General features: G+C 39.1%; 2 long non-coding RNA genes and 1 pseudogene across 2 annotated transcripts; all 3 read right to left on the reverse strand.

The window, feature by feature from the left end:
• LOC104214538 (coronatine-insensitive protein 1-like) overlaps positions 1-91 on the reverse strand; it is a 4,624-nt pseudogene extending 4,533 nt beyond the window's left edge.
• A 10,969-nt stretch (positions 92-11,060) lies between these two features.
• LOC104214537 (uncharacterized) lies at positions 11,061-11,604 on the reverse strand. Its single transcript, XR_707935.2, has 2 exons — positions 11,522-11,604; positions 11,061-11,442 (listed from the first exon to the last, which is right to left on the reverse strand). It is a non-coding gene; the product is annotated as an uncharacterized lncRNA (long non-coding RNA).
• A 2,538-nt stretch (positions 11,605-14,142) lies between these two features.
• LOC104236056 (uncharacterized) lies at positions 14,143-29,251 on the reverse strand. The gene is made up of 3 exons (XR_011406050.1): positions 28,865-29,251; positions 15,264-15,333; positions 14,143-14,438 (listed from the first exon to the last, which is right to left on the reverse strand). It is a non-coding gene; the product is annotated as an uncharacterized lncRNA (long non-coding RNA).
• Between the last annotated feature and the right edge of the window lie 42,838 nt (positions 29,252-72,089).

Below are 72,089 nucleotides of genomic sequence, written 5' to 3' on the forward strand. Positions count from 1 at the left end.
GAAATGGAGAGAGGTCCCCATTCACCATTTTTGTTGGTGCGCTTCAAACGTAAGAAATTGGAGAGAAGGACAAGGGAAGGATTAAAGAAATAATATAAGGATGAAATAAAATAAGCTTGAAGGTGGTGACAGGTTGGAAGAAACAAAAGATGATGCGTAACCAATCGGGTTACAACAAGTTGTAAACTAAATACTCTCCCTCCCCCCCCCAAAATAATGCAAGCATGGTGTTTATGGTTGGGTTTGGATGAATTTTTCTCTAAAAATAAATCAAACCAAATAAGTTGGTTTTTCAAATATTAGAACCAAATCAAACTAATTAAGTCGGTTTTTTCTCGATTCGGTTTATGTTGTTTTTTGTTTTTTTCGGTTATTTGTCGTTTTTTTCTTAAATATAAGACGTACACTACCAACACATATTTCGGCGACCACATTTTAACGTAACACTATCAAATCAATTGCCCTTTGAGAAATCTATTATTTTCCAAGATATATTGATGATAATTAAATTAAATAGTGATGAATAATTTAAGGACTCAATTAAAAATATATTATTTTTAACATGAAATAGATTCTTATACTTAACAAAAGAAAGCTACCAATCAAACTAGAATATAAAGGCAAAGAATTGTACTAAAAGTGCAAACGATTAACATTTATTATAAAGTTTTTGAAACTTTGTATAAAAGTATACCTATATATAGGTGTAATTCTAAATTTAAAATAGCTACTCCTAAATTCGGTTTGGTTCGATTTTTTTTTTTTATTAAAACCAAAATCAAACCAAATTTGATCGGTTTTTAAATTTCAAAACCAAAACCAAACCAAACCAAAAAGTATCAGTTTTTTTGGTCGGTTTGGTTTGGTTTTCGCTTTGGTTCGATTTTTCGGATTTTTATGAACACCCCTAAATGCAAGCATAAGTTCTGTCCATTACTAATACCTTATTTGGTATATCTTTTTAATTTTTGTATAACTAATACTTACATTAATTATATATTATACTTGGTATTATACTATGTATAAGTAATACATAGAAAACCATAACATTAGTAATACCAAAGCTATTAATGCATGCATTAGTATGGTTAAAGATAAAGTTATCCTTAAAATCTCTTAAAGCTAGATAATATGGAGGATATTTTTGGAAATAATTATTTTTCTTAAAAATTATGCAATGCATAATATTTAATACACCACAACAAACAGTAGATAAGAAATAATATCTGCATAACTAATGCTTGCATTACTACCCCATTCATTACTAATCCATGTATTACTAATACAACTTATTCCGCACTATTCTTATACATCTTACCAAACGATCCCTACCCCTTTTATGTGGGATTATATATTTGGACATCAAATATTAGAAAGAAAGAAATTCTTTTAAAATATATTATTTAAACAAAGTGATGAGAATCAAATTGTGATGTCTTTTTTCTTTTGCTAGACAATGATGATAGTGAATTTGTGAATGGTGATGCTTTGTGTGAAGAAGCAACCAAAAAAAGGGTCAAATTAGAAAAATTGGGAGAGCTGATTGGTTAAAAAATTATATTTCATTCATACTAATAAAAATGAATAAAAAGAATTGTTACGAAAAAAATTAAAATAGGGAGTTAAGGGTAATCTTATAAATCACAAGGGAGATTATTCTGATGGAGCATACCATGATTGGAGGTCTTTTAAATTATTCTAATAAAAAATAAAATTAATTTTTAAAAAACTAAAAAGAAAAGAGAATGATATGAAAGACGGAGTACTCGGTCATTATTTTTGCTGGAGCCTTTTTTTAAAATTCTTTCTAATTTATTTTCCTCAATGTGATTAAAATATTTTTATATTTAAACAATTACCCGATTAATTCTATTTTATGTAGTAGTATTCGACTAGGCATGAAATTTAATAAAGTAAAATTAATTTTGAAGCTTGTGGTATCAAAAAAAAATCATATACATTTATTACTCACTCATTAAGGAAAAAGAAAAAGTTTTATGTTACATTATTTTTAGAAAAAAAAATTATGATTATTTTGAACGGACTAAAAAGAAAAATATATCATATTAACTGAGTAGGTGTTTGGACATAAAGATAATAATTTTTGAAAAAAGTAGTATTTGTAGTTAAGTTGAAAAATGATATTTGGAATTTAAAATTATGTTTGGACATACATTCACTTGAAAAAATATTGCAGTTTTGTGAGTGAGGAAAAAAAATTCTGAAAATTTTGAAATTTTGAAAAACTCATTTTCAAAATTTTTTAAAAAACTTACAAAATTTCATGAATAAATATATTTTTGAAAAAAAAAAACTTTTTATGGACAAACTGAGCCTAAGGCGAATAGAGTGAAAGAGTAAAATAGATAAGTTTATTTATTTTTATTTTTTTTCACAAGAAGAAGTCGAAGTTTATAATTAATATAAACTGTTAAGTGGGAGTGCATGCGGTAACGTGACAAGCAGGGATTGGGAAGGTCGCGAGATCTGGTTACTTATTGCACTCGATTCTGTGTCAGGTTTTACCAAAGAGGTGAAAACGGCTAATTTGACCGTGAGTGTCTTTTTCTGGGAGTTGCCCGGATCCTGGGGCTGCTCCGACTACTATTACCCAGCAAAACGGATATTGATGTAGAAACGACAAATTCTGGCCTGCTCTCCCCTTATCTTGAAGTTAGAGTTCATTACTCAGTTGATAAAAAAGGAAAAAGAAATAGCACAAGTGGTTGTTCCTTTTCTTCCCCTAAATAATTGTACTATTATAGTTTTTTTTAATTATTTAGATGAGAAATGAGAAGAAAAAAAAAGAAGAAAGACGAATTAAGTATATATGGTGTAATATTAGCTTATAGAAAATTGCATGTTGATGGTCCTCTTATGACAAAGCCGTGTGCAAATTAGGGTTGTGCATGGATCGCCTCGGATCGGATTTAGCACATTTCGGATTGAAATTTCGGATTTTGGATTCCACAAAATGCAATCCAAATTCGATCCGAATTATATCGGATTGGATTGGATTTTAAAGTTCGGATCGATTTAGTGATCGGATTTTCGGATCGATTTAGTGGTCGGATTTTCGGATCGGATTGTAGTGGTAGTTAAGTCTTAATATATGTTTAAGCTTTGATTTTCTTAAACATCTTCCTAATATTTGCTAACTTCTTATTCCCCCACCATCCCCCAAAACGTGCCTCGCCTCTTCTCTGCAGACTATGCACATTAGTAGGAAGGATCTAGTCTGAAGTCCATTCTTGAAGATCATGTTGTCCAATTGCGTTTATGTTGTTGCAAATCAATGAGCTGATCCATGCAACTTGAAGGTCACGTGCTTCTTCTACTTGTAATCGCCTCATCTCATTTGAAGATCGGAACACAGAGAAGCGACGAGCAGAAGCAGCTGTCTCTAGAAATGAGCAGCAGTCTCTGGGTGGACTCTGAGAGAATGAGAGAAGAGAACGAGAATGAATAAGATTATACCTAACCCTAAAAATAAAATTAGTATTTATACTTCCTCTAATAAATTCGGATTTCGGATCGGATAGGGTTCAAACTATACAAATCCGAATCCAATCCGAAAATCCGTAATTTTAATAAATCAAATCTGAATCCGATCCAAATATCCGAAATCCGAAATTGAGCGGATCGATTCGGATTTCGGATATCCGATCCAAATGCACAACCCTAATGCAAACCAAGAAAGATGTGATTTTGTGACTTCATGTCCAATTTACGTGATGATCAATTATTCAAAGGATAACTTAATTATTTTTCTACTTTGACTTCACATTAATGTTTAATTAAGGTGTCAACTGAATTGCCAAAAAATGTCTTCGATATAGACAGGCCACATCAGCATCATGATAGCCTTCGTCGGTCGCCACGTGCTATCAGTAAGATTTCAACAAAGATCTGTCGCAAGTGGCCGTTGTTATTTATTCGGGCCTTGATTGTTGTTTCTTTGCCTTTGAAAGTTGTTCACATATTGTACTTCCCCCTCTTGTTCATTATATTGTCCATCTTGTTCAAATTCACTATCATCTTGCTCATAATTTTCAACCCGGTTTTGCACTTGGGGACCCTTTTGCCTTCTCTTGTTTACCATTATACTAACTCCTTCTATTGCATTTACTTGCTTGGGACCTTGCACTTGTTGATGTTGAACTTTGGCTAGTTGATTCATTGTGGTGGTCAACTCGGCAACTGCTTGCCCATGATCATGTAATTCTTTATGCAAGTGAATCGCATTTGGATCGCCTTGAGAAACGTTTGCTCTACTTTGCAAGCCGATGAAGTATCCACCATTTCATCAAGAATCTCACAAGCTTCCTCATACGGCATTGTCATGAAATTTCCACCAGCAAGTTGGTTGACCACATATTGATTGGTGGTATTGATCCCCCTATAAAAAGTTTGTTGAATCATAGCCTTCGTCATGTCATTGTTCGGGCACTCTTTCACCATAGTCCGGTACCTTTCCCATATCTCATGCAAATACTCATTGGATTCTTGTTTGAAAGCTAGAATCGCATCCCTAAGAGTTGCCATATGCCCGGGAGAAAAGAACTTGAAAATGAATTTCTCGGCCAATTCATCCCATGTATGGATAGAATGATTGACAGCCTCTCTAACCAATCCAAAGCCTTCCCCCATAGAGAAAAAGGGAATAGCCTCAACCGCAAAGTATCTTCGGAGACGTTGGTTTGTTTACTCCCCCAGCAAGTATCAACAAACTCTTTCAAGTGCTTGTATGAATTTTGACTCGGAGCCTCGGTGAAGAATCCGCGTTTTTCCAACAATGTAAGCATGACATTTGTGATTTGAAAGTTTCCCGCCCTAATGTGGGGCAGGACTATGGCACTTGCGTATCCTTCATTCGGCAATACCCGGTGTGCCGCCGCTCTTGGAGGAGTTGGGGGTGGAACGAGAACGTTGTCTTGAGGTTCAAGAGGAACCTCATCAACTTAGTCATCATCCCTGTCACCCTCCAATGACACATTTCCAAGAGGATCATTGTTGTTGAGAGCCATTATAACACCTACAATTGTTTTCACAAAAAATTAGTAACTCGGAAGAAAAGGAAAACAAATCACATACAAAACCAAATATATAGCTAAATCATTTTTAGCTCTGCGGCAACGGTGCCAAAAATTGATGTCGCCCAAATTCACACAATTGATTGGGATTATGAACCGGTCAATGCAATTATAATTACCCAATATGAGTTGGGGTCGATTCCACAGAGAGCTTATATTGGATTAGGTATATATCTAGACTAAGTATATGATGTGGCCAAAATACACTTTCACATGTTTGGTTGTTTCTTTCTACTTCTAATGATTATGCTAATGTTTGCAAATGAAAAGCTAGAGAACGATATTTTTGGTGGTGGTGTTTTTCAAGTTTATAAAAGATCTAGGGTCGTGACTTCCACCTAGGTGGTTACCTAACTGATTGTAGGCTCAAGGGCAAGTTTGAATGGTTGGGGTGTAATATAGCAATCACACGCAATTACCCACTCGATACCTCTCGGTAGTTAGAGTGGTTTTCCCCATTTGGCTTTCTCAAGTGCAAATGGGTAATTCACTAAACAAGTGATAAATACTCAAGTCGGGTCATACTATCTCTAGATTCAACCCTTTAATTGGGGCTATCAATTTCTTGAGTTCACCCCAATTCCTTGTTAGCCAAATTTTCCTAGACTTAATCTCTCTTTCTCAAGTAGAGACTAAGTCAATTAGGTATGAATCAATATTTGCAACCATTAATTCTTAAATTCAAGCAAGAACTAGGCTAAATATTACTAACCCAATCATAAAAAAAGCCCTAAATCAAATACTTATTAGGTATCCACACTAGGTTAGGGTCATAACATATCTAAGAAATTAGCTACTCATAGAGAAAATTGAAGAAACTAAAGAATAAAATAAGATTAAACTCATAATAGATTATAAAGGGAAGAAAATCCAATGTTAAAATGATAAACTATTACAAAGTTACCCAAAGCAGTAAAAGAAAAACATCTATCTATTTTCAGCTGTTTAAAACATGCCCTAATTTTGACAAAAAAGACTATTTATACACAGTAGAAATTATCGGACAAAATTGTCCATGCGGAGGTTTTGCGGCCGCACAATTCCTTGTGTGGTCCGCACTTTGATGTTGGCTTGACAGGATGGACTTCTGCGGCCGCACAATTCTGGGTTGCGGCCGCACTTCTTTAGATTCTACGGATTGCACATTTATGAAAGCGACCACACTCTTAAGCTCAAGCTTTGACATGAGAGACTTCTACGGACCGCACATTTCTGAGTGCGGTCGCACTTTTGATTCTGCGGCTGCACAATAATGGTGCGGTCCACATTTCTTCATGGACCAAAATAACATCTCTCTGAACCTTATCTTCTGCGGCCGCACAATAATTGTGCGGTCCGCCTTTGCAAATAAAATCTATTAGAGGTCTCTTCATGCTCTGCGGCCGCACACAAAATTGTGCGGTCCGCACTTTGCTCCTTTTTTTTTATTTCAGTCCTTGTCCAAAATTTCTCCTTCTTGAGTTGATTTTCATCTCTTTGGCTCATTTTCCAATAATCCTTCAAGTAAGCATATTTTATCAGTTCTCGGGAATACCTTTAAGCATTTTTTAGCTAAAATAAAAGTAAAAGGGTACAAATAAGTAGTCATGATACCTACTTATCAACTCTCCCAAACTTATGCTTTTACTTGTCCTCAAGCAAATAAGGTAATTCCCACCTCCATAAGAAAAAATCTATTTCAGCTAGCCTAAGGTGAATCAAACACATATCAACTAGGAGCAATAATTACCCACAACACTTATGAATTATCAACAAGGCAATGATTTGACTTTTCAAGTACAATAGTTCAAATATGACACTAGAGCATCAAGAGTTGACTTTATTCATCAAGGAAGCTCGCTCTTTGATGCAGGTCATTGTGAATCCCAAACTCCTCCTCCTCTACTCTCTGTTAGAATATCTCACTTAAGAACGTAGCACTCAATTCAAGGGTTTGTGAAAAGTTCGCTCATCTCTCTCAAAAGAATGTCACAAGTACGACTCTAGGTACCATATGTTTGCCCCTCATGTAAATCACCACTAATATAAGTCCACTAGGCTTGAAATCACGTAGGGCTTTTTCGGAATGTGATGAAGGCTTATTGGGCAGGGGTAAGGAATGTTGGAATAGGAACAGGTTCATCTTTCCTTAAGCACTCCATTTTTCTCTTTTTGTCTCATGTGTTTGCCGACTCTTTGAGTTATTATCTTTTTCCTCGGGGGAACTAGAGAGACTTAACATCACTCTTTCTCGGATATGATGGTTATTTTCTCCTTCTTTATTTTCTTCATGCTTTGCATCATTGCTTTTTTTTTTTGAATCCCTTCAACTCTTCACTTTATTCACTTTCTTTTTGTATTTTTCTTTTGCTCATTCTTTCTTTTTCTTTGCCTATTATTTTCTTTTTGTTCCTTCTTACCACTTTCAACCTCCTCGTCTCTCCCCCAAACTTAAGTTTTAGCCAATTACTTCTCAAGAGTGATAAGGAAAGCTAGGGTGCCAAGAGAAGGTCATTATAAAACGGGTAAGGGCTTGTAACGTGGCTATCAAATTATAAAGGTCTTAGGCTCAAATTGGTTGACTAGGGATAGCAACACTGGTGGGACATAAAAAATTGCAAACAGGTCAAGGAGAGCCTACAATCACTTCTCAAGCCAAGCAAAACTTAGATTTTTTCCTGGAAACACATTCGGGGCAAGTTCTAGACCATTCGCACGGTACTTGGACTTCACTACAAGAAAAATGCTTAATAGCAAAGGGAAAAATGGTCTCTAAAAGTAAGGAATTAGTCCCTAATGTTCAATAGCGACCAACCAATCTGGCCCTAATAGCTTCCGCCGCTAAAGGTCATTAAGGACAAGATAGAGAGTTGGCCGTTAAAACTGTTTCACGACCAATTTAAAACTGACCCTTAAATGATTTTTAAGGACCATGTTTCTAGTGCTTATTTACGTATTTTAGGGACTAAATTCCTGGTCTTTAAAATATTTTTGCAAATAGCTTAAAGCTGGTCGTTAAAACGTTTTGCGACCATTTAAAAGCTGGTCGTTACATCTTTCGCGAAAAGTTTAAAGTTGGTCCTTAAGTCAAACATGCAAGCACTACAAAGCTACAGATTTAGCAACCAAATTTTCTACTTCTAAAAAGGATTTAAGGACTAATAGTCTAGTCCCTAAAGAAACAAGTCAAGTCCCTAAATCACATTCAACTTGCAACTAGAAAATCTGGTAATTAATATAAAGATGATACTGTTTTCATATAATAATTATCAAAAATGATTAACATCAATTACTTGCACCGTACATCAATGATGTAAGCTAGTCATAATATCGTGTTCATAAACCCTTAGCAAAAAAACTACATATCACTAATATCCCTCGATTGTAATGTAAAATTTTCTTGATATTCCCAGCAAAAAGATGGTCAATCTAGGTGTCTGTCAAAAATCTTCAGAAAAATTGTTATCGATTCCTTCCAATAATCTCTTTTTAAGAATAATCATCTATAGTAAAGAATCAACTGCTTGCATAAACAAGAGGGCATTCTGGTATTGTGGCATTAGATGTGCAAATATTTGTTGCCGTATTGCTAATGCATCTTTCATCTCCTGAGAAACTTTAGTAAATTCGGGTGAAAAAGTCTATATGGTAAAGAATTAGACTTAGAATTGATAATGATGTCTTTATATGTGACATGTTGCAGGCATCCAGCTCCTTTCGGCAGCCTTCAAACTTTTCCCAGGATTATGAGCTCTCCTTAGCAGAGCTAGCGGCTCTTGATATGTGTCAGAAAAGCTATATTTAACCCAATGACTAAGGAGCAACAACAGAATTTCAAGCAAAGCTGTGGGAGCTCCTCGAAGCTTGTGCTTAGATTTTTACTAGCAGAAGAAGCATGTTCTAGGCATAAAAAATCACACTCTATAGCTGGCCCAGCTCATAGCATTGTTATGATATCAAAAGGAGTTGTGTACTAATTTGGGAATAAAAGGTTATGCTTACAAGAAAACATATCAATAAGAGGGGAAAGAGTAATTAAAAGAGAAGCTTCTTCTTTTATTCTATTTCAGTTATAATCACAAAATTCATCAGATCATTATTAGTTAAGCTGGTCGTGATGTAATATGATCACAGAGAAAGTTAGTGCACAAGACTAAAGAAGATGTAATTTATTGTCTTTACTACAACAACAACAACAACAACAGAATTATTAATATCCAGTATATATAGGGTGACAGGTCTCCTTTGAATGTTCAAATTCACAAGTTCAAATGATCAAAAAAAGCTGCGATATTGTTTTCAATATTTATTAGTCACCTAACTAAATTGCTATCCTAAAAGTAGTAAACTTATGCTAGCGGATCAACTCATAAGTATCAGCATCTCATTCTTTTAGAGAATAATTCTCTGCATGCTTCCCCATGCATTTGATTCTCCAAAAAGTATAAGGATCTCCAGACTTACAAGCATATACCATACAGGTAGCAACAATGTTACTTTTTCCGATCCTTGCAGTTGTTATATGCATCTTTCTGTATGCTTGTAAACAAGTATTATTAAAGGGGAAAAAGGAGTAGAGTGTTGATTCTCTTTCATCATCCCTAGCAAACTTCCATCAGCAAGAACTTTGTACGTTTGGTGCCTGGTGTATGCATTCTAGAGACTTGGTTGGACTAATCAAAGCAATAGTGAGAATTTGGTGGTAAATAGTTTTAACGGCTAGAAGCACTTAATCTGCCAATTAAGATCTCCCGGTAAATATCTGGCGGCGGACAAATTAATACATCATTATATAGCCAGTGAAGCAACTTAGAGAAAATGATTTACCCTTTCTCAGCCATCAAGTCAAAAGGCTAGGAGGGCAACATCAAAACTAAACTCGCACTTTCTGGATACCCTGGTGTGTGCAACACCTAATACGGGGTTGGTGAATGTTGATACTTGTTATTTGATCTAGTATAAAAGTAAAGTCTCAATTTTTCTGTGTGAACTTTGCGATGCTTAATGTCCTGTTTTTTTTAACCTCCTTCCAGAATTTATCCTACTTTTTCTTTTGATGGTATCTTTAACCAGTTTCTTATATGGAAGCTATGTAAATAAAAGAAACATGCGTAGAACTTACTGGAAAGATGCAGGATGAAAATACTTTTGCATTTCAAAATGATTAGGAAGATATTACTGTTTAAGATTCTGTTCCGACTGTTAAGAAGCTCAATGACATTCAATAGGATAGTTGTTTAATTTAGTTGGCACTGCACTGCCAATGAGCCGAGTATTTCAATTGCTAGAATGATATTTAATATTTGACATCAGTGTCCTAATAGGAAGGGAGCCTTTTAGAAAATGAATTATGTTCTTTAATGCACTTAATGGCTGTCTAATGTACAGTATAAATGCATCACTACGATGTTGACCAAATTCATATCCTAAATCAATGAAGAGCTATACAGTAACAAACATATGCCAAATGTAAAAGCTCCTAACAAGTATGGAGAACTATTCTGTAGAAAAACTAACCTATCAGTGCTGGAGACGAACCATTCAGGTGAAGTTCTAAGCCACAGATTCATTTATGTTCGTTTTAATAATGTTCACATGGGCAGTTATTGACATTGTCCTTTCGCTTGCTTTTTGCTATTACAGTCAGTTTGTGAAGACCGCTAGAAGGCTTACCATCTTGACAGATTCTAGCAGCGATGACATACGAGATAGAGACCCGATGGATATTGATCCTTGTTAACTGTACAGTTGATTGCTAGTAGTTTTTTCAACCTACTTCCTTTTCCTTCTTTGAGTTGTTTTTAAGAGTTGAACGGGAAATCTCTCCTTCAACCAATGTTTAGCAAATTATAGACTAAAAATTCAGCTTTGTTTAATATTTTCAATCTACCTGAATTTCTCAATGTTTAACTAAATATTATTGCATATAATTATAATTATTATTGCCAACTGTTTCCCTATGCACAACCAGCAAAGTCGTAATCAATGGAAGATATAAATTCCGTAAATGATATATAGAAACATACACTTAAATAAACAAAATAAATTAATGTTTCGGGTAAGTTGTTATTCACTTGGTATCATCAAGGATCCGAATAGTCATTTTCCTGAATTGGAGGCCGTTGCGCTATTCTTTCATCTCATTTTCAAAGTTAGACAAATGGTCCTTCAAAGACTGATTTTCATTTTGAGTTGAACGTAGCTTAGCCAATAATTCAGCTTTTGAGGAAGTTCCACCTTTCAAATCTTTCGCCTTTAATCCTCCCCCGAAGCTAAATACATGACTACGACTTTGAGGTCTAAAGCATTTTTCTACAATCTCTATGCTAGGAAGTGACGGTTCGGACTGCACCAATTCCTTGATTTGAGCCTACAAAGTATATAGAGAGATTTTTGTTAGATCACATAATAACTAAAAGTAAAGAACATGTTCAATTAACCAAACACACATGTTTCTCGATTGTTTCATTATCAACAAGTGTGTTATTCTTCTTGCGAGTCTCGAAGAAAATAGTTGCCAAATTTGGTGATTTGCCATCTTTTCCGCCCTTTACATAAAAGTAAATATGTCAAATAATGTCTCATCAAAATTAAGAAAACATAGATTTGATGATAACACTTTTTGATAAATAATCTCTCTAATTCTACCAATATGATGAAGCATCTTCAACTTAGTTTTATTTGCTGCATTCCTGTTACTTCTTGCCTATACTTGAGTAACAATATTAAATTCAAATGCTATAAATAAATTATCAGTTAAAAGATAATAGTATAAAAATAAAATTATACAACTAGGTATTATGTCAAACTTGAAAACTTTCAGTAGAAAAATATTCCTTTACCAACCACTCCCATTGTTTTTTGTCTACCCCCTTGGGCACATTCTTAAGAGCCTCTTTATTGGCTTACCCTTCACATACTTTGCATGCAATTGTCCTCTCCATTTGTTCCATAACTCTTTCATCCATCCCAAGATATGATTGCGATGAATATCCATGTCATCACTCTCACATTTATCCTGCAATATATCATGAGGATAATATAGGTTGATATCCAATATCATAACAGAAACTCCATGTGATAGACGAAAATATAGTTCTACAATGAGTCTTGAAATGATCTGGTCAAATTATTAATAAAAACTTTAGCTTTATTATATTTTTGTGAATTTAAAACATAGAGCTAGCAATTTTATTATATTTTAGTGAAAAACATGATAAAAACTCAATAACTAAGTACCAAGAATGGTAAGAAAAGAGGAATCAAAGAATAAATTGGAATAATCCATCCAGTTACCGTAACAGCTTCCCACATGTGATTTAACTTTTCCTCCTTAATGCAATTCCGCGATGATACTCCCAACGAATATATATTACGGTCACGAACTATTTTTCCCAAGTTCCTCAAAAATAGATTGTTATTCTTTCCAACTGTTCAATCTGATCCAAGTCATTAGTCCTTAATACCTTTGCTCCCAACACATTAAAAAATAAAGACAACTCGATAAGGGGTTCACACACAGTTTTAGACAACATACCACTCAGTGCAAGAGGAAGTAAATGTTGTAGAAGAACATGACAATCATGACTCTTTAAGCCAGAAATCTTGTGCTCTTTCAAGTTAACACATTGAGAAATATTAGATGAAAATTCATCTGGAACCTTTAAATTCTTTAAGAAAAGGCATATGTTGTGCTTTTCTTGGGGAGATAATGTATAACATGCAGTTGGAACTTCATACTTTTCTCCATTTTTAATAGGGTGCAATTCCGGTTTAATATTCATTTCTTGCAAATCTAGCCGAGTTTTAATGGTATCCTTGATCTTTCCTTTGGCATTCATTATCATTCCCAAAATATTATTACATATTTTTTTTCGATATGCATAATATCCAAATTATGTCGCAACAAGAGAGATTTCCAGTATGGAAGTTCAAAAAATATACTCCTCTTATTCCAATTATCTTTTCGAACATCATGTGATATCTTGATCCTTTTCTTTGGATCCTTTGTCAATTGGAACCCTTTAAGATCTTCCACTTGATTAAGTATCTCAATACTAGAACGCATTTTGGTGGGAGCCTTTTCTCTTTTGTGCCATCAAATGACTCCTTATCATTCCTCCATTTGTGATTAAGAGGAAGGTAACACCGATGACCCATAAAACATTATTTCTTACTATTCTTCAATCTGATTGAGGAAGTGTCAATGTTGCAACATGGATATGCCAATTTACCTTTTGTACTCTATCCAGATAAATTTTTATATGTTGAAAAGTCATTGATGGTCCATAACAAAGAATCATGTAAATTAAAATTCTGTCGGGTTGATGCATCAAAGGTCTCAATACTAATTTTCCATAACTCCTTTAATTCTTGTATCAAGGGTTGAAGATATGTGTCAATTGCATCACCTGGACTATCAGGACCAGGAATAAGCATGAACATAATGAAATTTTCCTGTTTCATACACAATCAAGGTGGTAAATTATAAGGAATAAGCACCCCAAGCCAAATACTATATGAGGTTTTTAAATTCCTAAATGGTTGGAACCCATCACTAGCAAGTCCAAATCGAACATTACGAGGCTTGGCCGCAAATGAGGGATGAAGTTCATCAAATGATTTCCATGCCATTAAATCAGCTGGGTGCCTCATTGTTCCATCATCAACTCTTTTATTATGATGCCATGTCATTAGAGAAGATGTCTTTGTAGACATAAACAACTTTTGAATCCTTGGCTTCAATGGAAAATAGCGTAATGTCTTTGATGCTATTTTTTTACCATTCTTATTCTTTGTTTCCCCGCTTTTCTTTTTTCCATCTGTATGCACCACAGACTTTACAGGAATCAAAAAAGTTATCTTTCCTCCAATATAATATGTAATCATTTATACAAGCATCAATTTTTTGGTAGGACAACCCAAGGTCCTGAATCACCTTCTTTGCCTCATAATATGAATTTGTATCACGACCCAAGTTCTCTCTCCGTGAACTGTCATGACGACATCTAGTCTCTACGACTAGGTAAGCCTAATCAATTTGCGGAAAAATGAATTAAGGGTACAAAACTAGCCAATTAACAGGTAAATATGATAAAAGAGTTTAAAATACCGCTCGGCATATACAATAATAACACTCTCGACTGAACATAGCACTCCCAAAACCCGAAATCTCATGAATCACAAGATAAAGAAAAATACATAGTATTCTAATTCCAGACGTCTAAACAATGGAAAATACAAGAAGTCTATAACTAAAAGGAGAATAGAGAGGGACTTCTAGGTCTGCGGACGTGACAGATATACCTCGAAGTCTCTGGATCGCCTCGCCTTATGGATAGTATGGCTGAGCAGAAGAACCTGGATCTGCACACGAAAAACATGTGCAGGAAAGGGCATGAGTATACAACAGCGGTACCCAGTAAGTGCCAAGCTTAACTTTGGTCGAGTAGTAACGAGATCAGGTCAGGGCCCTACAGGTTATATATACATAACAAGGTAAAACCGTATGAAAAATGACAGTATAATTAAGATATTAACAATCAATAAAGAAGAAATCACAGAAAAAAATAACTCAGTACACAAAGATAGCAACAAGGGATCTCTCAGGATAATGTCCCGTAGTCCCAAACGTAAATGTACAGAGGATCTCCCAGGATACCATCTTGTATTACAAATCATAAATGTGCATGGGGATCTCCCGGAATATCGTTTCGTAGTCCCAAGTAAATATCCAGTACGAGGGGATCTCCCGGGATACCATCCCGTAGTCCCAAATATAAATGTGCAGGGGGATCTCCTGGAATACCGTTCCGTAGTCCCAAGGCAAATACTCAATCAAATCAATATACACAACAGTCTCAAGGAGGAAGTCTATAGTTCTATTTAAGTTTGTATTAAATAAACAGGTAATTTCTACCCTAAACATGCTACACAGAATCCAAGTAAGCAATTAAAGCAGGTAAGACAGTTAAGTCACGTAAGCATGCTTTCCTAAGCTAAACAAGAGGCTTCATATACTGGTATTTGCTCTATTTAAAGAAAAACATAGATACTTGCTTAATGAAAACGGGGATTTTCAACAATTAGCACATGTACGCACTCGTCACCTCACGTACACGACATTCATATAACAACAGTACCAAAATCATAAATGAAGTTTTCCTACACAAGGTTAGACAAGCCACTTACCTCGAACCAAGCTCAAATCAATCCGATATCACGTTCCTGCCATGAGTATCCAACTCCGAGTGGTCCAAATCTAATCAAATCAATTACATAACGTAAATAAAACTACAAGCAACTAGTTTAGCTAATGAATTTAAAGCTAAGACGAGAAAATAGGAAAATGCCCAAAAATTCTCCTCGAGCCCACATCTCGAAATCAGGTAAAAGTCATAAATTATGAACACCCATTCACCCACGAGTTTAACCATACCAAATTCACAATTAAAATCCCAAAATTAGGCCTAAGAATTTTTCTCAATTTTCCCCAATTTTTCATCTTAAGCCCGAAATTAAATGATGAATTCATATCTAGATTAATGGGATATAATAAAAAAATAGTTAGGAATCATTACCCACAAACTTCCTCCGAAAATCTCTCCAAATTTCGCCTTCTACCGAGCTCTCAATCAATTTTTGAAGTTATGAACTCAAACCCTCGTTTTTGAACTTTAAATTCTACCTAGATGCATTCTTCTTTGTGAACGCGAGACTACCATCGCGAACGTAATGAACAAAATTCCATTGCCCCAAATTCCTCCTTCGCGAATGCGAGGGTCCCCTCACGAACGCGTAACTTACACTGGTGGACCCTTCGCGAACGAGAGGACCATGTCGCGAACGCGTAGGCTTAAGGTCCACACCTTCTCGAATACAGAAGCATCACCACGAACGCAAAATACAACTTAGCTGCCTCTCCCAGATGCTATACGCGAACGCGAGACCCCTCTCGCGAACGCAATGAAGGATTCTTCTGCAACAAAACACCAGAAAATCTGCCACTTCTCTAAGTCCAAAAATGACCCGTTGAGTATCCGAAACATACCCGAGGCCCCCGGGACCTCAACCAAACATACCAACCAATCCTAAAACATCATACGAACTTATTGAACCATCAAATCACATAGAACAATGCTAAAATCACGAATCACCCTCCAATCCAAACTTAATGAACTTAAAATCTAAAAATTCTACAATTGATGCTGAAACCAACAAAACTACGTTCGATTGACCCCAAATTTTGCACTTAAGTCATATTCAACACTATGGATCAATTCCAACTTTCGGAATCAGATTCCAACCCCGATATCAAAATTTCCACTATCGGCCCGAAATTCTAAAAATTCAACTTTCGCCATTCAAGCCTAAATAAGCTATGCACCTCCAAAACACAATCCGTACACGCCCCTAATCCCGAAATCACCCAATGGAGCTAACAAAATCGACGGAATTCCATTCCAAAGTCGTCTTCACACTGCTCCGATTATGGTCCAAATTCTAAGACTTAAACTCTCATTTAGGGACTAAGTGTCCCAAAACACTCCGAAACTGAAGATGAACCATCCCGGCAAACCACAATAGCAAAAAAAGACACGGGAAAAATAGTAATAGGGGATCAGGGTATTAATTCTCAAAACGACCGGCCAGGTCGTTACATCCTCCCCCTCTTAAAACATTCGTTCATCCTCGAACGAGCATAGATTCATACCTGAAGTGGTGAAAAGATGAGGGTAACGACTGCGCATATCCTGCTCGATCTCCCAAGTCGCATCCTTGATCGGCTGACCCCGCCACTAAACGTTTACTGATGCAATATTCTTTAACCTCAGCATTCAAACCTACTAGCCACTGGCTCAACATAAGATAGATCCTTGTCCAACTGGACTGAGCTAAAATCCAACACGTGCGACGGATCATCATGATACCTCCGGAGCATCAAAACATGAAATACCAGATTAACTACTGCCAAGCTGGGAGGTAAGGCAAGCTCATAAGCAATCTTTCCAACACGTCGTAACACCTCAAAGGGACCAATAAACATTGGGCTCAACTTGCTCTTCTTCCAAAATCTCATAGTGCCCTTCATAGGCGAACCTGAAGCAAGACCCGCTCTCCAACCATAAATGAAATATCGCGATCCTTCCGGTCCGCATAACTCTTTTGTCTGGACTGGGCTATGTGGAGTCTATCTTGAATCACCTTAACCTTCTCCAAAGCGTCCTGAACCAAGTCTGTGCCCAATAATCTAGCCTCGCCCGGCTCGAACCAACCCACCGGGGACCTACACCGCCTACCATACAGAGCCTCATACGGTGCGATTTGAATGTTGGACTGGTAACTATTGTTGTAGGCAAACTCCGCAAGTGGCAAGAATTGATCCCAGAAACCTCCAAACTCCATCACACATGCACATAGTATATCGTCAAGAACCTGAATAGTGCGCTCGGATTGTCCGTCCGTCTGAGGGTGAAATGATGTGCTCAGCTCTACCCGATACCCAACTCATGCTGAACGTCCCTCCAAAATTGTGATGTGAACTGATTATCTCTATCTGAAATGATGGAAACTGGAATACCATAGGCGAACAATCACCCGGATATAAATCTCAACCAACCTCTTTGAAGAATAAGTGGTACAGACTTGGTCAGCCAATCTACAATCACCCAAATGGCATTGAACTTCCTCAAAGTTCGTGGGAGTCCAACTACGAAGTCCATGTTGATCCGTTCTTACTTCCACTCCGGAATTTCTATCTGCTGAAGCAAGCCACCCGGTCTCTAGTGCTCATACATCACCTGCTGAAAATTGAGGCACCGAGCTACAAACCCAACTATATCTTCCTTCATCTGCCTCCACCAATAGTGCTGCCTCAAATCCTGGTACATCTTCGCGGCACCCGGATGAATGGAATACCACGAACTGTGGGCCTCCTCTAGAATCAACTCCCGAAGCCCATCAATATTGGGTACACAAATCTGACCCTGCATGCTCAATACCCCGTCATCACCAATGGTCATATCTCTAGCATCACTCTGTAGAACATTGTCCTTGAGGACAAGCAAATGGGGGTCATCATACTGATGCTCCCTGATACGATCAAACAAAGAAGACAGAGAAACCACACAAGCTAGGACCCGACTAGGTTCCAAAATATCCAACCTCACAAACTGGTGGGCTAAGGCGTGAACATCCATCGCCATGGGCCTCTCTACTGCCGGTAGATAACCCAAACTCCCCAAACTCTCCGGCCGGCGACTCAAAGCATCGGCTACCACATTGGCCTTCCCCGGGTGGTATAAAATAGGGATATCATAATCCTTAAGCAACTTTAACCACCTCCTCTGACGCAAATTAAGGTCCTTCTGCTTGAACAAATGTTGCAAACTCCGATGATCAGTGTAGATCTCACAAGGAACACCATACAAATAATGATGCCAGATCTTCAAGGCATGAACAATAGCAGCTAACTCGAGATCATGGACAGGATAATCCTTATCATGCACCTTCAGTTGTCTGGACGTGTAGGCAATCACCCTACCGTCTTGCATCAGTAACGCTCCAAGGCCAATCCTTGAGGCATCACAATAGACAGTATAAGATCCCAAACCTTTAGGCAATATCAATATTGGGGCTATAGTCAAAGCTGTCTTGAGCTTCTGAATGCTCTCCTCACATTCTTCCATCCACCTGAACGGAGCACCCTTCTAGGTCAGCCTGGTCATAGGTGCTGTAATAGATGAAAGTCCCTCAACAAATCGATGGTAATAACCCGCAAAGCCAAGAAAACTACGGATCTTTGTAGCTGAGGATGGTCTGGGCCAACTCTGCACTACTTCCACTTTCTTCGGATTCACCTTGATCCCTTCACTCGATACCACATGACCTAAGAATGCCACGGAATCCAACCAGAACTCACATTTCGAGAACTTTGCATATAATTTCTTTTCTCTCAAAGTCCGAAGCACTGTCCTCAAGTGCTGCTCATTATCCTCCCGACTCCGGGAGTATACCAAAATATCATCAATAAATACAATGACAAACAAGTCAAGATATGACCGGAATACACTGTGCATCAAATGCATAAATGCTGCTAGGGAATTGGCCAACCCAAATGACATAACAAGGAACTCGTAATGACCATACCGAGTCCTAAAAATAGTCTTCGGGATATTTGGATCCCGAATCTTCTACTGATGATAACCTGATTTCAAGTCAATCTTAGAAAACAATTGAGCACCCTGTAACTGATCAAACAGGTCATCAATACGAGGCAAAGGATACCGATTCTTCACTGTAACTTTGTTCAACTGGCGATAATCAATGCACATACGCATATAACTATCCTTTTTCTTCACAAACAAGATAGGAGCACCCCAAGGTGACACACTGGGCCGAATAAAGCCCTTATCAAGCAATTCTTGTAACTGCTCCTTCAACTCAGGAGGAGCCATATGATAAAAAGGAGTAGAAATGGGCTGAGTGCCCAACAACAAATCAATGCCGAAATCAATATCTCTGTCGGGTGGCATACCCGGAAGATCAGCTGGAAACACATTAGTAAATCCCTCACTATTGGGACTGAATCAACTGTAGGGGTATCAATACTGACATCTCTTGCATAGGCTAGATACGCGTCACACCCCTTCTCAACCATTCCCTGAGCCTTAAGAAATGAAATAACTCTATTGTGAGTGTGATCTAAAGTACCTCTCGACTCTAGTCACAGTATACCTGGCATAGCCAGCGTCACGGTTTTGGCATGACAATCAAGAATAGCATAATGGGGCGACAACCAGTCCATGCCTAAGATAACATCAAAATCTACCATGCCGAGCAATAATAATCGGCTCTGGTCTCAAAACCACTAAGAGCAATCAAACATAACCGATAAATGCGGTCCACAACAAGAGAATCTCCCACAAGAGTAGAAACATAAATAGGGGAACTCAAAGAATCTTGAGATACGCCCAAATGCAGGGCAAAATAAGAGGACACATAAGAATAAGTGGAGCCTGGATTGAATAGAACCGATGCATCTCTATGACAGATCGGAACAATACCTGTGATGCCAGAATCGGAGGCAACAACCTCAGTATGGGCAGGAAGAGCATAGTATTTGTCCTGGACTCCCCCTATAAGGCGACCTCTACCTCGAGCTGGCTGAGCAGATGGGGTTGCAACTGGTGCTGTAATCATAGCCTGAAATCTCTGCGGAGCACGCTGTGGCTGGGAAGGCTATGGAGGTGCACCCCTCCTAAGTCTAGGACAATCTCTCACTATATGGCGTGTGTTGCCACACTCAAAACAAGCTTTAGGAGGGCGTGGTGGCTGTGACTGGCTCGAACCAGGTCTGCTGGACTGACCACTGATGGAACCTCGTGCAGGAGGCACACTAGATACTGGAGGTGTATAATAAGGCTCCTGAGGTCTAGGCGGAGCTGGAATACCACTGGATGCTAGAAGAGCTGAATGAAGGGACGACTCACATAACCCCTACCATGACGAACTACAGCTAGGGCACGGGCACCAAAATAATGGCCCGACTCTCGAGACCTCTTGGCCTCTCTCTCCTCCCTATCCCGAGAAAGCATGCCCTCTACTTTCCTAGCAATTCTCACCACCTACTGATAAGCAATATCCATCTCCAACTCCCAGGTCATGCTAGACTTGATGCTGGGAATGAGCCCCTCAATAAACCGGCGAACTTTCTCACGAACTGTAGAAACCAAAGCCGGTGCATGTCTAGCCAAGTTAGTGAAACAGACAGCATACTCCAAAATAATCATAGTACCCTGGCGCAAATGCTCAAATTCTGCACGCCATGCATCCCTAAGGATCTGAGGAACACACTCCCTCAAAAACATATCTGAAAACTGGGTACATGTAAGAGAAGCTGCCTCAACCGGACTGTCCAACTCAAAGGCATGCCACCACTAATAGGCTGCTCCTCAAAGCTGGAAGGTAGTGAAAGAAACCCCATTCGATCCTGATATACCCATAGTGCGAAGGATACGGTAGCACTCCTCCAGAAATCCCTGAGCATCCTCTGATGCTAGACCACTGAATGTAGGAGGCTTATACTTCTTGAACCTCTCAAGCTTCCGCTGCTCATCCTCTGAAGCTGCTTCCTTATCCTCGGGCTGAACTGGGGCTACATGCGGTACTGGTATAACCTCTGGGATCTGATCAACTTGAATCCGCTACTCTGGGGTGCGGGCGGCAGGAGTCTGTGCTCCTCCCCCAGACTGAGATGTGGTTGCAGCAAGGGAAATCAACCCTACCTGAGCTAGAGTGGTATACATGCTCATGAACTGTGCAAGGGTTTCCTGGAGAGCTAGAGTAGTAGTAACAGTAGGCGTATCAGGCGCCTGGGCTCCGGCTGGAGCTACTGGCAGCTCAGTTGTAGCAGCTCGCGTGGGTGTTCTGGTTGCACCACGTGCGTGTCCTCGTCCTCTACCTCGGCCCCAGCCTCTGACGACTCTAGCAGGCGGCACGGGTGCCTGGTCATCTCCAGTAGCACGTGTCCTCACTATCTATGAGAGAATAGAAGACAAAGGTTTAGAATTTGATATCAATAACCTCGCCGACAAGGGATCAAATGAAGTGGAATTTTTCCTAATAGTTACATAGCCTCTCAAAGATAAATACAGACGTCTCCGTACCGATCTGCGAGACTTTAAAAACCGGCTTGTGATTCATGACTCCTATGAACATAGAGCTCTGATACCAACTTGTCACGACCCAAGTTCTCCCTCCATGAACGGTCGTAACGACACTTAGTCTCTACGCCTAGGTAAGCTTAATCAATTTTGGGAAAAATGAATTAAGGTTACAAAACTAGCCAATTAATAGGTAAATATGATAAAAAGTTTAAAATGCCGCTCGACATATACAATAATAACACTCTCGACTGAACATAGCACTCCCAAAACCCGAAATCTCATGAATCACAAACTAAAGAAAAATACAGAGTGTTCTCACTCCAGAAGTCTAAACAAAGTAAAATACAAGAAGTCTATAACTGAAGGGAGAATAGAGAGGGACTTCTAGGTCTGCGGACGCGGCAGATATAACTCGAAGTCTTTGGATCACCTCGCCTCAAGGATAGTATGGCTGAGCAGAAGAACCTGGATCTGCACACGAAAAACATGTGCAGGAAAGGGCATGAGTACACCACAACGGTACCCAGTAAGTGACAAGCCCAACCTCGGTCGAGTAGTGACGAGATCAGGTCAGGGACCTATAGATTATATATATATATATATATATATATATATATATATATATACATACATACATAACAAGGTAAAATAGTATGAAAGGTTATAGTATAATTAAGATACTATCAGTCAATAAAGATGAAATCACAGAAAGAAATAACTCGGTACAAAGAGATAGCAGCAGGGGATCTCCCAGGATAATGTCCCGTATTCCTAAACGTAAATGTACAGAGGATCTTCCAGGATACCTTCCCGTAGTTCAAATCATAAATGTGCAAGGGGATTTCCCGGAATACCATTCCGTAATCCCAAGTAAATATCGAGTACAGGGGGATCTCCCGGGATACCGTCTCGTAGTCCCAAATATAAATGTGTAGGGGAATATCGTTCCGTAGTCCCAAAGTAAATACTCAATCAAATCAATATATACAACAGTCTCAAGAAGGAAGTCTACAGTTCAAGTTTGTATCAAATAAATGGGTAATTTCTACCCTAAACATAATACACAGAATCCAAGTAAACAATTAAAGCAGGTAAGACAGTTAAGTCACGTAAGCATGCTTTACTAAGCTAAATAGGAGGCTTCATATACTGGTATTGCTCAATTTAAAGGAAAACATAGATATTTGCTTAATGAAAATGAGGGTTTTCAACAATTAGCACATGTACGCACTCGTCACCTTACGTACACGCCATTCATATAACAACAGTACCAAAATCCTAAGGAGATTTCCCCCACACAAGGTTAGGCAAGCCACTTACCATGAACCAAGCTAAAATCAATCCTAGGTAAGCCTAATCAATTTTGGGAAAAATGAATTAAGGTTACAAAACTAGACAATTAACAGGTAAATATGATAAAAAGTTTAAAATGCCGCTCGGCATATACAATAATAACACTCTCGACTGAACATAGCACTCCCAAAACCCGAAATCTTATAAATCACAAACTAAAGAAAAATACAGAGTGTTCTCACTCCAGAAGTCTAAACAAAGTAAAATACAAGAAGTCTATAACTGAAGGGAGAATGGAGAGGGAATTCTAGGTCTGCGGACGTGGCAGATATAACTCGAAGTCTTTGGATCACCTCGCCTCAAGGATAGTATGGCTGAGCAGAAGAACTTGGATCTGCACACGAAAAACATGTGCAGGAAAGGGCATGGTTACACCACAACGGTACCCAGTAAGTGCCAAGCCCAACCTCGGTCGAGTAGTGACGAGATTAGGTCAGGGCCCTATAGATTATATATATATATAACAAGGTAAAATAGTATGAAATATATATATCAGTCAATAAAGATGAAATCACAGAAAGAAATAACTCGGTATAAAGAGATAGCAGCAGGGGATCTCCCAAGATAACGTCCCGTATTCCTAAACGTAAATGTACAGAGGATCTTCCAGGATACCTTCCCGTAATTCAAATCATAAATGTGCAAGGGGATTTCCCGGAATACCATTCCGTAATTCCAAGTAAATATCGAGTACAGGGGGATCTCCCGGGATACCGTCTCGTAGTCCCAAATATAAATGTGCAGGGGAATATCCTGGAATATCGTTCCGTAGTCCCAAAGTAAATATTCAATCAAATCAATATATACAACAGTCTCAAGAAGGAAGTCTACAGTTCAAGTTTGTATCAAATAAATAGGTAATTTCTACCCTAAACATAATACACAGAATCCAAGTAAACAATTAAAGCAGGTAAGACAGTTAAGTCACGTAAGCATGCTTTCCTAAGCTAAATAGGAAGCTTCATATACTGGTATTGCTCAATTTAAAGGAAACCATAGATATTTGCTTAATGAAAATGGGGGTTTTCAACAATTAGCACAGGTACGCACTCGTCACCTTACGTACACGGCATTCATATAACAACAGTACCAAAATCCTAAGGAGATTTCCCCCACACAAGGTTAGGCAAGCCACTTACCACGAACCAAGCTAAAATCAATCCTAGGTAAGCCTAATCAATTTTGGGAAAAATGAATTAAGGTTACAAAACTAGCCAATTAACAGGTAAATATGATAAAAAGTTTAAAATGCCGCTCGGCATATACAATAATAACACTCTCGACTGAACATAGCACTCCCAAAACCCGAAATCTCATGAATCACAAACTAAAGAAAAATACAGAGTGTTCTCACTCCAGAAGTCTAAACAAAGTAAAATACAAGAAGTCTATAACTGAAGGGAGAATAGAGAGGGAATTCTAGGTCTGCGGACGTGGCATATATAACTCGTAGTCTTTGGATCACCTCGCCTCAAGGATAGTATGGCTGAGCAGAAGAACCTGGATCTGTACACGAAAAACATGTGCAGGAAAGAGCATGGGTACACCACAACGGTACCCAGTAAGTGCCAAGCCCAACCTCGGTCGAGTAGTGACGAGATTAGGTCAGGGCCCTATAGATTATATATATATATAACAAGGTAAAATAGTATGAAAGGTGATAGTATAATTAAGATACTATCAGTCAATAAAGATGAAATCACAGAAAGAAATAACTCGGTACAAAGAGATAGCAGCAGGGGATCTCCCAAGATAACGTCCCGTATTCCTAAACGTAAATGTACAGAGGATCTTCCAGGATACCTTCCCGTAATTCAAATCATAAATGTGCAAGGGGATTTCCCGGAATACCATTCCGTAATTCCAAGTAAATATCGAGTACAGGGGGATCTCCCGGGATATCGTCTCGTAGTCCCAAATATAAATGTGTAGGGGAATATCGTTCCGTAGTCCCAAAGTAAATACTCAATCAAATCAATATATACAACAGTCTCAAGAAGGAAGTCTACAGTTCAAGTTTGTATCAAATAAATAGGTAATTTCTACCCTAAACATAATACACAGAATCTAAGTAAACAATTAAAGCAGGTAAGACAGTTAAGTCACGTAAGCATGCTTTCCTAAGCTAAATAGGAAGCTTCATATACGGGTATTGCTCCATTTAAAGGAAACCATAGATATTTGCTTAATGAAAATGGGGGTTTTCAACAATTAGCACATGTACGCACTCGTCACCTTACGTACACGACATTCATATAACAACAATACCAAAATCCTAAGGAGATTTCCCCCACACAAGGTTAGGCAAGCCACTTACCACGAACCAAGCAAAAATCAATCTGATATCACGCCCTTGCCATGAGTATCCAACTCCGAGTGACCCAAATCTAATCAAATCAATTACATAACGTAAATAAAACTACAAGCAACTAGTTTAGCTAATGAATTTAAAGCTAAGATGAAAAAATAGGAAAATGCCCAAAAATCCTCCCCGGGCCCACGTCTCGGAATCGGGTAAAAGTCACAAATTATGAACATCCATTCACCTATGAGTCTAACCATACCAAATTCACTCAAATCTGGTACCAAAATCTCGATCAAAATCCCAAAATTATGCCTAAGAACTTTTCTCAATTCTCCCAAATTTTTCATCCCAAATCCAAAATTAAATGATAAATTCATGTTTAGATTAATGGGATATAATAAAAAAAGAATTAGGAATCATTACCCACAAACTTCCTCCGAAAATCTCCAAATTTTGCCTTCAACCGAGCTCTCAATCAATTTTTAAAGTTATGAATTCAAACCCTCATTTTTGAACTTTAAATTCTGCCCAGATGAGTTTTTCTTCGCGAACATGAGACTACTATCGTGAACGCGATGAACAAAATTTCACTGGCACAAATTCCTCCTTCGCGAACGCGAGGGTCCTCTTGCTAACGCATAGCTTACACTGGCGGACCCTTCGCGAACGCGTAGGCTTAAGGTCCACACCTTCGCGAATGCGGGAGCATCACTGCGAACGCGAAGTACAACTTAGCTGCCTCTCCCAGATGCTCTACGCGAACGTGATGAAGGATTCTTCTGCAATAAAACACCAGAAAATCTGCCACTTCCGTAAGTCCAAAAATGACCCATTGAGCATCAGAAACACACCCGAGGTCCCCAGGACCTTAACCAAACATACCAACCAATCCTAAAATATCATACGAACTTAGTCAAAACCCTCAAATCACATCGAACAATGCTAAAACCACGAATCACCAATCCAAACTTAATGAACTTGAAATTTAAAAATTCTACAATCGATACCGAAACCAACCAAACCACGTCCGATTGATTCTAAATTTTGTACACAAGTCATATTCAACACTACGAACCTATTTCAACTTTTGGAATTAGATTCCAACCCCGATATCAAAATTTCCACTATCGGCCCGATGTTCCAAAAATTTAACTTTCGCCATTTTAAGCCTTAATAAGCTACGGACCTCCAAAACACAATCCGGACACGCCCCTAAGCCCAAAATCAACCAACGGAGCTAATGGAATCGACGGAATTCTATTCTGGAGCCGTCTTCATACTGCTCCGACTACGGTCCGAATTCTATGACTTAAACTCTCATTTAGGGACTAAATATCCCAAAACACTGCGAAACTCAAGATGAACCATCCTGGCAAACCACAATAGCAGGAAAAGACACAGGGAAAGCAATTAATAGGGTATCGGGGCGTTAATTCTCAAAATGACCGGCCGAGCCGTTACAATTTGGCACATTTGCTCCATCAACAACTCATCCTTCAGCATTTTTAATAACATTATAAATGACTTATTGCTCAACGACCCATACTTTTTATGTGAAGCAGTTTAATCAAACTGGAAAGCTTTGAAATTTTCGAATTTTGGTGTAGTGGCTTTTCGAAATCTTTTAACAGGCTGTAAAACCTTTTGGCTTCAACATTCAGTTCCTCAAGTAAATCATTATAATTAACGTCTATAGTACCTCCATCATGATTAGGATATAAATTCCTCAGCATTTCATGTATTTCATCCTCATCCACGTAATCTTCTACTTTATTATCATCTTCAACTTCGCATTCCGACTGTGGCTCACCCAAAACTTCACCGTGATGATACCAAAAGGTATAATTTCGAATTATTCCATATACTTTTAAATGTATATCGACTGTCACATATTCCTAATAGTGTTATAACATTTGACACACGGATAACATATTTCATAAAATTCTCCTGTTCTTCTAAAGGTATAATCCAAAAACTTTTGCACCCCAATTAAATAGGATTCATCAAGTCGGTTATCAACAAGTTGCATCCATTGCTTACTTGGTGTCATAACCTTGAAAGTAAATTAAAAAAAAGATTTAAATAATTAAGATAACAAAAGTATTAAGATGCACATTACTTAAAAAAAGTACTAAGACGCACATTACTTGTTATCAAACTTGTTACACTCATCTTTATGACTAAACTTCCTACGATTTCACAAGAATGAGATAAACTACAAGTTGATATGCATAACATATAATACACAATTGCTTAAGAAAATGTGAAATTAAAACACATAAGACACTTCATAGCTAAATCACTGAGTTTCTGTCTTAAATGTTAGATGTATAGAAAGCTTGCATTTCAGCAAGGATAAGCTAGTTCGTACAACTAGAAGGCCAAAGATATGTGATTTTTATTTTAATAGATTGGTGCATACTTGTTACTTCAGGTGCTTGAAACTTAAGAAAAGAATAAGCAGAAAAATTTCCATAGTATTCTATTGGTTCAAAGTGATGCAGTGGCATAAGTTGAGGTTCATGCTCTTATGGGCTCTGTAAGTTAAGTGAAAACTTAAAATGGTCTTCTGTGTAGATTCAAACATCATATGTCATTGAAAAACTGATGCTACCACACTGATGTAGACCGCTTATAAACTGGAGTAATTTTCTAGTTAAACGATCTTTTCATCTAACAACCATTGCAGCCTTCCACACTTAACGAGTATTAAACAATTACTAGCATATAATGGAAGTTTTAAAATGGTGATTCATGGTCTATTTGCAATATCGTCTAAGAATCCTTTGTATTGCATCATCAGTTGTTGACTTAGCTTGATGAGTGGGTCTAGTGTATGTTTTCTGCTTTGTAAAGCTTTGCAAGAATCTAAGATACAACAGCTTATTAAAGGCATCCTCTGCAATAAATCTAGAAATAGATAGCTGATTATTGAAATCATTATATGTCAAATGGTACTGTTTAACTAAAGCCAACAAAGATAGCAGACTGTAACTTATCACAACTTAATGTAAACAAAAACAACTACTACCCTTCGTCACAACCAAATTAGGATCGACTATTTATATCCTCACTATCCATCTCATGCCATTTAAGACCGTATCAGTCCAAAATGATCACAACTTAATATACCACCCATAGATCTATTATTACAAGAGGCTCGAATATGTATTAATTCCGGAATTGTGTAATGCAAATCGCAAAGGAGAAAACTATCGCAGAGACGAAACTCTAGAAGAAAACTCAAATTTCTCCTCCTTGACCTATGAGCCCCATCTTTAAACCAATACTCTCAGTTTTATCGCTCACACAATAACTATCAGTACTCTAAACAACCAAATTGCAAAAAACAACTAAAGAAACAGAAAATTGCAGAACCCGATTTACGATTTCTGGTTCAATAAAAAAAATGCAAGATGAAAAAAAATGAAAACGAAGCAGATAAAAGAGAAAGAAATTAAACTTACTCTTGATAGGCAGATAATCCAATAGTAGAGTTTGTGTAAAGTCCCTTGGAGAGAGATCAAAATTTTGACGCCAAAGTTCGGAGTGATGAATTTTGCAAGCTTCTGAATTCTGACAGATGAATTTTGCAACCTTTGTGAACTTAGAAAAGAATTGAAGTTGCTGCATAATTAGGGATTGTAGCATGAAAGTAATATTTTTGGAGAGATTTTAGGATGAAAGTGAATGTCTAGCGAGATTTCACAGTGAATATATTTTAGGAGGGTTTTATTTGCTTTACTTTCAGATTTCCGCCCCTATCCCGCTAAAATCGAGTATTAGAGATCAGATATTAAATTTTATATAGACCAGAATAAGTCTGCTAGTGTATTTAGTAAAACAAATTGGGTATTAGAGATCAAAAAAATCTCATCCCTATAAGTACACTTTTAGGGACCATATAAAAAAATTGTCGCTAAATACTGGTCCCTAATAAGCCTTTTTCTTGTAATGCTTGCAACAAATCTCACTTCTCACACAATAGAATTGTTGAAGAGGATAGAGCCAAGGGCCCACAACAACCTTATTCAAGATTGAAAATCACTAATGGTTCAACTAAACAACTTGATGATTGCTCAAATCAACACAAGAGTCTAAAGGTCACTAATTAAAGCTATTTCTTGCTAATAACTTATTTTTAACCTTAAGGCCGTAGTTAAATGTGTTGGTACCAAGCGAAGCATGCTTGACATTTTTTATTCATTAATACTACTGTTTTTACCTAAACATCAAAAACGGCCTCAATCCCATAAGAAGGTTATCACGCCATCCATCGTTGGGAAGAGCTATCCGGTTCACACAAAACTCACCTTTGGAACGAACCATGGCATTAAGAAAACCAAAGGCTTATTGCTCATTTAAACATAAAAAAGAAGCTATTAAAGTAAATAAGAAGTTATACTACTAAGAAAAACAAATTAAATAAGCTATGAAATAAACTACTGAAAGTAAGACAAATATATATACAAACTGAGGGGAATAGAATATATATACATCAAAAGAGAGGGAGGAATATATACATAATGAAAGAGATAATAAAGATAAAAAAAGTATCAAAGTTATTACAAGCCAATGTCATATCACATCAATCAAAATAGACCCGGGTTGGTGAGTATTCCCGCCTGTCACGCGGGTGGCCCAGGTTCGATCCCTGGCAGCAACACCAAAAATTGATGTCGCCCAAATTCACACCACTAATTGGATTGTAAAGCGGTCGAAGTAATTTTAATTACCCAAAGTGAGACGGAGTCGATTCTACAGAGAGCTTAGATTGGATTAGGTATATATCTAGACTAAATGTATGATGTGCCCAAAATGCACTTCCACATGTTTGATTGTTTCTTTCTACTTCTAATAATTATGCTAATGTTTGCAAATGAAAAACTAGAGAACGATATTTTTGGTGTTGTTATTTTTCAAGTTTATAAAAGATCTAGGGTCGTGACTTCCACCTAGGTGGTTACTAATCGATACCAACCCTACACCACTACAAAGTAACAAGAGCGGTTGAAGCAGCTTTTACCCGAGATGGTCGGGATCGAATCCACAAGGAGCTAGAATTGGGATTTGGATTCCTATCTAAACTAGCAGTGCGTAGTGCTCTTAATTACACTTCCAATCATAATTTTTATTTGTTACTTCTAATTTTATGCTAATAAGATGCTAAATTAAATTAAGAGTAAATGCTTGTAAGGTTTTCTAAATGGATAACTAGGCACTAGGGAAGTGACTTTCTCCTAGGTGAATACTTGACGAGATCTAAAACCTAAGGCAAAGATGTTATGTTGGGGATTGCGATATAGCCAATGCACGGAATTACTCACTCTATACCTCTCGGTAGCTTGAGTGACTTTGCCCTAATTGACTTTCCCCAGACCAATTGGGTGTCCAAATTATGCAAGCAATATAGGCTCAAGTTGGTATTACTATCTCTAGTTTTAACCCTTTAATTGGGGCTATCAATCTCTTGATTACACCCCAATTTCTTGTTGGACTGATTTTCCTAGACTCAAGCTCTCTTTCTGAAGAAGAACCCAAGTCAAATAGGCACAAATTAGTGTTTTCAACCACTAAATCAATATGAAAAATACAAATCAGTCCAAATATCAAACACTCATAAACATCTAAGCTTTAAAACAAAAGACCCATCAAATACCCACACTAGGGTTGAGCCACAACCCTAGCTAATGGGTCTAGCTACTCATAATAATGGAAGAAAACAGATAAATAGATGAAGAATAACCTATATAATTGATTACAAACTAAGAAATTGAAGATTCAGTGTTAAACTAGCTATAAATTACTCAAAATGGAACAAAACCATCGTTCACGTGCTCTGGATTCTAACTGATGACCTAAAAATGTGAAAAGAAAGTATTTATACAAGGCCAAATATTTTGGACAAAAATACCCCTGACGGAGGTATTGCGGACTGCGGAAAATGCACCGCTGCCGCGATGAGGCTTTTTGGCTTGACTTTTCACTCTCTGAATCTGGCCGCCGCGGACCGCATAAAATGCTCTGCGGCCGCAGTGGTTTCACTGCGGTCCGCACAAAATGCTCCGCGGACCGCGCTGGCTTCAATCGTCCAAACTCCCAACTCTCCGAATCCCCTCTCCGCGGACCGCATAAAATGGATTGCGGCCGCGAGAAATCCTCCACGGACCGCACTGCTTTAAGCTCCAAACTTGCACCTCTCTGAACTTCTCCACCGCGGACCGCACTAAATGGTCCGTGGCCGCAGTGGGTCTGTTGCGGCTGCAATGCATTTTATGCTGCAGCAGTGCCTTGACTTGTTCTTGATACTTGTGCATGTTTCACTCCTTTTTGAGTTGGTTTTGACTACTTGTCACTTTTTTAACCAAACCCTACAAACAAGTATAATATGTAAGCCTTTGGGACTATTTGTATACATTTTTAATCCAAACTCAAGTGAAAAAGGAGTGTAAAATAAACTAGAATCCCTAGTTATCAGTTACCTAATGGATTGTAGGCTCTAGGGCAAGTTTGATTGGTTGGGGTGTAATATAACAATCACATGCAATTACCTACTCGACGCCTCTCGGTAGTTAGAGTGGTTTTCCCCAATTTGGCTTTCTCAAGTCCAAATTTGTAATTCACCAAACAAGTGAAAAATGCTCAAGTCGAGTCTTACTATCTCTAGAGTCAACCCTCTAATTGGGGCTATCAATTTCTTGAGTTCATCCCAATTCTATGTTAGCCAAGTTTTCTGTCACGACCCTAAACCCGGACCCGGTCGTGATGGCGCCTCTCGTGAAGACAAGGCTAATCGACACTACCTATTTCAGTATTTAACAGTTAAGCATTTAAGAACTAGTCTAAATCATAATCAAATAAACCAAGGTTTAAGTAGCTAATAGCATAATTCGCGGAAAATAACCCAACACAGTCCGATACCGGGGTGTCACTAGTCATGAGCATCTAAAAACACGGAATACTCCAAATCAACTACAGAGTTTAATATGGAAAACTAAGAATAGGAAGGAATAAGATAGGGAAGAGCTCCGGGTTGCGAATGTCAACAGCTACCTAGAGACTCCTTGGATCCGCCTGAGCCGGAAATGATCAGCACTCGAGAGCGGGACCAGATACGCCTGAATCTGCACACAGGGTGTAAGGAGTAAAGTGAGTACTCCAACTGAGTGAGTAATAATCATAAATAAAGACTAAAAGCAGAAAATCACGTAAGACACAAAGGATGCTATAATGAAGCAGTAAAACCATTAAAAACAGTAAACTAGTGAAAGATAGGTAAAAATCCTTTAACTCAAATTTAACTTCATGAAAAGCCTTTTTCAACAATTAAGCAGGTAATGGACAGTCAATTATGAAAAATAAACACATCAAGGTTCGCCCCTTGGGCACAGTATCAATAAATCCGCCCATCGGGCAACATCTCAGAACCATACTAGCCCCTCGGGCTCAATCTCACATCACAATGGGTACCCGCGCTCACTGGGGGTGTGCAGACTCCTAGAGGGGCTCTTTACGGCCCAAGCGCTATATCAAGCCATCTCGTGGCATCATCACTATGCTCTCGACCTCATATCAATCAAGCCACCTCGTGGTGTACATATCTCAGGCCCTCGGCCTCATAATCAATATCAAATGTTTCCTCACAACATAGGCCCTCGGCCTTACTTAGTCAAAACCCTCACAAGCAACTTGGGCAATAGTAAAACACGATTCTCAACCCAAAATATCATTTAAAATATCATTTAAGTGTTAAAACATAGTAAACATGGCTGAGTATGAAAACAGTGAAATATATCACGACTGAGTTCAAGTATAAAGTCAAAACAGTGAGGAAATATCAATAAAAGTCCCCTAAGGGTTCAAATAGTTAGCACGAAGCCCAAATATGGCATTCAGCCCAGATAATGATGATAGCAAATAGATTTCAGTCAAATACGCGGTAAAATAGTCATTTGGGATGGACTAAGTCACAATCCCCAATAGTGCACGACCCTACGCTCGTTATCTAGCATGTGCGTCACTTCAATATAGCACAACGATGTGCAATCCGGGGTCTCATACCCTTAGAACATCATTTACAATTATTACTCACCTCGAACCGGTCAAATCTCTAACTCGCGATGCCTTTGCCCCTCGAATCGGCCTCCACCCGCGTCGAATCTATCCAAAATCAGAACGAGAACGTTAAAATATGCTAAGGAAATGAAGCCCAAGTGAAAATCATCAAAATACGACACAAATTCCGAAATTACCAAAACCCGACCCTTTGACCCACGTCTCGGAATTCAATAATTTTTACATCAATAGGTTCCTTATCTCCCCACGAGTTCATACATATCAAAAGTTCTGACATCCGGCCTCAAATGGTCCTTCAAATCCTCAATCAAAGGTCTAAGTTCCCAAGCCCTAGTTTCCCCAATTTTAGCCATTAAATTCCATTAATCATAGATCTAATTCGTGAAATAATAGCATAGGAACGGGTTTTAGGTCCAAATTTCTTACCTCAATGAAGTTCCCTTGAAATCCGTCTTCAAAATCGTCCAAAAAGCTCCCAAGCCAAATTAGAAATGGTGAAAATAGCTCAAAATCGCGAATTCCACAATTTATACCTTCTGCCCAGGCATTTTCGCATCTGCGGCCCTATTTACCGCTTCTGCGGTGCCGCATTTGCGGTTCTTCATCCGCTTCTGCGAAAATCACTTAACTCCACATTGTCCGCATCTGCGGTCCCATACCCGCATCTGCAACTTCGTAGATGCGGTCCTCCTAACCACTTCTGCGGTCCCTGTTCTTCAAGCCCTTTTCACTTCTGCGACCAATCGCCCGCACATGCAGCATTGCACCTGCGGTCCCCAATCCGTAGGTGCGGAAATACCAGAAGCAGCAAAATCTGCAGCTGCAATAATTCCTCAAACTGCCTGTCAACCATCCGAAGTCACCCTGAGGCCACCGGGACCTCAACCAAAAGCACCAACATATCCCAAAATCTTATTCAAACTTGTACCAATCTTCAAAACACCTCAAACAACATCAAATCAACCAAAACACACCGGATTCAAGCCTACGCTTCCAAAATCTTCCGAATTCCGCTTTTGATAAAAAACTCAGCCAAACCACGTACGAATAACCTAAAATTTTGCACACACATCCCACATGACACAACAGAGCTATTACAACTCTCGAAATTCCATTCCAACCCCTATATCAAAATCTCACCTACCAACCGGAAATCGCCAAAATATCAACTTCGCCAATTCAAGCTAAAATCTACTCTGAACCTCCAAAAGTCATTCCGATCACACTCCTAAGTCCCAAATCACCTCCCAAAGCTATCCGAACCATCGAAACTCACATCCGAGCCCTCTAACAAATAAGTCAACATCCGGTTGACTTTTCCAATTTAAGCTTCCTCAAAAGAGACTAAGTATCTCAAACCTTACCAAAATCATTCCGGATTCGATCCGACCAATCCGGTACCATATAACACGTATAAACAAAGCATAAAGAAGCAGAAATGGGAAAAATGGAGCGGTAACTCATGAGACGACTGGCCGGGTCGTCACATTTTCCTACACTTAGTCTCTCTTTCTCAAGTAGAGACTAAGTCAATTAGGCATGAATCAATGTTTGCAACCATTAATTCTTAAATTCAAGCAAGAACTAGGCTAAATATCACTAACCCAATCACAAATAAGCCTTAAATCAAACACCCATTAGGTACCCACAGTAGGGTTGGGTCACAACCCTAGCTAAGAAATTGGCTACTCATAGAGAAAATTGAAGAAACTAAAGAAGAAAATAAGATTAAACTCATAATAGATGATAAAGGGAAGAAAATTCAATGTTAAAATGATAAACTATTACAAAGTTACCCAAAGCAGTAAAGGAAAAACGACTATCTATTTTCAGATGTTCAAAACATGCCCTAATTTAGACAAAAAAGATTATTTATACACAGCTAAAATTATCGGACAAAATTGCCCCTGCGGAGGTTCTACGGCCACACAATTTCTTGTGCGGTCTGCACTTTGATGTTAGCTTGACAATATGGATTTCTATGGCCTCGCAATTCTGGGTTGCGGCCGCATTTCTTCAGATTTAGCAGACCGAACATTTATGGGTGCGGCCGCACTCTTGACCTCAAGCTTTGACATGAGAGACTTTTGTGGCACACATTTCTTAGTGCGGTCGCACTTTTGATTCTGCGGCAGCACAATAATGGTGTGGTCCGCACTTCTTCATAAACCAAAATCACATCTCTCTGAACCTCATCTTCTACGGCCACACAATAATTGTGCAGTCCACACTTTGCAAAGAAAATCTATCAGAGGTCTCTTCATGGTCTGCGGCCACATACAAAATTATGCGATCAGGACTTTGCTCTTTTTTGCTTTGTTTCAATCCTTGTCCAAAATTACTCAATCTTGAGTTGATTTTCTTCTCTTTGGCTCATTTTCCAATAATCCTGCATGTAAGAACATTTTATCAGTTCTCGGGAATACCTTTAAGAATTTTTGAGCTAAAATAAAAGTAAAAAGGGTGAAAATAAGTAGTCAAAATTCCTACTTATCAACTCCCCCAAACTTAAGTTTTTGCTTGCCCTCAAGCAAATAAGGTAATTCTCACCTCCACAAGAAAAGATCTATTTCATCTAGCCTAAGGTAAATCAAACACATATCAATTGGGACCAACAATTACCCACACCACTTATGAATTATCAACAAGGCAATGATTTGACTTTTCAAGTACTATAGTTCAAATATGACACTAGAACATTCAGAGTTGACTTTATTCATCAAGGAAGCTTGCTCTTTCATGTAGGTCATTGTGGATCCCAAACTCCTCCTCCTCTACTCTCTGTTAGCATATCTCACTTAAGAATGTAGCACTCAATTCAAGGGTTTGTGAAAGGTTCGCTCATCTCTCTCAAAAGAATGTCACAAGTACAACTCTAGGTACCATATGCTTGCCCCTCATGTAAATCACCACTAATATAAGTCCACTCGGCTTGAAATCACGTAAGGATTTTTCGGAATGTAATAAAGGCTTATTGGACAGGGGTAAAGAATGTTGGAATAGGAACAAGTTCATCTTTCCTTAAGCACTCCATTTTTCTCTTTTTGGCTCATGTTTTCCTGACTCTTTGAGTCATTATCTTTTTCCTCAAGGGAACTAGAGAGATGTAACATCACTCTTTCTCGGACATGATGGTCATTTTCTCCTTCTTTATTTTCTCCATGCTTTGCATTATTGCTTTTCTTTGAATCCCTTCAACTCTTCACTTTATTCACTTTCTTTTTTGTATTTTTCTTTTGCTCATTCTTTCTTTTTCTTTGCCTATATTTTTCTTTTTATGCCTTCTAACTACTTTTAACCTCCTCGTCTCTCCCCCAAACTTACATTTTAGCCAATTATTTCTCAAGAGTGATAAGGAAATCTAGGGTGCCCAGAGAGAGTCATTACAAAATGGGTAAGGGCTTGTAACGTGGCTATAAAATAAGAAAGGTCTTAGGCTCAAATGGGTTAACTAGGGATATCAACACTAGTGGGACATGGAAAATTTCAAGCGGGTCAAGGAGAGCCTACAATTATTTCTCAAGCCAAGCAAAACATAGAATTTTGCCTACAAACACATTCGGGGAAAGTTCTAGACCATTCGCATGGGTACTTGGACTTGCAACAAAAATCTCACTTCTCACACAATTGGATTGTTAAAGAGGATAGAGTCGAGGGCCAACAACAACCCTATTCAAGATTGAAGATCGCTAATGGTCCAACTAAATCACTTGATGATTGCTCAAGTCAACACAAGAGTCTAAAGGTCACTAATTAAAGCTATTTCTTGCTAAGAACTTGTTTTTAACTATAAGGCTGTAGTTAAATGTGTTGGTACCAAGTGAAGCATGCTTGACCCTTTTTATTCATTAATACTATTGTTTTTACGTAAACATAAAAAACGGACTCGATCCCTTAAGAAGGTTGTCACGCATCCATCGTTGGGAAGAGCCACCCGGTTCACACAAAACCCACCTTTAGAAAGAACCGTGACATTAAGAAAACCAAAGGCTTATTGCTCACTTAAACATAAAAAAGAAGCTACCAAATCAAAAAGAAGCTATCAAAGTAAATAAGAAGTTATACTACTAAGAAAAATAAGCTAAAGAAGCTATGAAATAAACTACTGAAAGTAAGACAAATAAATATACAAACTGAGGGGAATAGAATATATACATCAAAAGAGAGGGAGGAATATATACATAATGAAAGAGAGAATAAAGATAAAAGAAAAAGAGTATTAAAGTTATTACAAGACAATGTTATATCAAATCAATCAAAGTAGACCTGGGTTGGTGAGTATTCCCGCCTGTCACGTAGGTGACCGTGTTCGATCCCCGGTAACGGCGCTAAAAATTTATGTCGCCCAAATTCACACCGCTGATTGGGATTGTGAAGCAGTCGAAGCAATTATAATTACCCAACATGAGTCGGGGTCGATTCCACATAGAGCTTATATTGGATTAGGTATATATCTAGACTAAGTGTATGATGTGCCCAAAATGCACTTCCACATGTTTGGTTATTTCTTTCTACTTCTAATGATTATGCTAATATTTGCAAATGAAAAGCTAGAGAACGATATTTTTGGTGTTGTTGTTTTTCAAGTTTATAAAAGATATAGGGTCATGACTTCCACCTAGGTAGTTACCTAACGGATTGTAGGCTCTTGGGCAAGTTTGATTGGTTGGGATGTAATATAACAATCACACACAATTACCCACTCGATATCTCTTGGTAGTTAGAGTGGTTTTCCCCAATTCGTCTTTCTCAAGTTCAAATGGGTAATTCACCAAACAAGTGATAAATGCTCAAGTCTAGTCTTACTATACCTAGATTCAACCCTTTAACTGGGGTTATCAATTTTTTTGAGTTCACCCTAATTCCATGTTAACCAAGTTTTTCTAGACTTAGTCTCTCCTTATCAAGTAGAGTCTAAGTCAATTAGGCATGAATCAATGTTTGCAGCCATTAATTCTTAAATTCAAGTAAGAACTAGGCTAAATATCAGTAATCCAATCACAAACAAGCCATAAATCAAACATCCATTAGGTACCCACAGTAAGGTTGGGTCACGCCCTAGCTAAGAAATTAGCTACTCATAGAGAAAATTGAAGAAAATAAGATTAAACTCATAATAGATGATAAAGGGAAGAAGCTCCAATATTAAAATGATAAACTATTACAAAGTTATCCAAAGTAGTAAAGGAAAAATGGCTATCTATTTTCAGATATTCAAAATATGCCCTAATTTTAACAAAAAAGACTATTTATACACAACTAAAATTATCGAACAAAATTGACCCTGCGGAGGTTCTGCGGCCGCAAAATTCTTTGTGTGGTCCGCACTTTGATGTTGTCTTGACAGGATGGACTTCTACGGTCGCACAATTCTGGGTTGTGGCCGCGCTTCTTCAGATTCTACGGATCGCACATTTCTAAGTGCGGCCGCACTTTTTTTTTTGCGGTAGCATAATAATGGTACAGTCCGCACTTCTTGATGGACCAAAATCACATCTCTCTGAACCTCATCTTTTTCGGCCGCACAATAATTATGCGGTCCGCGCTTTGCAAAGAAAATCTATCAGAGGTCTCTTCATGCTCTGCGGCCGCACACCAAATTTTGTGGTCCGCCCTTTGCTCTTTTTTTTCTTTGTTTCAGTCCTTGTCCAAAATTACTCCTTCTTGAGTAATTACTGCTTCTTTGAATGAATTAGGTTTGTTCATTACTGAGAATGCATGGAAATAATCTTTATACTTCCGAGTGACCTTGTCATAGGATATGTAGTGAGAGAGAGAATAGGCATTTTGTGAGGACTTTGGCATCATTGTAACATAATCTTGCATCCATATAGGTGTCTGTTTGACTCTAGTAGATTACCTAATATCTACAGTAGAAGGTCCATCAGATGTTGGCATTCATTGCAGGATAAGAGCAATCGGGTTTTCTTCAGCAGAACTAGTTGATTCCTCAGCTTGGCTTTCAGGTGTTATGGATACAAGTTCTCCTTCCAGTTGTTCTCTTTCATCAGCTGCAAGTTGGTCTACTGAATTCTCACTTGTAGGCTCTGTTGTTTGATCCAAGGAGGTAATCAAATCATGCATTTCAACTGCTTGATCATTCTTTTCAGGATTGTATGCTTCTGCAACAGGTCTGTTACCCTGCTGTAAACATAGAAAATCTTCTTAGTTCTGCTTCACTATGTGTGGATTAATCTGTAGTTGTGATTCTCTGAAAGGAACTATGGATTCTCTAAATGTGACATCTCTCTAACTAAAAAATAGTTAGTTTCTAAATCCAGTAGCCTATATCCCTTTTGTGTGGAAGAGTATCCTAACAAGACTGCTTTTTTGGCCCTAGGTGCAAACTTGTCATTCTTCACTAAGTTTGTAGCATAGCCCAAGCAACCAAAAACACTTAAATGAGCAAGTGATGGTTTTCTTTTGTGTAACAACTCATATGGACTTCTGCCGCTAAACACTTTAGAAGGCAACCTATTTATGATTTAAACAACAGTTTGCACACATTCACCCCAAAATATTTTTGGTAAATTTGCTTGAAATTTTAAAGCCCTTGCAGTATCTAATATGTGTCTGTGCTTTATCTCCACAACTCCATTTTGTTGTGGAGTGTAGGCATAACTACTCTGATAAATCACTCCTTTATCTGTTCTAATTACCTTAACAGAGGTATCAAATTGATTCTTAACCATGCACATAAACGACTTCTGCTTCAAGAATACAATGGTCTCACTTTTCAATTGCATTAGAAATATCCAAGTTGCCCTTGAGTAGTCATCTACAATAGTAAGAAAGTAGTGTTTCCTATCCTGAGTTGGTACTTTATATGTCCCCAAACATCAATATGTACTATCTCAAAAGCTTTAGTGCTTCTCTTTTCACTATCAGGAAAAGCAAGTCTAAATTGCTTAGCCATAGGGCATACAGAATATTTATTATGTAAGCTGCTATCTACTTTATTCATTAGAAATAGAATGTGCTGCAATACTGGTGTTGAAGCATGACCTAGCCTCATGTTCCATATCCAGCTTGAATCTCATGCTCTCCCTTCATTTCTAACAGTTGCTGTTGATACCCAATTTTTCCTCACATATTTTAAATACATATATATACTTTCAAAATAGTACATATGCAGTTATATATTCATAGTTTTAAAAGCTCCAAATCAATTTATATCTTCCCTTTAATTATATAAATATCCAATAATTATCCTTCAAATTACTTTTGTGATGATTTATTTATGCCAACATAGTGTTTAAATATTTTTAGTTCATTTTTTGTAATTATATTTACAATTTTAGGCTAAATTGCACATTTTTGCAATAATAGCCCATACTAATGTATAATTATATTATTTATGTATAAAATGGTCTTTTATATTTTTAAAATGTTAAATAACTATTTTAAATCATTTTAGTACACAAAGATATTTTTTAGTATTCATTTATTATTTTTATAAATTATTTAGTTATTAAAATTAGCTATTTAAAATCTGTCCCTATTTTTATTCAAATTTGACCCAATACCCAGCCCAATTTTTAACCTAAACCTACCCAGTCCAAAACTTAATGCCCGACTCGACCCCAATCTTATTCAATCTCGGTCGTTGATCATAGAGATCATCGGCCACAATTAACCCTTTCCTAAATTAAACTAAACGACCCCCCAAACCCGGTCATTCTCACCCACACAGCCGCCCTGAAATCCCTTTCCTATCCAATGCTCTCAAAACCTAACCCTAATCGGACCTCGTCGTCACTTATCTATGGCTATTCATGGTGGTTTCTCACCACCCCCAGGCCTCTAATGACCTCTCCTCTACTGGACCATCTCCAGGGTTATCAAGGGACCAGGGTTAGTCTGCTTGCATCTATGGCCTTTTCTCGCCTGGTTTCAGGTTGTTCCGATTTGATTCCGAGTAAGATCTTCCTATATCGCCTTATATCTATGGGTTTCTAAGATTGCTTTTTCACCTCTGTATGGCTCTTCTCGAAACCCTAATTTCTTCCCTCTGTACTTCTTAGATCTGTACAGATCTGAGATGTTTGGACCTATTTCATATATCTTTTTACAAAAAAACTTCAGATTTTTACAAGGATCTTCTGATTTTCGAATGGTTTTCCATTTTCCTAAACTAGGGTTTCCCGAAAATTTCTTTTCCAAAAATGTTTGATAGTTTTGAGTGTTTGATCTTCTGCTTTTTATGTGTCTTGACTGATTTCGTAAGGTTTGCTCTAACCTTAACTCGTTTATATTAAAAGCCCTAATTTTTTCGACATTTTTGTTTGGTTTCTGAGTTACTTGTATGCTGACTTTGTCCTTGCTTTAGTTCTTGTGATTTTCTTTAGCTAATTATATGTGTTGTGATTTTTATCCTGATATGCCTCTACTGAGTTTCTTGGTCCAACTTTTCTACTGATTCTACATGTCTATATTCATTTTGGCTGTTCATGGAAAACCTATATTTTTCTCCCTAAATCAGTGTCATTTTCTTGATTTACCAATTTGTTTCGTTGAAATTATGTGTCGAATCCTGACTATTCATTTCTTGCCTTATTTTTGTCTGAGAGACTTGCTGGCTCTTTACGCAATTTTTCTCTTTGATTGAACCCTTGACTATTTTGAAGTTCTTATTTTCTGGTTTGATTTGAACTCTTTTCCTTAACAAAACCTTTGATTCTTACTTCTCCACTCGGTTTGATTGAACTTCTTGCCTTACTTAGTTTTCCCTTGCCTTATTTGTTATTTGTTGATTCTTACTGATTGTTTCCTTAATTGAAACTCCTGTTCATTCACCCCTAATTACCTACTCTGTATCTAAGTCTTACTTGATTTCTTTCCTTAAACATTTGTCCTGCTTTTTACCGTTTATTGATTATCCCTTGATTAAGGGGAAGACTTACTGATTTTACATGAGTGATTGATTCTATGAATTTCCCTAATTTCTACATAATTGATTCTTTACCTTATTTTGTTTAATTCTTGATTAGTATATATAAACTCCCTCTTATTTTAACTTATGGACACGAACAATAGTTCAAAACTATCACTTTTACACTCTAAAAAGGCTCTCTCTGCTCTCCTTGCTACTTGTGACCTCTGTTGTTCTAGCCAGCTGCAAGCCAAGGCTGGAAATTGCACAATACCTTTCTCACATCTTGTGTTTTTCATTCTTTAACTAGGTATGCTTCTGATTAATTTTAAGAATTAAAACATATGTGTTTACTTACTACTTTAGTCCATATGGCCTGAGTCCATTCTTTCCCCTGTTTACTGCTTACCCAGTATGCCTAATACTGCCTATTCAAATATGTAATTAGCATGTTTCCACTTTACTTGCTTTTTTGCTATCTTGTTTAACATGTCTACATATGAAACTAAGCTTGTTTGACTGACTACTATTTATCTAGCATGCCTAGACTCTGCCTTTGTGTAATTAGCATGCCTTCACCTGTTAATACTTGCCTAGCATGCCCATCTAAGTCTTTGCCTACTCTGCCTCACTCCTGTTAAGTTAATTACTCTCCCTAGAATGGCTTCAACATGTTTATGCCGTGATCTTTGCTGCATGACCTGCATTCCAGTTCTGTGGAACCCCTTTAAGAGTTCTATTAAGGTGTATCCTCTGTGTTCCCAACCCCTCTTCCCTTATGTGATGGTTGTTTGCCAAAGTACTTCCTAAAACTGTTTGTTCTATGACTTATGTTCTGATTGCAAATTGTTCCTTTACACTTTCCCAAACTGTTTTATCACTAATGGTTTTTAGAAGTTCTTTTCAGTCCTAAGACCTTTCTTTTAAACTTTTTCAAACCATTATGCACTTTCACTTACTCCTAGAATATTAGGTCCTGCCCCTCTGGTATGTGTACTGCTTAGAGACCCTTGAGATCTCTTTGAACTCTGGCATATCAGGGCTGGAACTTCCACACTACACAATAATCAGTTGTTATTTGAGAAAGGTCTAGGTGTGAGCACTGCCCGGGATCCTTGAGGTCCTTAGGGAACTCTGACACACCTAGACATGAAATTGGTTATGGAACTTTGGGCATTTGAGACTATTGGAGGCTTGGAAATCATTTTGGGCCTACTTTAGTCTCCTTATAGCTTAATTTCTATTCTATTTATGTAATTTTGTTAATCATTGGTCTGTAATAATTTATTGTAAATAAACAGTGGGGTGATTAGTGAAAAGGGAAGGTAGTTGTATATTGTGGGTAAATTGGGTAGATAACATGCCTATAGGGTCTATTTTGATTCAAATGTGTTTGTTAGATAATATGCCTATAGGATCTGTTTGGGTTTAAATAAATTCTGCATGCTTTACTTTTCACACAATTAGAAGTCATGCCTATAGGATCTGAATCAGCTTGATAATTAGATATCATGCCTATAGGGTGTAAAGTAATTGAAGTTTAGTTTCAATTGCAGCATGTATTCAAATTCATCTCCTTAGAAATCATGTCTATAAGATCAAAACCAGCTTTTACTAATTAGATACCATGCCTATAGGATTTAAAATCAGCTATAATAGAAATCATGCCTATAGGATCTAAAACCAGTTTAGTTAGATTTAAAATCAGTTTGACTCGTGCTCATCAGTTCTGAATCAGATTAAATAACCTACTTTTTTGTGTTACTCAATATCACTAGAAAGCATGTCTATAGGACCCAAATTGCCCATTTAAAAATTGTTTACTCTTTTACTACATTCCTAATCAGTAATAGATACCTTGCTCATAGGAAATCACCATTATACGCCTAGGCAAGCCTATAGGATGATTAAAAATCATGCAACTTTAAAATTGTGTTTTGTTATCTGTGACTGCTCATAATCAACAGGTCTAAAATCAATAGGCAAGTTGAATAGGTTTTTGACACTTTGGTCCAAATTCAGTACTGCATATTCTAAGGTTTTCTTTAAATACCTGAAACTGTTGTTTGAGACATGCACTTACTTGTTCTGTTTGTGGAGGTATATGTGAGCCTTTAATTGTTCCCTCTTTAAATGCAGTCCTAATTGTTTTGATTGACGCCTAGATTTTTCTCCTTTAAGTACTTTAGGATGGTCTAGAACTACCTAAATTAGAGGTCCTAAATACCTCCAGGGCCACCAGGAAGGGACGGGCAGTGCACGCATAGGACATCTTTCGTTGCTAGAACGCTTTAGGCTATGACCAATGGGAGGGAATTGGGTAGTAAGGTTATGATGACTATGCGCTAATGTCACGTGTAGCCCCTCACTGAGGAGTGATTACCAGACATTATGTGGGTATGATTCTATAGGCTAACCAACCTAGGACCCCTCTTTCCCAACTCCCGTTGTTTAAATAAAGTTACTTTTATTTATATATGTGCAACTTGTTTAAGACTTTTCCCCTGTTTCATTACTTGAATCATACATGTTCTTAGAACGTCAAAACATGCCTTTACTTGCAAGTACGTGTTAAAACTGTTTATTTGTAAAAGGACTAATTCACATAGTTTAAGTTCGGTCGGGACCCACCGTTGTGGACCGTGAGGGTGCCTAACACCTTCCCCTCAAGATTATTTCGAGCCTTTACCTTAATCTCTGGTAATGCAAACTAGTTACATGAGTTAATCGCTCTAGGTGCCCTAACGCACCATAATCCATTAGGTGGAGACTCTTCAAATACCCAATTCCCCAAAACGAAACGAGTTATTTCCCCTCATGAATGTCGAAAACCGGACTTCCCCGTCAAAAAGGGAAAAAGGGGGCGCGACAGTTGCTACTAACCTTTTAACTCCTTTTCCTTTCAGCAAGTACAACCCTTCACTTTCCTTACCAATCCTCCTCACCTTGACATTGTAGAGGTCTTGAAACACAAATAATTCAGGCAAGAATATTACAGCACATAATAGATCTCTTGTCAAATTTGACACTGACTTCAAGTTAAACGTGAAATTTAGTACATGGAGAACATTTTTCAGAATATTGTCTGCCGATAACTGTGAATTACCAATATGATTTATATCTATACTAGTTCCATTAGGCAGCCTTACTGATTCCCTTTTATGTTTGTCAATACTTTGAATGTTATGTAAGAGATTCAAGGTAGAAGCTATGTGGCGTGTAGCTCCTGGATCAACAATCCACTCATCTGGATTCATACCTGAAGAAAGTGAGCAAATTCTACCTACCATGTTAGCTTATGTCTGCACCGTGGTATCACTGGGTCCTTTCTTGTTAAGCAAGCTCAGGATCTGCTAGTATTGGGCTTCAATGAAGAAGTAATCACCACCCTTGCTTTGCAAATTCCGAGGTGGTGGTGGTCCTTCTACATTATTGAATGTCATAGGTCCTCCTCTTGGTTGATATCCTCTCTTTACCTTGAAATCATCTGGATACCCAATGATTTTGAAGCAATTTTCTTAAGTGTGTCCTTTCATCTTGCAATACTCGCACTGTAAGAACTGCTTTCTTCCACGATAGCCTTGTCCTCTACCTGCTTGCATAGCCAAAAGATCTAGTTTTTCTGTCACTGATATATTTTCCATAGCTTGTTGACTCTCATCCTGAGAAATCAGTGCATATGCTTGATTAAGAGTTGGCTCATTAGTCTTCATCAGAATCTACCTGTGTGCTTGATCATATGTGTCATTTAGCCCATTTAGGAACTGCATTAATCGTTGTTGATGCATTTGAACTGTATGTTCCTTTGCCTTTGCACAACCACAATTTTGTGAAGGTACCAACATATTATACCCTGCCCAAAGCTCTTTCAGCTTAGTAAAATAAACAATAACAGATTTAGTTCCTTGTGATAACCTTGAAATTGCTTTGTGTATCTGAAAAATCCTTACTCGATTCACTTGATCAAATCGCTCCTTGAGGTCTTCCCATACAGTATGCACATCAGATGCATATATGATTCCACTTGCGAGATCCTTTAAAACTGAGTTTATAATCCAGAAATGCACTATTGCGTTGCAGATCTCCCATTCCACATGAAGAGCATCCTCAAACGACTCCTTTTTGTAGTCTCATGTGATGAACCCTAATGTTCGCTTAGCCTTTAGAGCCAGCTTCATCGATCTGCTCCATAACCCATAATTTTCAGAGCCTGTGAGATGAATTGGAATCAATACCAAGCCTGTGTGTGTCCGAAGGTTGAAGAAACAGTAGATGTGTGTGGTCGATCTTCTCCGTCGCCATTGATGATCAACTCGATGCAGCAATCAAGCTAACAAACAATAAGAGGAGAAATTGAAATCTCTGCGTTAAACTCAACTTTATCTAATGAGTTTGAACGAGAACACTGAGAATCGATCTTCTTTGCTCTGATACTATGTTAGATTTCTGCCATTGAAGATCGTCTTTGAGAGAAGAAAATGTCGGTTCTTCATTCACTGAAAATGAACCCTTGTACATATATTTATAACTAACTATCAACTAATTAGTTAACACTATGCTAAATAACTAATGACCACCTCTATCTTCTAATATGTACAAATTGACTCATATACTAATTAATGTATATACACATCACTCCAACACTCCTTCCCGTTAAAACTGCTCAAAAAATACTAAAAAACACACTATCCTTAAGAATCAAAATATACAACCATTTTCCTTCATTAAAAGCTTCAATGAGAAAAATTAAAATGTATATCATCTTTAATTTTTTTTGTTTTAGGGATTGTTCACGACAAATAAAAACTTTGGGCCTTTCAATGGTGACTTGTTGAGGCGATGGCTGATTTTACTGATGTAGGATTCTTTTAAGGAGAGTTTTGAGATGAAGAAAATAAAAAAATTAAGGACAAAGTTTTGAATATGGTGGAATAGTGGTGGAGTTGCAGGAGCTTTGCTACTACTACTACTACGAAGACGACAAAATTTGATAAAAGAAAAAGAAAACAAATAAATAAAAAATCTGGTAAATGGATTTTTTTGAAAAGTGGAACCCACAACTTACATGTGTTTAATAATAAAGGCTTAGTATGTGATGTGTCAGTCATGTTACAGCGAGTAAAGAATAAGTTCAGTCGGATATGTTTATTAATATTCAATTCATTAGGTGGAGGTGTTCAAATGGAAAAGATAAAAATTTGTTTACCGGAATAAAAAATGAATACATGTTTAAGTGTCTATCAGGCCGTTTTTCCATATAAGTATTAATTCTAAGAATTTAGAAGAGAGAGCGATACGGGAAAATTATAAAATTTGAAAACTATCTACTCTTATATCTTATTTGTTAGACAAAGTGGAAGAAAGAGACAAAAGTGATAATGAGAGAAGAAAATCTTTATCTTGGAACGACTAAATTTCATCATTAATTTAATAGGTAGAGTATTACAGAGTCCGAAACCAAAATGGCAACTTTTTGGACTCAAAATACGTTTCTACAGTTTTAAAAAAAGTTACTTTTCTACCTAAAACGTACTATAATACTGCATTTTACCTAAAGCGCAGTATTATACTATATTTTACCTAAAGCGCAGTATTATACTACATTTTACTTATTTTTTGGTCCCACCAATAAGTGTTCTACAGTTAACTGACATAACAATAATTCAAATAAATAAAGCGCAATATTATACTGCGTTTTACATAAAACAATTCTGCACCCCGAGCTAGGACTTGCCTTATTTAAAGGCGTTAGGATTTTATGAAAATCCATTCAAAACTTTCCTTCAAACTTCCATTCATACTTCTCTTCTTGTTATCAAGCATTTTTTTATAATGTCTGAAGAGCCAAAATAAGGGTTTCATTATATTGGTTGGGTGGGGGGGGAATAAGGTTGTAATGGAGAATAACTCTATGAGGTATAGTTCACCTCCACAGTGTCATGTTAAATTGCCGCTTACAATGGAATACGATAAATTGGTATCGTTGTTACGCAAAAAAATAAGTGTGTTCGGTGAACTTTAAAGTAGCCGGTAGATTTTCGTATTCTGTGACTCTGCAGGGGTTTGCTTATTATTCTGAATTTAATATCGAAGATGATGAAACTCTTAGAGATTTTTTGTGGATTTCGGATTGTAATGACCCGACCGGTTGTTTTTAGCTCTAGTGTGTCGTTCAGCAGTTTTAGGCCATGAGCAGCTTCACTTCAGGTATTATGACTTGTGCGCAAGGTCGAAATTGAATTCCGGGAAGTTCGGAGATGATTTGAAAAGAGAATTCTCATTTCGTAAGCTTTAAGTTGAAAGAATTGACTAAGATTGGATTTCAGAGTAAATAACCTCGAAATCGGGATCTGAAGGTTCCAATAGGTTCGTATGATGATTTTAGACTTGGGCGTATGCCCGGATCAGGTTTTGGAAAACCCGGGAACGTTTCGGCACCTATTGTGGAAGTTAGCATTTTGGAAGAATTTCATAAGTTTGGGTTGGAGTGCATTTCATTGTTATCGATGTCCGTTTGGGATTTTGAGTCTGGGAATAGCTCTGTATGGTGATTCTGGTGTTGGGAGCGCGATCGGAAGTGAATTCGGAGGTCCGTAGGTCATTTTGGAGTCATTTGGCTAAAGATAGAAATTTGAAGGTTTTTGAGAAGTTTGACCGGAAGTGGACTTTTTGATATCGGGATCGGATTTCGATTCTGAAAATTGGAGTGGGTTCGTAATGACAAATATGATGTGTGTGCAAAATTTGAGGTCAATCGGACGTGATTTGATAGGTTTAAACACCGAAAGTAGAAGTTTGAAATTTTAGAGTTCATTAAGCTTGAATTGGAGTATGAATCGTGGTTTTAGCGTTGTTTGATATGATTTGAGGCCTCGAGCAAGTCCTTAATGTATTTTGGGACTAGTTGGCATGATTGTTTGGGGTCTCGGGGGCCTCGGGTGGATTCCAAGAGGTTAACGGATCAAAAATGGAATTTTGGAAAGGGTTGAAGTTGCTGGTTGCTGGTGTAACCGCACCTGCGAGACTAGGGCCGCAGGTGCGGAGTCGCAGAAGCGGCTAGGAGGGGCGCATATGCGGTTTTGACCAGAAGTGAAGAGACCGCATATGCGGTCATGTAGCCGCAGAAACGGGACCGCACCTGCGGTGGTTGAGGCGCAGAAGCGGAAACGGGGGACTGGTGAGAAACCGCTGGAGCGGTAGAAAGGCCGCACCTGCGGAACTACAGAAGCGGCCAAGGGACTGCAGGTGCGGAAATGCTGGAGGCAGAGAGGTTCTTTTAAATCGGGGGTTGGGTTCATTTCAACCCCATTTCTTCCATTGGAACCGATTTTGGAGAAACTTTGAGGTGTCATTTTCACCACCAAGCATGAGGTAAGTAATTTATGCTAGTTTTTAGATTAATACATGATTATATACGGATTTGGACATGAAATTTGGTAGAAATTTGGGATTTTGGTGGGAAGACCTAGAAATGGTATTTTTGGATTTTGGCCGCGATTTTGGGTATGCAATTGAGAGTGAATTATATATTTGAGTTCGTGAGGTTATGGGTAAAGTTTATCTTCGAAAAATTTAGGAATCCGGGCACATGGGCCCGACGACAATTTTGTCAACTTTTACATTGGGGTTAAGAGTTGTTATAAATCGGGTTGTAATGAGTACTTGAACGTATATTAATATATTTACATAATTATTGGCTAGGTTTGTATCATTGTGCATCGATTCGAGTCTTCGGAAGAGCATGGAATGCCGATTATGGATCTTTGGAGCGAGGTGAGTCTCCTTTCTAACCTTGTAAGAGGGAATTATCCCCATAGGTGAAATAATTGGTTATGTGCTCCTATTTGTGGGGCCTACGTATGCACGAGGTGACGAGAGTCCGTGCGTAGCTACTATTATGCTATTGTCTAGGTAGTCTAGGACCCAAAAGCATGCTATACTTGGAATATCTGTAACCTTATTAACAGTTGATTGCTTAAATCCTATTGAATTGGTAAATGGATTTCTATAAAGAATTAAACTTCATTTTTTCTAAATTGTTAAAAGAGAATTGGTTTTCTTTGGATAATTGTTTCCTGATGACTTCTTGATTGATTGTCTGTGCATGTTTAAATTCTGGAACGGGCTGAACGCCTCGGCAGATTAAATAGATGCATCTATGGTTCGCGTCGTTCGACCCTCTGGCAGTAAACAATTTAAATATTGTTGGATCGGGCCGTACGACCTCAGCATGATTTGTGCATGCTTGTATTGCTTGCCTTGAAACTTATTAAAGTTGTTATTGCCTCTTCCCGGTTTGAGAAAATTTGTCTAAACGATGAAAAGGAATTTGGAAATTTTCTATAAAAGAAAGAATTTCTTACTTGCTTCATTCCATTGAATTACAATCATGTTTAACAAAATCACCGATTTACTATATTAGTTAGATAGCATTATTGGACCACTAGTAAGTGTCGAAGTCAACCTCTCGTCTCTACTTCTTCGAGATTAGACAGGATACCCATTGGGTACACGTTGTTTTCGTAGTCATACTACACTTGCTGTGCATTTTTGTTGCATAGGTTTATGAGTGGCATATCGACATGGTTGATAGGAGACTTAGGTGAGTTGCATTTATCGAGACGTCCGTAGGTAGCAGAGTCTCCTTCAGAGTATGGTATTGTATTTTCATTTCTGTCCACTTGTATTTCGGACAGTCACTGTATTTTATTTCATTCACTGGTAGATGCTCATGCACTTGTGACACCGAGTTCTGGGAGGATCACGAGATTCTTCAGTAGTTAAATTTTGTAAAGACAACCTCATTTATTCAGTGGAGTTTATTATTTATTATTCAATTGTTTAAAGGAAATGATTTCACAATAAATGAAATGAGAAATTGCTAGTAAATTGTTGTTGGCTTGCCGGACAGTGTTGTCCGGCGCTATCATGACCCTTAGTGAATTTTGGATCGTGACAACATGGTATCAGAGCACTAGGTTCCCTTAGGTCTCACGAGTCATGAGCAAGTCTAGTAGAGTCTCGCGGATCGGTGCGAAGACGTATGTACTTATCTTCGGGAGACTACAGGGCTGTTAGGAGTACTTCCCTTCTTGATTCCTCATCATGCAATTTGATTCCTTGAGGCTTATGCCCTTGCTCCTTCCTACTCAATCTTACATGACGCGAACCACTGGTTATAAATCGCGAATTGAAGAGTTGTAATGGCACTGTGAATGTGGTGCGGGGTGTTTCTCCCTGCGGGGTTACCTGAGCTATTATCGTCGCCTTGTGGAAGGATATTCTATTGTTTCAGCTCAGTAGCGGTATTTTTCCGCAGTATTGATATGATGGTAGGATGTTTGCCTATGTGTCAGGGGTAGTGAATGACTTGAAGGGAGGTTTATTCAATGCATGATCTATAGATTCGGTATTTTATTCCCGACAGGTGTAAGGCAATCGGACTAAGAATGTTTAGATTTGGGTGGGTGAAGTAACGAGAGTTGGTATTTGTGAGCGTGGTAGAATTTTTATCTGCAATATAGTGTCGTCGTCCTCGATTGAATATGTTGAGATTGCCGGTGTTATGATTTTCTTCAATTTGCATTTGGGGCGGGATATTGTGAAATAATAATGGAGAGGCGACTGTCAGAGATTGCGATGTGCGGTGGTTCAGGATTGAATCGGTATATCTAGTGTTGATGGCCCAAGAAAGATGACCTCAGGGAGATTTAAAGCTAGTAGCAGTTCGTGGGTTCAAGCTCTACGAAGATAGATTTTATTTAAGGCAACAACTGAGCAGCAAAGGATGAGGAAGGACATGTGGGGAGTGTCAGGCGGTGGTCAAAATTTCTAGAAGGCCAGGTATAAGAGGCAAAGGTCGAGTAGTCGATTAAATGGGGTGAGTTCCGCCAAAGTGGGAGAGTGGCGGAGTTGCATATGGGCTTTGTGGTAGGATGACTATGTACCTTAAGGAGAGTTTGGAATGATCTGGGAATTTTGGTGATTGGTGATTGGGGTCTACGGATTTAATTTGAAGTATGAGCTATTATGCGGCAGGAGATTTGATATAACGGAAGGGAACTTCTTGAAATGAAGAAGGATACAACATAACTTTGAATTGGAAGGATGTTGCCGCATATTTAAATGATGTCCACGAGGGGTGAATGGACTTGTGTAGCTAGAGAGCGAGCTCGGACTCAGGATAGGTTATTGATGTCGTAGTGATTGTACCCCGTGCAGCAGCGTTGGAAGATGTCGGGAAGTTATTTCCACAGGTGGGTTATTCCCTATGAGTAGGTTAGCGGTCGCGTGGTTGGCGAAGCTTCTGCAAAGGATTTTACTAGCCATTCCGGTAAGAGGTCGAATATGTGAATGTTGATGGAAATTCAGGGTGTTCATGAAGTGCTAATGTAAGGATTTCAAGGAATCTGGCGGTTTAATTTCGCGAGGTCATGTCAATAAGAGATAAAGAATCTTGATGAATTCCAGAGGTGTGTAATAGTGGCTTCAAGCTAAGTGGGAGAGTCCCACCGCCTACGGTTGGGAAAGAACATAAATAGTAATTTGAGTGAAGGAATTGTTAAATGTGTGCTATAGTTGGCCTTATTGGCTCATGTTCGAGCTTTGGGAAGATTCGGGATTTATGCTTCATACAGAGGTGATTTAAAAGGGAAGTGATTCAGTCGGGTGCGTCGTGGAGATGGGTGTTCATGTGAATAACGGTCCTAGTGGATTCAAAGGTTAAAGTGTGGCGCCTAAGGATTTCGAGTCCACAAGTATGGTTAAGAATCGAGCTTTTGTAGAAGATTATGATAAGAGGCTCGGAATGTTCTATGATATTTTCAACTTGCAGTGTAGCATTAGGAGGAAAATGAGAAAAAGACTTCGGATTCATAGAGGAATTATCAGAATGGGTATATCAGTTGAAGATGTGAATGTGCGTGTAAGGAGGGTGTGAAACGGTTCATGGGTTTGGAGACAATATGGTCTCGTGGAATGGGGTTACTCAAGATGAGTGCAAATTTAGGTTGGTGATGTAAGGAATGGAGCTATTATTAGCTCTAAGGCAAGTTAATGATGAATTAGAAGAAGTTAGATTGATTAGCCATGGTTGAATTGGCACAATGGTGGCGGTGATCAGTTCCTTCAGCATGATTAAGTTATGCATGTGATTTGTGGCAGTACGTGCGAGGCTTAACGGTCGCCGTAATTGATTTTATTTGGAAGTATTCAAGTATTATGGCCCTGTTATGTGTAGGCGGATCCCATAAGGGTCATGGTGGTTTTGACCACTACTTGAGGATTTGAATGTTCTACGGTTATGAAAATTCACTCGTGTGTAGCTATGGTTCTCTTGGAGTGAGTTAAGTAAAAAGTTTCTATGTGACGAAGTGTTTACCCTAATAGTGGTTCAGGAGTTATGATGAAATTCTTGTACTATCGCATATTGGCTTGTTAGGTGCAGTGAGCGGTATGAAATTTGAAAGTGAGGATCAAGTTTGCGGTTCGGTATTTGACGAGGATGTCACGAGCTCGGATGAGCAAGAAGGGGATTTGGATATTTGGAGTAAGCTGTTATTGTCTTCAGCGTCACCTAAGATCGGCATTTTGTGTTGGAGGCTTTGCATCTTGTTTACGGATTCTTGATATGCTTTACAACATTAGTGTGACCGGTGGTATAGATGTGCAGACTCGTTATCTAGTGCGGAAGGTTGTGGGAGCGTATCTCACGGGAAGATTGAATAAGTGTGACATGTAGTCACTTGATTGATTAAAGATTTAAACCAAGTATGAAGATCGTGGTAATATCACTAATTTGAGAATTTATGCCTGGAGGGCACTCGACTTATTGGGTTGTGGATCGTGGAGGATTGCCCCGGTTATGATGGTAGTTCGCGTGTATTATGAGAAAAAAGGAGTTATTATGAACCTTCGAAATGTTATTATCCTAGTTCAGTGTGATCAGAATCAGCTTGAGGTCTGTGGATGGATCTAAATGTGAATATGGGCTATATATCAGGCTAGATGTGTTCATTTCAGCAATGTGCTCCTTTGGACAAGTAGTCAGGGTACTATTTTGTCGTCAACTATTTCATGAAATGATATATTGGGCCATATGAGTTGTGAGACGGCTTGATAAATTTCTTATGTGTTGAGGTTCCGCGTAGAGATGATGTTATAGGAGCAAGATGTCTCTCGAGATTCAGATCCTATATTGCACCTCAGTTGTGCTTGAGTTTTGTAGCCTATGGCACTATATGTCTCCCCGGGGATGGTATTATGCACTTAGCGTGCTTGTGACTGATATTCGATATTTTGTTATAATGAGCAATTTAGCTCGATGTATATCTCCTTATGTGAATTCTATGTGTGGATCAGGTGGCGCATCGCCATGGGTATGTTATTTGGATCGGGTTACACGCCACAACAATGTGATGTTGAGTACAGTTTTCTATATGCTATTTTTGTATGCCTTGTTTCCCATTTTCTAAGGAAAGTTCATATTAGTGCGTGAGTTGAGTAGTTCCTTCCAGAGTTCGTTTTCCTTTTGTCACGTTCGAGTTCATAGCCTATTGGCACATTATGGCATCATATGAGACTTTTGATCATGTCCGGGGTGGCTTATTGCGTGAGCAGTTCGTATTGGGTGAGACGAGATCATTGGATTTAGGATCAGTGCAATCTGATTATATGAAATATATTAAGGAGCTAAGACCATTATTTGGTTCAGAATGAGGTGATGGTTCTTGTCAGGAGTGTAGACCCAATGATTTGTTGATTCGGCAGTTGATTATGAATTTCTACACATCTCTTTGTCGTGGTGGTATTGTAAGAGTTAGAGCAAGATCTATGTATGTCATGAGGTGCAATGGGAGCATCAGGTTCGTGGAATTTTGACTATTATGCTCAGAGAATGTTATTGTGGTTCTGTGAATAATGCGGTGCAAGGTGTGAATCCAGCAAAGGTATGCAATCACATTCTGTTACATCGTGCAGTGATTGATATGGTGAGCGTATGTTAGAAACAAGCTTGGCAGAGAATTCCGAATGTTGGAATTGGGCTCTAAGGCTTATTTGCCTAAGTGAAAAAGGGTATCTTCGGATTGATCGAGCTATGGTGCCCAGCTGAGTTGTGGTAGCATGAGTAAGTGCTCGAGGTGTTAAACAGTGATTTCGGGCAACCCCAGCGTAGTTCTTAGCACGTTCGAGGATGAACGTATGTTTAAGTGGGAAAGAATGTAACGATCTGACCGGTCATTTTGAGATCTAGTGCGTTGTTCAGCAGTTTGAGGCCATGAGCAGCTTCACTTCAGGTATTATGACTTGTGCGCACGGCCGGAATTGAATTCTGGGAAGTTCGGAGTTGATTTGGAAAGAGAATTCTCATTTCGGAAGGTTTAAGTTGAAAGAATTAACTAAGATTGGATTTTAGAGTAAAAGACCTCAGAATCGGGATCTGAAGGTTCAAGTAGGTTTGTATGATGATTTCAGACTTGGACGTATGGCCGGATCGGGTTTCGGAAGACCCAGGAACGTTTCGGCACCAATTGTGGAAGTTAGCATTTTGGAAGAATTTCATAAGTTTGGGTTGGAGTGCATTTCAGTGTTATCAATGTCCGCTTGGGATTTCGAGTCTGGGAATAGCTCCGTATGGTGATTCTGGTGTTGGGAGGGCGATCAGAAGTGAATCCGGAGGTCTGTGGGTCATTTTTAGGTCATTTGGCTAAAGATAGAAATTTGAAGGTTTTTGAGAAGTTTGACCGGAAGTGGACTTTTTGATATTAGAGTCGGATTCCGATTCCAAAAGTTGGAGCAGGTCCGTAATGACAAATATGACTTGTGTACAAAATTTGAGGTCAATCAGACATGATTTGATAGGTTTAAACACCGAAAGTAAAAGTTTGAAATTTTAGAGTTCATTAAGTTTGAATTGGAGTGTGATTCGTGGTTTTAGCGTTGTTTGATATGATTTGAGGCCTCGAGCAAGTCCGTAATGTGTTTTGGGACTGGTTGGCATCATTGGTTGGAGTCCCGGGGGCCTCGGGTAGATTCCGAGAGATAACAGATCGAAAATGGAATTTTGGGAAGGGCTGAAGTTGCTAGTTGCTTGTGTAGCCGCACCTGCGAGACTAGGGCCGGAGGTGTGGAGCCGCAGAAGCGGCTAGGAGGGGCGCATATGCGGTTTTGACCAGAAGTGAAGAGACCGCAGATGCGGTCATGTAGCCTTAGAAGCGGGACCGCACCTGCAGTGGTTGAGGCGCAGAAGAAGAAACGGGAGCCTGGTGAGAAACCACAGGAGCGGTAGAAAGGCCGCACCTGCGGAATTGCAGAAGTGGTCAAGGGACCACAGGTGCGAAAATGCTGGATGCAGAGAGGATCTTTTAAATCGGGGTTTAGGTTCATTTCACCCCATTCCTTCCATTGGAGCCGATTTTGGAGCAACTTTGAGGTACCATTTTCACCACCCAGTATGAGGTAAGTAATTCATGCTAGTTTTTAGATTAATACATGATTATATACGGATTTGGACAGGAAATTTGGTAGAAATTTGGAATTTTGATGGAAAGACCTAGAAATGGTATTTTTCGATTTTGGCCGCGATTTTGGGTATGAAATTGAGAGTAAATTATATATTTGAGCTCGTGAGGTTATGGGTAAAGTTTATCTTCGAAAAATTTAGGAATCCGGGCATGTGGGCCCGAGGCAATTTTGTCAACTTTTTGATCGGGGTTAGGAATTGTTATAAATCGGGTCGTAATGAGTACTTGAACGTACATTAATGGATTTACATAATTATTGGCTAGTTTTGGAGCAGTGTGCATCGATTCGAGTCTTCGGAATAGCGTGAAATGCCGGTTAGGGATCTTTGGAGCGAGGTGAGTTTCCTTTCTAACCTTGTAAGAGGAATTACCCCAATTGGTGAAATAATTGGTTATGTGCTCGTATTTGTGGGGGCTACGTACACACGAGGTGACGAGAGTCCGTGCGTAGCTACTATTATGCTACTGTCCGGGTAGTCTTGGACCCAAAAGCATGCTATACATGGAATATCTGTAACCTTATTGACAGTTGATTGCTTAAATCCTATCGAATTGGATTAAACTTCATTTTTTCTAAATTGTTAAAAGAGAATTGGTTTTCTTTAGATAATTGTTTCCTGATGACTTCTTGATTGATTGTCTGTGCGTGTTTAAATTCTGGATCGGGCCGAACGCCTCGACAGATTAAATAGATGCATCTATGGTTCGAGCCATTCGACCCTCTAGCAGTGCACACTTTAAATATTGTTGGATCGGGCCATACGACCTCGGCATGATTTGCGCATGCTTGTATTGCTTGCCTTGAAACTTATTGAAATTGTTATTTCCTCTTCCCGATTTGAGAAAATTTGTCTAAACAATGAAAAGGAATTTGGAAATTTTCTATAAAAGAAAGAATTTCTTACTTGCTTCATTCCATTGAATTACAATCATGTTTATAAAAATCACCGATTTACTATATTATTGAGATAACATTATTAGACCACTAGTAAGTGTCGAAGTTGACCTCTCGTCTCTACTTCTTCAAGATTAGACGGGATACTCATTGGGTACACGTTATTTTCGTACTCATACTACACTTGCTATGCATTATTGTTGCACAGGTTTGTCAGTGGTATAGCGGCATGGTTGATATGGAGACTTAGGTGAACTGCATTTATCAAGACGTCTGTAGCCAGAGTCTCCTTCAGAGTATTGTATTGTATTTTCATTTCTGTCCACTTGTATTCCGGACAGTCACTATATTTTATTTCATTCACTGGTAGATGCTCATACACTTGTGACACCGGGTTCTGGGAAGGATTCTTCAGTAGTTAAATTTTGTAAAGACAACCTCATTTATTCAGTGGAGTTTATTATTTATTATTTAGTTGTTTAAAGGAAATGATTTCAAAATAAATGAAATGAGAAATTGCTAGTAAATTGTTATTAGCTTTCCTAACAGTGGTGTCCCGGCGCCATCACAACCCTTAGTGGATTTAGGGTCGTGACACGGATGAATACAAGGAATTTATTGTAATGAAATTGTTGGAAATGTACGTCAAGGTTGAAGATGTTCCCAATAATGAGGGTGTGCATAGTAGGGATAACCCCCAGTCAACAAGTGGTTATTCTGGAGCAGTTTTGCCGGACAGATTCCTGATGAAAGAGCTTGCCTTGATTTAAACTTATCACCACCGGTGAATGAGCAGCGAGGAAATAATTTTTCGACTTTATATAATCCACAAGACGACTGGTAAACTTCAATTTTTCTATGCTTTAGCGATGTTTATTTTATGTTTGAATTGGATTTGTATTAACACTCATATATTTCATAGGGGGTACCGTCCGGATATGAATTTTACAAGTTATGACACTGCTCCTAGTTGGAATATGCATAGTTCTGGCGTGTTGGACCACAGTGGTCCATTCGGGAGTCATCACCAATAAGAAAATGTCCATCATGGAACGTCAACACAGTACGACTTGTAAGTAAAGTGATATAACTATATGTAAAGTATTTATCAAGTTGAGTAGCTTATCATTTTATTTTTTTTGTGTAGTGAAAACGAGCAACTTGATGTTCCTGATCTCACATAGTTGCCCATAGACGACATATTGTCTCGTGATTTGGCAGATGCGTAGAGTTAGGAAGATGATAGTGATTATGACAACAATGCCGATGAGTCTGGAGATGACACACCCTTCCCTGATGAGGGTGATGATGAGGAGGAAGTGAATATCGAACCTGAGCTGACGAGGGAGCATGCTCCTCCACCTCCCATTAGACCAAGAGTGTACGAGTCCCACGTGCCGTTTCATGAGCGGAATATTCCCTACCTTGATAATTTTCCAAGTATGCCGGATGTGGATGCCCTCACAAGGGATGTTGACGAATTTCGGTCAGCAATGTGGGATGAGTACCAACGGTGCTGGCAAAGGGCATGTATTTCCCCGATAAAGCTCGCCTAATCAGGGCTATAAAAATTTACAGCGTAAGAGAGTGCCGTGAGATGACGGTAAGGGAGTCAACTACGGAGGTATACAAGGCTATATGTCGTAGAGCCTTTATGGGTTGTCACTAGATGTTGCGTGCCAGCAAGAAGAAATTAGGGTTGTGGAAAGTGGGTAAATATATTAGCACCCACAGATGTGAAATTGACACATTCAATAAGAATCATTTCAGCTTGGATGTAGACTTGATTTCTCTTGTCTTGATTCCATACTTGGAAGTGTCCATTAGGTTCAAGATTAAAGAGTGTATCATAGCCATCCACTAGGAGTATGGGTGTACTATAACCAAAATAAAGGCATATCTCGGGCGCAAACGTGCTTTTGAAATTATTTATGGTGACTGGGATAAGTCATTTTCATCTCTACCCAGACACAAGGCCACACTACAACACTTTAACTCCGGGACTGTTGTTGAATGGAGGCGTGAGAGGAGTCCGGACAGACCCGAATATATTTTCAACTATGTGTTCTGGTCATTTAAACCAGCAATTGATGGTTTTGTGCATTAACGTTCATTAATTTCCATAGACGGTACTCATGTCTATGGAAAGTATGATATTAAGCTTTTGATCGCAGTTGCAGTAGATGCCAACGGACAAATATTTCCACTAGCTTTTGCCATTTGTGCCAATGAAAGCGAAGAGATGTGGACGCTTTTTTTGAACCACTTGAAGCAGCACGTTATCAAACAACGTTCAGGTATTTGTCTAATATCTAATCGACATAGTGGTATTTTAAGTTCTGTATGGTATTTGCCTAAATGGTAGGAACACTATGCATACCACCGTTACTATGTGAGGCACCTGAAGGCCAATTTCGAGAAGAAATATCACGACAAGGCCTTGCATGATTTAATGTGGATGGCTGCAACTGAGCACCAACAGTGCAAATTCACGAGGCGTATGGAAGCGATCCGGCAGTTAGATCCACGCGCCTATACTTGGCTGATGGAACATGAGCTTCACATGTGGACATTGCATGGTGATGGTTGCAGACGATGGGGAGCCCTGGCTATAAATGTGTCGGAGTCATCAACAGCTTATTAAAGTCTGCACGTGGATTGCCTGTCACTGCCATGGTCCGAATGACATTCAAACATATTGCATAGAGGTTTCTTGAAAGTCATAGAGTTGCAGTGGAATTGATGGACATGGGTGTTCAATTTATGCCAATACCGATGGAAAGATTTGAGAAGTACAAGAGGCGAGCACATTGACATTCATTTTTACAGTACGATCACGACCGGGGTATTTTTGAATTTCGCACCGCTATCCGCGAACACCGGGGGAATAATCTACAGACGGTAAATGAAGCCAACAGGTTGTGTTCATGTGGGAAATGGACCATCTACCACATGTCGTGCGCATATGCCTTGAAGTGCTTTCAACAAGTTGGTTTAGGGCCAACCAACTATGTTGATAGGCAATACAGTGTTGCTGCATACATAGACACATATGTGATGTCTTGTCGGTCTGAAAAGCTGAACCAACTGCGCAAAAGTTGTTTCGTTTCAGTAAAAATTGAATATGTATAGCGCGGTACAATACTACATTTTGTGTGTTGTCTTGTCGCAAAAAAAATCTGAACTGACTGTGCAAAAGCTGTTTCATTTCAGAAGAATTGAATATGTATAGCGCGGCACAATACTACGTTTTGTGTGTTGTCTTATTGCAAAAAAAAAAAAGCTGAACCAACTGGACAAAAACTATTTCGTTTCAGAAGAATTGAATATGTATAGCGTGGTACAATACTACATTTTGTGTGTTGTCTTCTCGCAAAAAAAAAAAGTTGAACCGATTGCGCAAAAGCTATTTCGTTTCAGAAAAATTTAATATGTATAGCGTGGTACAATACTACATTTTGTGTGAAATCTTGCCTATAAATAACGTGCGCTTGTAGTTATTTTCTGCGCTTAATAATAACAAATAGCAAATATTTCCATAAAAGCAAGGTTTTTCTTTACGCTTTAACAAATGTCTCAACCCCTTTATGTCCCAAGGTGCGAGTGCGGCAAAAAATTCATGATGCACGATTGTTGGGAAGAAGCTGGACGCCGTTACTGGGCGTGTATGAACAAGTTTTATAGTGTTCCCGACGAACCTGTTTGCAATTTTGAGGCATGGATTGATGAACCCTGTCAACAGAAATACTACAAAGACAAGTTGCATTCTCTTCATAGTTTGTGTTTGAAGCAGTCGGAAAGAGAGCGACAATCCAAATGAGAAGTTGTGGAGTTGAAGGAGAAACTCAAGGAGGTATAAGAAGAAAAAATAAGCTCGAAGACAAATTTAAGTGGTTGGAGAAGAGAATACTAGGCGGTCGCGACTAAACAATGACATGTACGTGTTGAGCGTAGTAGTGTATCTTTATGTTTCCTGTGTCATGTGTTTTTATTAGTTGTACTGAATTTATGTTATGTTAGGTTTGATATATTTGTATTTGTGTTATAGTGTTAAAATAAAATTGTTGTTCAAATTGTGTTAAAATAAAATTTTTGTTAAAGTAAAAATCTTGCCATTATTTACATAATGTATTATTTACATAAAATACAAACAAAAAAAATCAATTAGTCCCACAGCCTGTGTGCTTTAATGCAGCCGCTAGCCTGAGGCGCATCCCTTATCGCCCGGGTACACTATCAGGATCATCCTCATCACGTTGCCTCTTTATGTGAGGATGCACATCAGCATGATCGTTAGTAGAGCTGGCAGGATCGGTAGAAGGGGCCGTCGGTCCGTTAGTAACCTACAAAACAATTACTAAGCTTAGTATATGAAAATGTATATTAGTAATGTACGTGTTAAGTCAAAAATATTTTCTTACCATGTTCTCGTCGGGCACCTGAATATAAGCATCTGTGGTGTCCTCATCATCGCATAAAGTGGGCTCCGTGATGGGTTGGGACAAAGTTTTAATAAGAAAATTAAAAATTAATTTATGGCAAATCTTAAGGAAAAAAAATAAATTAAAATTTAACAGTAATACAAAAATACCTGCGTCTATGATAGATCCGCATCAACCGCCAGGGATGAGCCAAAAGTCAACCTGCGCCCACCATCCACATCTCGGGTCGGCCGATCCTCAGCTGCGGTAGATGGGCCTGAAAAGAACTGCTCTAAATCTCTATCAAATGTACCCGTGATCAACATTGGATCTGACGGGGTGACCTGCGATGATGGCAGCTCCAACTGAAGGTTGTACGACAGCATGCTGCTGGAAGGCTCATCTAGCTGAGGGATGTAACCCGGTTGATCATCTCCAAGATCCTCATCAGGTGCCTCAACAAGTGGCCAATAGGTGCCTCAACGCCCCCTTGCTGGGGACCACCTCCTCGCTGTCCCCCATGACCCTGTGGGCACCCCTACCTCGTGGGACAGCCCTGCCTCATGCGACAGGCCTACCCCGATGGTGCTTCTTTGGCCCCACATACTCAGCAACATGATCTAACCTATCGTCCTCTCTGACTCGTTGTAGTGTCTGGAGAGCCAGATCTACCACCTGCCGGCCATACTCTACGACTGCAGGATTGTCGGCATGCTGCTGCATCTGCAGTCCCAACCGGTAGAATAAATGATGACCAATAGCCTGTATAACATTTAAAATATTAATTACATAATGCTATATCACAGTTATAAGTATGGGTTCCAAAAAAACATGCCAGTGCCTCTTGCCTCCCGGCGTATGGTCTGTACCGACCGCCAGCTTGATGAACGGGGTTCCCGATCATCAATCGGGTGTGATGGCGGTACTAGGACGTATAAATCCCAATAGTCGCCGCCTGGATCTATGAAGGTGGTGGCGAAATCAGGTCCTCTCGCTGCTCCCAAGTATGGACATGCGCCTCTAGCCATGCTACAAATGCGTCGTCCGCCCTCGAACGATCATCCCGCTGATAATGTGTAGCCTCCCATGTAGGCTTCCTCAATATAGTCTACGGACTGTCAAACTGGATAAGTACCCGCTTTGTAGCATGATGCTCCACAACATCGAGGCACATCAACGGGACGGAAGTGCTCCAAATCAGTCGGCCGACTCAGCAATAATCGGGCAGGTCAGCTATCAAGTCGTGGTTGTATGACGTCCAGATGAATTATCAAATAATAACATAAAAGTGAGTATGCGCAACACAAGTGAATTTATAACAAGTAAGTTTAGGTACATATTTACCTGTGCGGCCTTCAGCAAATCCAAAACATCCCAGACAAGGGGGAGATTATGATGAGCATCAATGGTCGGTAGTTTCCACGGCGGAGAACCCACCTCCTAGATAGAGGGAGAAACGGAGGGTGCTGCATCCAGAGATAATGGTGGTAGAGGTGGCTGCAACGGCAGGAACCGCTCCCAGGCCCAAACCTAACATACAAGGTCGACGTAAAATTTAAGAGTCATTTTGACTATATAGAATTGGAAGTAATGAACAGAGTATTCGAATATGTTGTCACCTGTAGAAGTGGCAGAAAACCAAATACGTCGCTCTGGGTGCCCATGTTAGCCCGGCACATACTCTTGTACAGGTAAGCGAGAACAGCAGCACCCCAGCTGTACTGGGGTAACTCATCTAGCTGCTGAAGATGATGTAGAAATTGCATACTCACTAGATTTCCCGAAGTGTTCGGGAACAAGACACCCCCAAAAAGAAGGAGCAACGCCAACCTCGTATACTGGTGAATATGTAGATCCTCTGTCTCGCTGGTGATGTCGGGGTGCAATACCTCCAAATGATGTCTAATAGCTGTCACACAAATGCGATTGCCCCCTGAAGTTGCAGCCACCCTGTGGCCTAAAACCAGTGAACTGCTGCAGCAAGTCCAAATACTGGGCATGCTTCACAGATTTCATATACTGAGGCAGTGCAACGGTCAGTCCATCAGCAGATAGCCCATATAAAACCTGAACATCCTGAAGTGTGAGGGTGGCCTCGCCAATGGGCAGGTGGAAAGTGTGCGTCTCCGGTCGCTACCGCTCTATCAACGTCGTGATCAGAGACCAGTCGAGATGCAGCTGCCCAATCTCAAAAATCCTATAGAAGCCCGTATCACGTAGGCACTGGACTACGCGGGAATAAAAACCTCTCTCCCTGATAAAGTCCCACACGTTGTCCACTCTCCTGGCGCAGAGAGTTTACTCCACTAGCTCTCCCTCCCATACGTAGGCAGACCTATGATCGCCCTGTAACACTTAAATCTCATCCGAGAAAGGTCCAGGATGCACATGCGACACGTCCATGTCGTCTACTGTAAATTAAACAATATTAATTGTGTGTTTAGTTTTATAAATTAAATATTTAATTATTTAATTGGACAGAGTATATATCTATGGGTTCCAGACTCGATATTTGAGGCCCAGTAGCACCAAGCTATCTTGAATTCTTATGTGTGTCAATTTCAATATTCTTAAAATTTTGTTTTAGTTTTATAAATTAAATATTTAATTATTTAATTGGACATAGTAAATATCTATGGGTTCCAGGCTCGATATTTGAGGTCCAGTAGCACCAAGCTATTCTGAATTCTTATGTATGTCAATTTCAATATTTTTAGAATTTTGTTAGTTTTATAAATTAAATATTTAATTATTTAATTGGATAGAGTATATATATATATGGGTTCCAGGCTCGATATTTGAGGCCCAGTAGCACCAAACTATCCTGAATTCTTATGTGTGTCAATTTCAATATTTTTAGAATTTTGTTTGTGTTATAATAATTAATATTTAATTATTTAATTGGACAGAGTATATATCTATGGTTCCAGGCTCGATATTTGAGGCTCAGTCGTACCAAGCTATCCTGAATTCTTATGTGTGTCAATTTCAACATTTTTAGAATTTTGTTTCAGAAATAATAATTAATATTTAATTATTTAATTGGACATAGTAAATGTCTATGGGTTCCAGGCTCGATATTTGAGGCCTAGTAGTACCAAGCTATCCTGAATTCTTATGTGTGTCAATTTCAATATTTTTACAATTTTGTTAGTTTTATAAATTAAATAATTAATTTTTAATTGGACAGGGTATATATCTATGATTTCCATGCTCGATATTTAATTTGACAGGATATATTAATTTGTTAGTTCTGTGTGTTTGTTTTATAAATTAAATAATTAATTTTTGTAAAGTGTAATTGGATAGAGTTTGTAGTTAGTAGATACTTAAACTACAGAGATTTTACGCTAAAAGGCTCTATATTTTACTACGCTAAAAAGACTCTATATTTTACTACGCTAAAAGGCTATATATTTTACTACGCTATAAGGCTCTATATTTTACTACGCTAAAAGGGCACTATTCTTTAAGCAAATAAATAATCTAGACTAAATAAAAACAACAAACATATTTTAATGGCATAACATTCACGAAATTACATATAAAATAGTAAAAGAAATTTATAAACATTTTTATTAACAAGAAAAATTATTTCTCAACTTTTAACTATTTTATTAAACACTAATAATTTAATCCGGATAAAAATAACATACAAATTTAATTGCAAACAAAACACAAAACAACGTGAAAACACATTCAAGACAACTAATATGCATTATTATATGAGTTTCGACATACACTAAATCGGAATACCTCGATTTATGTTTTTAGAAAAGTCGGAAAATTAAAATTTTGAGCCCGAAACGAGGAAACCACAACAATCGAAGGCTTGGGTTGTATGCGTGACCTACAATCTTCACTTTTTGCGTGACAGGTAGGGTCCACTCGAATTTTTTTTGAAGGGGGGGGGGGGGGCTGTGGTGTTTTTAATGGAAGCTTTCTGGTTTCTGTCGTGGAGAAGAAGGGGACCGCTTATATTTTAATAGGTAAAACGCATTATAATACTGCGCTTTAGGTAAAATACAGTATTATACTGTGCTTTATTTTAATGGCTAAAATTCCGTTAAAGTAAAGCACAGTATAATACTGCATTTTAGGTAGAAAAGTAACTTTTTTTTAAAACTTTAGAAACGTGTTTTGAGTCCAAAAACTTGCCATTTTGGTTTCGGACTCGGGTATTACATATCGTAGAAACTCTCCAACTGTCATCAATGATAGATGCAGCTTTGACACAAAATGTTCTTATGATATCGGTATTTTTAAGACGAAGTAAGATATGTATATATGTATTAAATTTTTTTATAAATATTAAAATTAAATTTATAATGTTAAATTCTGTCTAAAACCAAGAGTACTGTTTGACTCAAAAAGATATTAAAACTTTTTGAACAAATTAATCAAAGAAGAAAGGGTAAATCATAGTCAAACTTAATTAATTCCAAACTGAAAAATTTAATAGTCATGATTGCATGTGAGACGAAGGATATATAACGATCTTATTACGATTCAACATTGTCTTCCTCATATGAGGAAGGAGGATTACAAATGTTTCCTTTTGGTTTTCCAATACCATAAATGAATTTTTTGTCTTTCTCTTTTTGAGAGAATGGAGAAAATCCCCCCTTGACTGAAAGCTTTCCTTCGCTATATATAGTTGAAGCCCCTTTACTCTTTGTGTAACTCGACGCTTTCTGGTCAATGGTGCATCCTGGTCATGACTCTTTGGCGTTACTCTTTTCGGTTCGTTGGATGTCTCAGAGGAGAAATGGAGCGGGCTCTATTGACTTTTGCCACAGTCGTTGGGGCGGGGTGTTAGGGAAACCTGATCGTGGTGGTTAGATTTTGACCCACACAGTTAGTCCCTCTGTCGGTCAGGGTCGGGAGAAATCTGACCTATGACTTTTCGTTCCTTGATCGCGTTCTGGGGATTTTTAACGAAATGGTGGGGTTCTCTCAGTCCTCGCGGACCGTTGCAGCGATTTTTGGAACCAAAACGTCGATTGGCACTAAAGTGCTAGTTCGTTATTAACACCATTATGACATATGTTTCTGGGAAACTGAAATGTTTCGTGCCTCATCAGATTCGAATGGCGACTCTTGGGTTTCGTGCTCGGAGAATTTATGTCTCTTATAAATATGGGGAACTTGTCATTTGATTGATTCACTTCATCTTTTGTTTGAGAAAGTTCTTCTGATATAGCTTTTTTCTGATATCTCGAATTTCTGCTCACCTCCTCGCTCACTAAAATCTTTCATCTTTTCTTCTTATCACTTCTTTCGGTGTAGTCTGCTAAAAAAATGGCTGGCGATTCTTCTCGCGACAATCTTCCCGCTACTAATTTGGTACCAGAGAGCTCTGTTCAGGTTACCGGAGGGGCGGATGCGGCGGAGGATGAAGAGGTTCCCTCGGTGGCTAAGATCTTGCCTAGCCTCGGGAGGGAGGCGACTGACTTTAGTTTTGGCAGTGGAGCGGAGCCAAAACTCGTCGCTTCCATTCTGAGAGAAAGAGGAATTGTAGATTTGAGGGAAAGGTGGGGCATCCCTGATTATGTTGACATACGGCCGGTAGAGGGGGACAACAAAGTTCACTTTGATCATCCTGGGTACTGCGTGTTCTACGCTTACCCCTTCATTGTACGGTACACACTTCCTCTTCCAATATTGGTGGTGGATTTCTACCGTTTTTAAGAAGTGTGCCCCGCCCAACTTTCGCCTTATCTGTACAAGTTGTTTCTTATGCTGCTCAAGTATGCAGAACTTGCCAGTCGTGAGGTCACCTTGAACCATATACTCAGTATCTTTGCTCATCAACTGATCCGCGAATCGATGATCCACATGCGTCCTCGGGGGTCGAGGAGTCTGGTGGTGAAGATGGATGGCAGGACCAACCGCCATTTCTATGAGAACTACTTTTATGTGAGGACCGAACATATTGTGGCAAACCCAACGGGATTCCTCGAGAGATGGAACTTCGCACGTAAGTGTGCACCCTTATCTAGTGAAATGCTTTATTGTTTTACTTGAGTAATAAAATTATTCATCTTTGTAGCTGAGAGATTACCCCTGCCGCCTGTCGAAGGGATCCGCGACTGGGTGGAGGCCATTCTTCCCAATACAGTAGGAATTCACACATGGTCGGCCTTTCACGAGAAGTCCGGACGCATGCCCCTCAAAGGTGAGACAACGCCTTTATATATCGTCCTCTTCCCCCTTTTATATACTTTTTCATTTTGTCTCTCAATCAATGTTTGTCGTTGCCATGGAGGGTGCGGAGAGTAAGGGCGCCTCAGCTAGCTTTCTGCCAGCCGACCATGTCTGCTCGCCCTATTGCGGTATCCATTGCTCGTCATTCATCGAAGGCTGCTTCCGTCGAATCCGCGGCCTTGGTTACTCTAACAAGGGCCGCTTCTCAAGATGAGGCTCCGACCAGTGTTGCTCATTTTACAAACGAGTTACCGTCTACTGGAGAGGAGGAGGGGCCGTCGAAAAGGCGGAGAGCAGAGTTTGAGATAGCGCCCCAAACAGTGATTCACCTGGACAATTCTCCCCTGTTGGGCTCCGGAGAGGGCGTTAATGCAGTTCCCCCCATAGGGACGGAGTAGACTGTTGAAGTTGTCGGTGCCCAAGATTAGCAATCAGAAACTCCAGCCGCTGTCTTGGCTAAATCGGCAGCCCCTGTTGTTACCGACAATCATCATCTTGTTGTGGTAGAGAACCAGGCCTATGGCGCCGCTGTTGTGACTTCATACGTGCCCTCATCTTCTTCAGCGGGTCGTGCTCCTCCTTCGGCAGCGGAAAGGGGAAAAGGCATGGTGGTTGATGAGTATGAATGTGAGTCAGACCTAGACCCCGATGATGTTAGGATGTTCGAGGAGGGCCTTACTCATTCAGTGGTTAATGTCGGGGGCTCGGCCCGTGTTCTTCAGATCCCTTCAAACGTTAACCTCTTGGCGGAATGGGAGGATATGGTGCCGCAATTCAGCCTGTTATGCTCAGAACCTGAGAATGAGTCCCTCCGGGATGTCCCTGATGTTGATCTGAGGGACGAGGTAGCTGTCATAGGCCTAAGGGTACATCGCATTTTGCTTTCGCTTTATGTTTTCCCTCTTTTTGAAAGCACTAGTTTAACCTCGGGTTCATGATTTCTAGACATGCATGGTTGAAGTGGAAAGCATTCGCAGGGCCAACATCCGGGCAAGGGTTTTCTTAAAGATGTTGGAGAAATACCGTCGCTACCATGACAGATATCACGAGATGCACGAGCGGCTGAGGACAGATCCCCGTAATCAGGTTCTCGGTGAGGAGTTGGAGAAAAAGGACCAGGAATTGATGCAGACTATCTGCAGCAAGAGCGATCTCGAAGAGCAACTTCGTATTAAGGACGAGGAGCACGAGTTGGATAGGGGGTCGCGGAGGAATGTGAGCATTTACAGGGTAGGTTGAGGTCGATGCAGTCGGAGATGGACCAGAACTTGGTTAAAGTTGAGGCGATGAGCCTGGAATGGACGAGGAAACTGACCGCAATGGAGAGCAAAATCGTTGGCTTGGAGAGCATCGAGAGAGCCTGGTCTGAGGCTTTGTCGAGGGCGGCGGCGCTGAAGGACACCATCCGTGTACTCCAATCTGAATAGGAGTCAGATAGAGAGTCAGCTACCCTTATAGAGGCGAGGCTCGAGGAGCGAATTAGCACAATTGATCAGGAAGCATCGATTCTGGAAGATCGGGTCGCGGCCTTGGAGGCGGAAAATGAGCGATTACAAGCACAGGTTGCGTCGTCTTCCACTGTCGTTCCTTGCCAAATGCATGAGTTCTGGATTTATGCTGAAGCCCAGCAGGACATATATTAGAGTTTGTGGGAAGCCGGCACCATTGTTGAGGCTGCTTATGAAGAAGCGCGAGTGAAAGCTCGTGAGGCTCGCATCAGCTGTGGATACGACGCGGTGACTCCCGAAGCCAATGGGGGTGCAGATGATGATAATGGTGTTTTTATTTTGTTTGTTGACTGTCGTTTGTTCGTTTCGTCTTCCTTTTTTCGTTCTTTTATGGGTTGGCCTGGGCCATATGTAGGTGGCGGTAGCCCGCGCTGTGGCTTTGCATAAATAAAAGTTCCCTTATTCTCTATTTGCCTTATACTTCACTTTTTATTCCAACTGTTCATGGCTTTGGTGTAAAATAGAGGCTCATCTGACGAGCCCCGATTTTGAAGGGTGTTATTTCGAATTTATCGAAATAGCAGCCCGTCGTCGTTTGATCAAGGTCGAACCATTCTTTTCTGATGTCGAAGGCCTTTGGCCTTGAAGGGTGTTATTTTGAACTTATCGAAATAGCAACCCGTCGTCGTTCAGTCGAGGTCAAACCTTTCTTTCTTGAGGGCAAAGGCCCTTGGCCTTGAAGGGTGTTACTTCGAACTTATCAAAATAATAGCTCGTCGTTGTTCGTTCGGGGTCGAACCTTTCTTTTTTGATGGCGAAGGCCCTTGGCCTTAAAGGGTGTTATTTCGAATTTATCGAAATAATAGCTCGTCTTCGTTCGATCGGGGTCGAACCTTTCTTTTTTGATGGCGAAGTCCCTTGGCCTTAATGGGTGTTATTTCGAACTTATCAAATTAATAGTCTGTCGTCGTTTGATCGGGGTCGAACCTTTCTCTTTTGATGGCAAAGGCCCTTGGCGTAAAAGGGTGTTATTTCAAACTTATCAAAATAAAAGCTCATCGTCGTTCGATCGGGGTCGAACCATTCTTTTCTGATGGCGAAGGCCCTTGGCCTTGAAGGGTGTTATTTCGAACTTATCGAAATAACAGCCCATCGTCATTCGATCGGGGTCAAACCTTTCTTTTTTGATGGTGAAGGCCATTGGCCTTAAAGGGTGTAATTTTGAACTTATCAAATTAACAGCTCGTTGTCATACGATCGAGGTCGAACCTTTCTTTTTTGATGGCTAAGGCCCTTGGACTTAAAGGGTGTTATTTTGAACTTATCGAAATAACAGCTCGTCATCGTTCGATCGGGGTTAAACCATTCTTTTCTGATGGCGAAGGCCCTTGGCCTTAAATGGTGTTATTTCGAACTTATCAAAATAATAGCCCGTCATCGTTCGATCGAGGTCAAACCATTCTTTTCTGATGGCGAAGGCCCTTGTCCTTGAAGGGTGTTGTTTCGAACTTATCGAAATAACAGCCCGTCGTCGTTCGATCGGAATCGAGCCTTTATTTTTTAATGGCGAAGGCCCTTGGCCTTAAAGGGTGTTATTTTGAACTTATCGAAATAACAACTCGTCACCATTCGATTTGGGTCGAACCGTTCTTTTCTGATAGCGAAGGTCCTTGGCCTTAAAGGGTGTTATTTCGAACTTATCGAAATAACAGCTCGTCGTCGTTCGATCGGGGTTGAACCATTCATTTATGATGACGAAGGCCCTTGGCCTTAAAGGGTGTTATTTTGAACTTATCAAAATAAGAGCTCTTCGTCATTCGATCGAGGTCGAGCCATTCTTTTTTGATGGCGAAGGCCCTTGGCCTTGAAGGGTGTTATTTCGAACTTATCCAATTAATAGACCGTCGTCGTTCGATCGAGGTCGAACCTTTCTTTTTTGATGGCGAAGGCCCTTGGCCTTAAAGGGTGTTACTTCGAACTTATAGAAATAACAGCTCGTCGTTGTTCGATCGGGGTCGAACCATTCTTTTCTGATGCCGAAGGCCCTTGGCCTTAAAGGGTGTTATTTCGATCTTAACGAAATAACAGCTTGTCGTCGTTCGATCGGGGTCGAACTATTATTTTCTGATGGCGAAGGCCCTTTGCCTTAAAGGGTGTTATTTCGAACTTATCAAAATAACAGCTCGTCGTTGTTCGATCGAGGTCGAACCATTCTTTACTGATGGCGAAGGCCCTTGGCCTAGAAGGGTGT

The sequence above is a fragment of the Nicotiana sylvestris genome, chromosome 3 (genome assembly GCF_000393655.2).
Source record: "Nicotiana sylvestris chromosome 3, ASM39365v2, whole genome shotgun sequence".
NCBI lineage: Eukaryota > Viridiplantae > Streptophyta > Magnoliopsida > Solanales > Solanaceae > Nicotiana > Nicotiana sylvestris.